At 43.2% G+C, this 72,089-nt stretch overlaps 2 protein-coding genes and 2 pseudogenes across 2 annotated transcripts; 1 reads left to right on the plus strand and 3 right to left on the minus strand.

The window, feature by feature from the left end:
• Positions 1–10,637: 10,637 nt before the first annotated feature.
• On the minus strand, positions 10,638–25,949 carry LOC122106237 (annotated as a pseudogene).
• An 11,259-nt stretch (positions 25,950–37,208) lies between these two features.
• On the minus strand, positions 37,209–39,893 carry LOC122106238 (golgin subfamily A member 2-like). Its single transcript, XM_042677529.1, has one exon. It carries the CDS (start codon positions 39,891–39,893, stop codon positions 37,209–37,211), a length of 2,685 nt encoding a protein of 894 aa, XP_042533463.1.
• An 11,855-nt stretch (positions 39,894–51,748) lies between these two features.
• Positions 51,749–54,433, minus strand: LOC122106239 (golgin subfamily A member 2-like). The gene has a single exon (XM_042677530.1). The coding sequence runs from the start codon at positions 54,431–54,433 to the stop codon at positions 51,749–51,751; it is 2,685 nt and encodes an 894-aa protein (XP_042533464.1).
• A 15,218-nt stretch (positions 54,434–69,651) lies between these two features.
• Positions 69,652–70,445, plus strand: LOC122106240 (annotated as a pseudogene).
• Positions 70,446–72,089: the final 1,644 nt, after the last annotated feature.

Genomic DNA, 72,089 nt, shown 5'->3' on the forward strand with positions numbered 1-72,089 from the left:
GTCTCTCTTCCTGGCCTACCTCACCTTCCCTCCACCCCCAAACCTATTGCTCTTAAGCATCTTAGGGGCCTTAAGCCCATTATTACCAGGCTTCTCATCTCAGGACTCACCAACTTTCTGTGCAACACCCCATCCTTCCTGTTATCACACTGAGGGCTCCTTTCGCCTTGTTCAGGACCTGCACCTTCTCTATGAAGCTATCCCTCCCATTGACCGAATCATGCCCAATCCCAACACCCTTTATCCACCATCTCCCACAAGCCAAATACTTTTCCAACCTAGACCTTAAAGATGCTTCCTTCACTGTTCCCCTACACCCACAATGTCAGGACCTTTTTGCCTTTACCTGGACAGATCTGGACACGTCATTCCCAGCAGCTCACCTATACAGTCCTCGCTCAAGGCTTTTGGGACAGTCCACATTTCTTTGGCCAGGCTTTTGTTTCTGATTCACTCCACCTTGCCCTGTCCCCAAGTTTTCTCCTCCAGTACGTGGATAATCTTCTCTGTAGCCTTTCTTTCCAACACTCCAGCACTGTTTGTCTCCTTAACTTCCTGGCTGACCATGGCTATTCTGTTTCTCCAAAAAAGCCCCAGATCTCTTTACAGTCTGCTACCTTCCTGGAGGTGTGTGTGTCTCACTCCAACCACCTGTTCTATCAGGACAGACCACAAAGCCCTCCTTTCTACCCTCCCTACCCCAACTTCTAAATTGGAGCTTCTTTCCTTCTTAGAGCTGGTAGGTTATCTTTGCATGTGGATTTCCAACTTTTCTCTTCTTGCCAGGTCCCTCTAAGAAGCATGTAGCGGTGACCTTTCTGAACTCTTAGACTGCACAAAACCTATTTCAACCTCCTCCCACAGCCTCATAAAGGAACTTCCCTTAGCCCTGGCCCTTACTCTGCCTAACCTGTCATTATCCTTTATTCGCTGTGTGACCCAGTCATGAGGCTTTTTTTGTTCCAGTTCTGTTTTTGGGTTCCTTAGCCCCAGTATCATATCTGTCCAACTAGATATGTCCACGGACCCAAAGTATGCCTTCCTCATTTTCCGTTCTTGTGCAGTCATCTAGCAGGAACAAGGATTTCTGATCACACAAGGGGGTTCCATTAAAAATGGATTCCTCACTAAGTCTCTCCTAGAAGTAGCCTAACTCCCCTCCCAGGCTCCTTTGTAAAGGACACCAGGCCTTCACAGATCACATTACCAAGGAGAGTAATTTTGCAGACCAGATGGCTAAACTAGCAGCCCAGTCCATACCCACACCTGCATCCCTTCCAGCTCCTCAGCTTCTTGCTTTTCCAACTCTTCTTTCTACTTACTCTCCTCAGGAACATTGTGATCTCACTACCCAGGGGGCAACTATGTCAAAGGGCTGGTGCATTCTTAATGGGGTATATGTCCTCCCTGACTCCCAGGCCCATTTCTTACTGACATTCACATCTCTTCCCACATGGCCTTTAAGCCCCTGCTTTTCACATGTCACACAGTTTACACTTATCCCCTTGTCTCAGCAACTATGATCTATTGTCCATGCCTGTCTCCTTTGTCAAAAATGCTCCAGTCAAGGGGGATTTCATGTTCACCCCTTCCTACCCATCAAGCCCAAAGCCATGTGGCAGGTAAGGACTGGCAAGCTGATTTCACATATATGAATCTACACACAAAAAGTCAAATACCTGCTCACAACGGTAGACACCTTCTCAGGATGGATTGAGGTATTCCCCCCCACGACAGAGGATGCTTCCAATGTTGCCTCTATTTTATACTCGGAAATCATTTTCCATTTTGGTGTTCATACTTCTCTCCAATCTGATAACGGGGGCTGGTTTTCCTTCTCGGCTCACCCAATTCAAAGCTGAGGCCTTCCACATAAAATGGAACTTTCACATCCTCCAGTGCCCTCAGTCTACTGGCAAGGTTGAGAAGGCCAGCCACATCATTACAACTCATCTTAGTAAACTCTTGTCTCTTGCCCTTTGCCCTCACTTGCATTAGGGCAGCACTCCTCTGGCCTTAGCCCATTTGAACCAATGTATAGCTTCCTCTTTTTTTGGGGGGGGGTGGTCCGATCGTGAGACCTGAACTCTGGGCCTGGGCGCTGTCCCTCAGCTCTTCAGCTCAAGGCTAGCGCTCTACCACTTTGAGCCACAGCACCACTTCCAGCTTTTCTTTTTTGCATATGTGGTGCTGAGGAATCGAACCCAGGGCCTCAGGCATGCAAGGCAAGCGCTCTACCACTGAGCCACCTTCCCAGCCCTAGCTTCCTCTTTTTATTCCTTTCTTCTGTCCGGCCATCAGACTTTTTACCTCTAACCTCATAATCCCTACCATTCTGCTCTTTAGATAACTCCTCCAGGAACAAGCAGACTCCTTCTCACCTCAACCTGTTCTTACCAGTCCAAATGACCTTAAGGTCCACCCAGGCAAAAGGGTCCTCCTCAAAACTTACTTTCCCAAGTCCCTACAATCAAAATGGGCTGGTCCCTAAATGGTTACCCTAACTACCCCACGACTGTAAACCTTCCAGAAAAGTTCCCTTGGTACCATCTCTTTCTAGTCAAGCCCTTCCATGAACTAACACTCCCTTTTCTGACCCATACCACTCCCTCTCTCTCTTCTCCTACTCTTCTACCACACTGTCCCCAACCTAGCTTAAAATTTCACATTCCTCTTCTACTCTACCTTTTATTCTGGAGTCACCTAGTGACTCCAATCTCATCTCATTTTCTCCCACAGGCCCACTGCCAGCAACCTTGGTGGATAAACAACAGCCCACCAGCCATGTCAATTGCCACCCTTTTTTGGCCTTGTTCTCTCTTCTTCCCTCCCTCTCAAGGGAGTAGCAGGCAATCCTCTCCTTCAGTCCACAGGCCTGAAAAGATCCCTCAACTTCACTTTATCTCCAAGTCACAACATTTCTCATATGCAGATGGAGGCTGGATTTGTTGGTTTCACTCCTCATCTGCTTACTCTGCCCTCCCTATTCCCCTCAATGCCTTTCTTACCCAGCACATCTGCCTAGCCTATTCCAAGATTAAAGGCTCCTCCTTCTTTGTTCAATCTAATGCATACCTCCAATACTACACTTCTCCCAGGGAAGTGCAGCTTACCTTGCACTATTCCTACTTTGACTCCTTCCATCACTTGCACCTAATTCTACTCCCACCCACCACTGGTAATACTCCTTTATTTACCCCAGCAGCCCTCTGCTTCTCCTCACTTCCTACCCCGCTCTCCACCCTGGTAGGAATCTTGCTGCCAGATGCCTGTAACTGTACCATTTCTATCCATTACCACCATCATCAAAATATCCAAGTAGATCAACTGTGCTCCTGGAGGCCAAGGCCAAGGTTTTACACACCGGCTACTTCCTGGGAACCCCCTCCCGTTCCCCCTGACAAGATTAATGCCTCTGGCCTAAACTGTTCATGGCTGGTGGACAGATCCTACCTTCCTTCTTTTCCCTGGGCAAAGTAACACTATGTCCTGCTGGCAAAGTCTCCAATCTTCTTTTGCCTCCAACTCAATGCCCTTCTCCCAGGCATTGCTCTGTTGTCCTCATTCCCTGTGTGCAGGGCTGAGCCTGAATGTCAAGGTGTCTATCCTTTGCTCCATTTGATCTCTTTTCACATGTCCTTATGATTGCCTGGAGATGGCTCCTTTTTCCTTTGTGGCTCAAACTCCTACTTTTACTAGCCTACCAACTGGATGTGTGCCTGTGCTCTTATATATCTTTCACTGTTTTGTCTTTTCGGCCCCTGCAGATGCCTCATTTCAGGTCCCATCCATCCTCCCTCTCAATCCAACCCCTCCAGCAGGGCTGTCCAGCTGGTGCCCCTTCTAGCTGCCTTGGGGATAAAAGTAGGTACTGGATTGGGCTCAGGGGTCTGGTTACATCTCTCCCTGATTACAAGGCCCTCTCCATTGAGCCTGGAGACGCTTCAGGAAATTGCACAACAATGTACTGAGGTACAAGACCAATTGGATTCTCTAGCAGGTATGGTTCTCCAGAACCTCTACCTGCAGAAAAAGATGGTGTGTGTATCTGGCCCTTGGGAACAATGCTGCTTTTATCAGAGCAAGTCTGGCCTGGTGAGGGAGGGGACCAAGAGACTACTAGACCAAGCCCCAAAACTTGATTAATTACAATCACAGTCCCTGTCCTGCTCCATGTGGGAGTCTCTCCTCCTGTGGATCCCACCACTCATGGGACCCCTACCACTCCTCATCCTGGTTCTTCCTTTTGGATCCAGTCTATTCAAGTGTGTCAGCTGTTAGTGAAATAGCTCCCTTCCCATAGCTTAGTACACTCCGTTCCCTCTCCACAGCTTAGCATGCTCCCTTCCTAGGCAACACTAGGCCCATTTTATAAAGGCAGTAAATATTCAGCCTCCAACCTCCTTCACCTTGGGGTGGCACTCCTCTGGGGGCAGCTACCACCATATAAGTAAACAAGATCCCCTTAGAGTGACCTTCAGGTTTGGGCAGTTGCAGGACCCCTTATCTACTATTTGGACAGCAGCCATAAATCCTAGTCTGCCATGATGAAGCCCCTGGCCCACATGTCCATATCAGGGTCTCTGCCTCCTAGACCCTACTAGCCCCTCCTAAACTTCCTAGGTTATATAGGTCACCTCAGACAATACCTAGTGTTTCCTCTCACTTCTCCCTGTCAGAAGTGGTCTTGCCAGTCCTTTCTCGGCAATACACCTTTCTTTCTTCTCTGTACCTGGATGGCTGTGTGGTGTTTTGGCAAAGTCCAAATAATCTAACAGTAGCAATTTCTTAAAGGAACATATGGAAGCTTTCACCAACCAAAAGTTCACGGAACTCTCCATATCAGGATACCAGGTCCTGAGAAAGGAGAGCCTCAGGACACCTCCACATCCCCCCATGTTTAAACCCTAATGCCCCAAAACAACAGGAAACAGCTAGACAGTGTCTTGCCCACCCTCTGCCTCTTACTTTTAAACCTATGCATAAAAAGCATAGGAATCAGGGATGGGGGGTGGGGAGTCTGGGGGAAAGGATGGGAAGGGATGGAAAGGGGAAACAAAGGAGGAAGCTACAATGCTTGATAAGAAATGTACTCATTATCTTGCCCATGTAATTGTAACCCCTCTGTACAGTATTTTCACAATAAAAAAATAAAAAATGAAAATAAAAGCATAGGAACTAAGGACTTGGAGTTAGCTTGTCCATCCTGGCAAGTCCTCACCCTGCATCCTTCCTGTTTACAAAAACCTGCTAAGTGTCTATTTCCTGGATGCTATACACTTTCCCGGTGGGACACAAGAATCCCTGTCCCAGTTGCATCAGGCCCCCTACACCTCTTCTCCTACACCTCTTTTCCGAATTTAACTCTTCCCCCAATTCCCATAGCCCACTTAATGTGACCCATGACAGTCCCCTGAATTTCACTTAAATTTTGTCCATACCTGTCCAGCTCTACTGCCTCCATTCCCAGTAGCAGCATTCCATTTCTGCTTGGAGCAGGCGGGCAGATCTGATGGCCACTAAAGCCTTGAGCCTGTATAAGTTGCTGGGCTCTCATTTCTTAGAAAATGCCACCTTTCAAACTAGACATCAATGACCACTGCGCTGTTACTATCTGGTCCGATGGGCAGGGATGTGTGCACTGCGCAGGACCGGAAGTTCGGGCGTGTTCACGACCCAAGCGGAGCTGACAAGCCCAGGCCTCCACGGCCCACTTCACTCACCCTTCAGAGTAGTCTTCCTTGGGTCCTCCTGTTGGTCCTCCCCCTTCAGGCCAGGCTCCCCGCGTCTCCTTGTCTGTGTCCTCCACACTGAGAGGAGAGCCCGGGCAGCGGCGGTGACCAAGGCGGCAGCTGAGCCTCCGCAGCCGCCGGGGTCCAACATGGCACCTAGGCTGCACGCGCTGGGTGACCTGGCGACGGTGGCCGGGGCGGCCAATTTCTGCCCGCGTTTCCCGAGCGTCAGGCCCCGGAGGCTCCCACGTGCTCGCGTCTCTCCAGGCCAGCAGATCACAAAGCCAGACCGGAAAGCCAACCTCGCCTGTCAGTCCTGCCGGAAGCCCCGCCCCCCGCTCCTCGAGGGCCTCAGGCCGCTGGCGCCTTTGGAGGGACGCACACATCCCCACACACATCCCCACGGCAGAAAGGAACCCGGCTTTCATTACCTCCGAAACAGACAGGACCGCTCTCTGCACAGTAGAGAAGCCCAGCCCATACACCTTCAGCTACAGAATGAAACCCCACAGGCTCAGAGATTGTGCTCATTGAAAGGAAGTAGGAAGCGTGTTGAGACACTGTCTTGGGGTGGGAGCGCCATGAATGTATCTAACAATAGATGTGGTAAAATGGCGCCTGTGTCCATCTGTCACATAGGAAGGGGACTGAAGTGATTTTACACGCGCTGCCCACGTGAGCATGTGAACTTGCTCATAGACTGAACTGTATAGATCTAAAACCCACCGGGACGGGAGACATTAGTCACTCACCACAGTGAAACCAAAGGAGGCGACTCTTCGAAGGACCACAAAGGCTAAATGCCTCTATCTTCTGATCAGATAACAGGATATCCATGAAAATGAAAAAAAGAAGGAATGGTTTTCAGTTAACTCATTTTGGTGGTGTTGTGCAGGTGCTAGGCGGTGAGGTCAGGGCATGAATGCCATCCCTGACCTTTCTTGTTCTATGCCAGCTCTCTACCACTTGAGTCACAGCTCCACATCCACCTGTTAGGGAGTTCATTGGAGGTAAGAGTCTCATGGACTTACCTGCCCAGGCTGGCTTTGAGCTTGGATCCTCAGATCTCAGCCTCCTGAGTAATTAGGATTACAGGATGCGTCCCAGTGCCCCGCTTTATCTTAATCATTTTTGAGTCAGCCTAAACAGATTGGATATTAGTATTTCATTATGATATTACCTTAGGAGGGTAATAAGAAAGGGAGTAAGAAAGAAAGATCCTAAGGGTTGGGAAGGTGGCTCAATGGTAGAGCGATTGCCTTGCATGCCTGAGGCCCTGGGTTCGATTCCTCAGCACCACATAAGCAAAAAGAAAAAAGCCGGAAGTGGTGCTGTGGCTCAAATGGTAGAATGCTACCCTTGAGCTGAAGAGCTGAGGGACAGCGCCCAGGCCCAGAGTTCAGGCCCCACGACCGGACCCCCAAAAAAAAAACAACCAAAAAAAAAAAGCAAGATCCTATTTCACAGTAGTTGATAGTAAGAGAAATGTCTATCTTCGGTCTGATGTGGGGAAATAATTTGCTATATAAAGGAGAAGTAAAGGGGCTGGGAAGGTGGCTCAGTGGTAGAGCGCTTGCCTTGCATGCTTGAGGCCTTGGATTCGATTCCTCAGCACCACATAAGCAAAAAGAAAAAAATATAAAGGAGAAGTAAATATCAACTTTTCCTTTTGGCAGTACTAGGGTTTGAACTCAAGGATGCACACTTGCCTATTCATATACAGGTGACTTACATTTACTAATGAGGCAACAACTGTACAGTTTTCATCATTTCAGCATTATTAAATGCTTTTCTGTAAAGCCCTGAGATATACTTAGTTGAATTATTTGAATAGTTGAATTTTAGGAATTACATTATTTTTCTTCTGCAATAAGAAACAATGTACCTCTTTTCCCACAGTAATTAAAGTAAAAAGACAACCTGACTTTGTCACCTGTGACCATCAGTAATGTTACCCCAATAAAAACTCACCAACATTGGGGGCTGGGAAGGTGGCTCAGTGGTAGAGTGTTTGCCTTGCGTGCATGAGGCCCTGCGTTCAATTCCTCAGCACCACATTAGCAGAAAAAAAGGGCAGCGGCACTTTGGTGCAAGTGGTAGAGTGCTAGCCTTGAACTGAAGAGCTGAGGGACAGCACCCAGGTTCAGACTTCAGGCCCCATGACCGACAAAAAAAAAAAAAAAATAGCAATAAAAAAAAACTCATCAACATTCTTTGGCCACTTGGGACATTGCCCAATTGGAGGGAACTGTATTTAGATTCTGCATGGTTAGAGAATGCCTAGACCACAGAACTGCTTCCATGCAAGCCATTTGCAAAATAAATCAGGACAGAGTCTGTAGGAGTGGCTTCCATTCTCTGATAAGAGTTCTTTGACTGGCAGACAGATACTTTTGATTTTGGCTGTGAAAAGTCTTTTCTTGATTCTCTGAAGCCTTGTGTTGTGACATATCCATCAGGCCACTGGCAACAGCAAGGCCTGGGGGACACCACATGATCCTCATGGTAGAAAAAGAAACACAGTGAGAACAGCAGCACCCTTTCCAGCATATGGTTAATGGCTATTGGTCTGGGAACCCCCTCTAATGGCCCTGGCAGAAAGTCTGTTTGTTTAGCTCCTACTTCAGGTTCTACATCACCAGAAGCAAAGGGACAGTTGGCTATTAGAGCAGCTCCTTTAAATAATATCATGGACACCTCTTTCTATGGAGAACACGACAAATTTGCTTGATCTTCTATACCATAGGTGCCATAAGTAATAAAGATAAAACACAACTGGAAGGTGACAAAAATGACACAAGATCTAGGATTGTCTTATGTTGTGAGAATTTTTGCAGTCTGTATCTTAACAGGCCAAGGAAAATTGCTGACATACACATAGTATGTAATGTTAGGGTTGCTTCTAAGTTAAATTTTTCATAGGAAAATCTATTTCTGTAATCCTTTCTATTAGTCTTGTAAACTCTAAGAGTCTCTTCCCCAGGTATTGTTCTACCTGCTGAACCCACTGATCTTGGGATGTTGAGATTAAAGTTGTTTGACGTGTTCACTGAAATATCCACATTTTGGCATGTTTCTTCTGGATTTGCTATGAAATTTGTGTCAGGTGGTGGCAATCATCTTCCTACAATAAGCTGAAGGTAAACTGATAGTCCATCAAAAGGCTGCAGTAACTTGTTCTTCTAAGTGGATTGCCAACATAATGATTTTAGTGTCCCATAATTAGCACAGATCACCTTTTATTCCTCTGGATGTACAGAAACATTTTTTTTGCCAGTCCTGGGGCTTGAACTCTGGGCCTGGGCACTGTCCCTCACCTCTTCAGCTCAAGGCTAGAGCTCTACCACTTGAGCCACAGTACCACTTCCATCCTTTTCTGCTTATGCAGTGCTGAGGAATTGAACACAGGGCCTCATGCATGCAAGGCAAGCATCTGCCACTGAGCCACCTTCCCAGCCCTGTTCACAGGTTCTTAATGCAGAACAATTTTGAGGAGAGTGGGTGACAGTTTGCCACTCCAGACATTGCCCATATGGAAAAAACATTACATAGGCATTATGGTCAGCACATGGCTTTGTATTGCTGCTGTATATATACTAGTTTGTACAGTTGCTTGGATAATTGGAAGATGACATAGACCATGGATCTTGACATTGCCTTACATTTTGGTTTGGACTAATGACAGGTCTTTCACAGACATAGATGTGTAAGAATTGCTCTTAAGCCTACCTCAGCAGCCCTTTCTAAACAAGCCCAGAACCCAGAATCCTTTAGTTCTCCAGCCATTTGTTATAGGGAATGTATCTTCCCATACCCAGTGGGATATATTGATGTAGCCCAGCCCAACCCAAGGTGATACAGAAAGTTGTGTATATTTCTGTTGCTTATCCAGTACAAAGTCCACCTCCTTTCAAGTTGTTAATGAAGCAAGATTCCCACTGAGATTATAGCAACAAAGATGAGCTGGCCAAGCCTGTCATTGTATACAAGGATATCATTAGGGAATACACTAGAAAAATCTACCAAATGTAAATGTGGACTCATTAATGGCTATGGCAGAGTGTCCAAAATCTGTTAATGTCTCTGAAGATTTAATTACAGTAATGTTTTGCTGTCATCACAAGCTATGGTCAGAAAAACATTTTGCACCATTACTCAAGTGTCATTATGGATATTTCCTCTAAAGATAAGCATAGCTCCATTGATAAGAACAGTTAATGAAGGTATCTGGAAAACACACTTTTTTTAAATTTTTTTTTATTGTGAAAATACTGTACAGAGGGGTTACAATTACATGAGCAAGGTAATGAGTACGTTTGGTTTTCCCCTACCATTCCTGTCCTACCTTCCCATTTCCACAACTACACTCCCCCCTCCTCTCCCCGCCAAAGCTGTAAAGTCCGTTTTTCAACATAGCATTTTGACATTTCATTGTTGCAATGGGTCCACCTGTATCCCTATTTAAACAATTTGTTTTTTTTCCTTTCCCTCCCTAAATTATACCAACAATTATATTAAGTGAAGTAAGCCAGGCCCAAAGAAACATAGGTCCCATGGTTTCCCTTATTTGCAATAACTAGTATACGTCTGAGACATTTGGAAAAGGTCTGATAAGGTGATGTTATGCAAAATGAACCCCAAGATAAGGACACAAGTGTTTTTTTCTTCCTTGCTATTGTTTCTAACATATTTATAAGGTGATTGTTTTGTTGCTTTGCATGTCCCTCCCCTCGCTATAACCCCTGTTTTCACACTTTCTTTCAAATTAGTCTGAGTCTTAGTGGTAACTTCATACATATCAAGATCATCTGTCAATCCATTCCCATGAGCTGGTAATGCTTTACAGCCCCCATGAACATAAATGGAATTTGGTATTTCATCCTATACACTCATGTGGCTGCATCCACCTGGTATACTAGTTCCTTTCATTTCTGGACAAAGCTAGGTGTTGGATGATATATGATATTCCTGCCTGCTGCTCGTAGACACATACATTGCAGAATATCCAGGTATTAGGATCATTACATCTCTCCGGTCCAGCTCCATATATGTACTGAAAGTCTCTCCATAGCAAACTGCTGACCAGGTCCAAGAACAATGGGAGTTGTCCTCCAACTGACTTGCATATGTTAAAAGCCCGTAATTTATCTGTGATATTGCCATCATTTGTTTCAATTCTGCCTCCACACATTAAAGACATTTTCCTACAAGGCCAGCCGGTGTCCCTGTCTCTGGAGAGAATCCCTTGCTAGAGCTCTGATATTACATATGCTCCTTTCTAAATTGCAATTCAAGTCCATTTGAAAAGAACCATAGTTAAGGTATATAAACCAATAACCTACATAAATTTCCCATGCAAACCTGCTTTATGTGAAGCCCTAGCTACAGAAGGGCTGAAAGGTTTAACGTTCAGCCAAATCCAGTAGGACTCTGTGGAAGGAACATTCAAAGAGCAATGGGGACCTTGCCAATGATCATTGCAGACACACACTTTTCTCTGGCCATGATCTGGGCTGCTGCCACTGGAATATCACAAGCTTCACCCTTCCAGTATGTATCACACTCACAATACACTTAACTTGTAACAAAGATGCCAGTGGTACACACCCCAAAAACAGAGCAATTGCTAGGGCAAGAACTGATTGAAGACAACATATGGGAACCAGTTAGCTTATAGGCAGCCTCACTAAAAAAGTGTAACAATAACAATGCACAGCCAGAGTTCTGGGAAGATGGCGGAGAAGCTGGAGGCTAAACAAGCTCTCGCATAGAAAGCAGTTTCAGTGTTCCAGTGAACAGTCCTAAGCCAGAGAATCACACCAAGTGAGCCATCGCAGTAGAGTTAGGCCAGAGAGGGAAAATCCAGGCAAGGAGACAGATCTGAGCACTTGCCAGCAACCGTGCTGTGACTGCAGCGGCGGCGGCTATAGCCACTGTACCTGCAACACAGAGAGTCCGGGACCAAGGAGCCAGATGCAGAGGGTGAGCGGATTCTACTCAACACCAACAAGAACCGACAAGGTGCAGACATCTTCATCCTGCAGTTCGAAGACCAGAGACAACCCAGGAACCAAGACTTGGCATGAGTAGAAGCCTGACGTCCTCACTCCTTCTCAGGGAGCAGAGGAGGGAAGCCCACCCCTCCCCAACCCATTACCGGAGATCTCCATCTTTGATACTGACAAAGGCCCGGCTGAGCTGCTAGCTCCAACTCAGGCCTTGGAAGAAACCTAGAGTCATTTAGCAGGTCACAAGAACCTAACTGACCTGCCAGACTCAGCTCCACCCAGGGAAAGTTCACCCAGCTCCGCTGCCAGCCCCAGGAGTGGCTTTCTTCACTGGGTAAACAGAACCAGAGGCTGCCCCTTCTTTTAGCAGTCTTGATAATCAATTGAAATTCAGTAAACATAAACCCTGAGAATGGCTCCAGGCTGGGCTCTGTGAGTTTCTCACAAGCTTGCCCCCTCAGGGAAAAGCTACTGTTTACTGAAAGGCCTCAATTTTACCCAGAACCTAGCCTCATCACAGCATCTCCAAACGAGAGGAAACAGCCATCTCCCTCTTTTGCCATACTCACAGCAGATCTCCCTCCCATTGAACTAGCCTGGGAGGAGGATCACAAAATCCTGGGTAAAGCAGAGTATTTTTCTGTCTACTCAAACAAACTGACAAGAAACCAACCAAGCCACAGGAAAATCAAACACCACAAGCAGACGAGAGATACCAACAAGAGGCTGGTTACGAACACAAGGGAGATACAGGATCATACCACCCCTCCCAAAAAAAAGAACTTTTTTTTTTGTACCTTTTATAAATTTTTTTGCTAAAACTTAGAAATTCTAATTTTTAATTTTTAACTTTTTTTAAAAAATTGTTTTCTAGTAACTTTTTTTTCTTCCTCTTATATAATTTTTATTTTAGGGGTATATGTGTGTGTGCATTTTTCTTTCTAAAAATTTTTTGTATTGTTTTTTTTGTTTAGCTCTACTGAACATTTGATCTTTTTTTTCTTTCTTTCTCATTCTTTTCACCTTTTCTTCTCTTGGAAAACCTCCCATGCTCCTGGTTTGGAAGGATTAACATTGTGAAAATGGCAACACTTCCAAAGGCTATCTACAAATTCAATGCAATACCTATCAGTAGTCCAACGTCATTCTTCAAGAAAATAGAAGAAGCAATCCAAAAATTCATATGGAACAATAAAATACCCTGAATAGAAAAAACAATCCTTAACAGAAAGAACAGTGCTGGAGGACTATCAATAGCAAATTCAAACTCTATCACAAAGCCATAGTAATCAAAACAGCTTGGTACTGGCACCACAACAGACCTGAGGACCAATGGAATAGAATTGAAAACCCAGAAATGAACCCACATACCTATAGTCACCTGATTTTTGATAAGTGAGCTAAAAAAAAAATAGAATGGAAGAAAGACAGCCCTTCATTAAATGTTGCTGGCAAAATTGGCTATTCACCTGTAGAAAACTAAAATTAGATCCTTATATATCACCCTGCACCAGAATCAACTCCAAATGGATCAAAGACCTGGGAATCAAAGCAGACACCCTGAAAACTTTGCAGGAAGGAATAGGAGAAACCTTAGGTCTCCTTGGCACAGACTGAAATTTTCTAAATAGAGACCCAGAAACACAACAAATCATAGAAAGGTTGGACAAATAAGATTGAATGAAGCTGCAGAGCTTCTGCATGGCAAAGGACATAGCTAGCAAGATCAATAGAAAGCCCATGGATTGGGAGAAGATCTTCACTAGCCATACAATGGACAAGGGTCTCATATCTAAAATATACTTGGAACTCAAAAAATTAAATCCCCAACAACAATCCTCAAAGAAACAACTGCCCGAATAATAAGTGGGCTAAAGACTTAAGGAGAACTTCTCTGAAGAAGAAATTAGAATGGCCAATAGACACATGAAGAAATACTCAAACTCTCTAGCCATAAAAGAAATGCAAATCAAATCTTATCAGAAAAAGAAGAGAACACACCCAAATTAATAAACTCAGAGATGAGAATGGAAACATCACCACGGAAACAACCAAGATTCAGAACATTATAAGGGAATACTTCTCAAAACTTATGCTAATAAGTTTGAGAACTTGACAGAAATGGACCTCTTCGTAGCAAATATTGACATGCCAAAACTAAACCAAGATGAGTTAAACTATCTGAACAGGCCCATATCAAGCATTGAAATAGAAACAGCAATAAGAGACCTCCCAGCTAAGAAAAGTCCAGGACCAGATGGTTTTACAGCGGAATTTTACAAGGCCTTCAAAGCAGAGCTCACACCAATTCTCCTCCAACTCTTCAATGAAATTGAAAGAGAAAGCTCACTACCGAACACATTCTATGAAGCCATCATAACCCTCATCCCAAAACCAGGCAGGGACTCATCAAAGAAAGAGAACTATAGACCCATTTCTTTGATGAACATTGATGTAAAACTTCTCAACAAAATTTTGGCCAATTGACTTCAACAATTCTTCCAAAAAATCATACACCATGATCAAACACGATTCATTTCAGGGATGCAAAGCTGGTTCAATATACGCAAATCAATTAATATTATTCATCACATCAACAGGAGCAAGAATAAGAACCACATGGTTATCTCAATAGATGCAGAAAAAGCATTCGACAAGATCCAACACCCCTTTATGATGAAGGTTTTGGAAAAATTAGGAATCCATGGAACATTCCTCAATACAATAAAGGCTGTATATGACAAACCTACAGCCAGCATTATACTCAATGGTGAAAGACTAAAGCCATTTCCCCTTAACTCAGTAACAAGACAAGGATGCCCACTCTCTCCACTTCTCTTCAATCTAGTATTAGAATGCCTAGCTACAGCAATAAGACAAGATGCAGAAATAAAGGGGATCCAAATAGGGAAAGAAGAAATAAAACTCTCCCTCTTTGCAGATGACATGATCTTGTATTTAAAGATTCCCATAGACTCCACTCCCAAATTACTCAAGCTGATTCAAAACTTTGGCAAAGTAGCAGGTTATAAAATTAACTCCCAAAAATCAATGGCTTTTCTGTATGCCAACAATGAGAAAAGTGTGGCTGAAATTAGGAAAGCAACTCCATTTGTAATAGCCCCACAAAAAATAAAATACCTAGGAATTAACTTAACTAAAGAAGTGAAGGACCTCTATGATGAAAACTTTAAAATCTTGAAAAAGGAAATCAACACAGAACTTAAAAAATGGCAAAACCTCCCATGCTCCTGGATTGGAAAGATTAACATCGTGAAAATGGCAATACTTCCCAAGGCTATGTACAAATTCAACGCAATACCTATCCAAATTCCACCCTCATTCTTCAAGGAAATAGAAGAGGCGATCCAAAAATTCATATGGAACAATAAAAGACCCCGAATAGCAAAAACGCTCCTCAATGGAAAGAACACTGCTGGAGGAATATCAATACCAAATTTCCAACTCTATTATAAAGCCGTAGTAATCAAAACAGCTTGGTATTGGCATAAGAACAGACCTCAGGACCAATGGAATAGAATTGAAAACCCAGAAATGAACCTACAGACCTATAGCCATCTAATCTTCGATAAGGGAGCTAAAACAATAGAATGGAAGACAGACAGCCTCTTCAGTAAATGGTGCTGGCAAAACTGGTTAACTACATGTAGAAAACTAAAGCTAGATCCTTATATATCACCCTGCACCAGAATCAACTCCAAATGGATCAAAGACCTTGAAGTCAAAGCAGACACTCTGAAAACATTACAGGATGGAATAGGAGAAACCCTGGGTCTCCTTGGCTCAGGCCAAAATTTTATGAATAGACACCCGGAAACACAACAAATCAAAGAAAGGTTGGACAAATGGGATTGCATAAGGTTGCAGAGCTTCTGCAGGGCAAATGACATAGCTAGCAAGATCAATAGAAAGCCCACGGATTGGGAGAAGATCTTTACTAGCCATACAACGGACAAGGGTCTCATATCTAAAATATACTTGGAACTCAAAAAATTAAACCACCCAACAACAAATCCTCAAAGAAACAACTGCCCAATAAGTAAGTGGGCGAAAGACTTAAAGAGAAGCTTCTCTGAAGAAGAAAGAAGGATGGCCAATAGACACATGAAGAAATGTCCAACATCCCTAGCCATAAAAGAAATGCAAATCAAAACAACATTGAGATATCACCTCACTCCAGTTAGAACAGCAAAAATCAAGAACTCTAACAACAACAGATGCTGGAGGGGATGTGGACAAAAGGTAACCTTACTAACATTGTTGGTGGGAGTGTAAACTTGTTCAACCACTTTGGAACGTAGTATGGAGGTTCCTCAAAAGACTTCACATAGAACTCCCCTATGACCCAGCAATCCCACTTTTGGGCATTTACCCTAATGTTTACAAACAAGACCACACTAAAGCTACCAGCACAACTATGTTTATTGCAGCATTATTTACCATAGCTAAGATATGGAACCAACCCAGATGCCCCTCAGTAGATGAATGGATCAAGAAAATGTGGTATATATACACAATGGAATTCTATGCCTCCATCAGAAAGAATGACATTTCCCCATTTGTTAGGAAATGGAAAGGCTTGGAAAAAATTATATTAAGTGAAGTAAGCCAGGCCCAAAGAAACATAGGTCCCATGGTTTCCCTTATTTGCAATATCTAGTATAGGTATGAGTCAAGCGGAAAAAGTCAGATAATGTGATGTTAGGAAAACGAACCCTCAAATATGTATTTTAATGTTTTTGTTTCTTTCATGCATGTGTTTCTAACGCATTTATAAGATTATTTCTTTGTTGCTTTGTATGTCCCTCCCCCACAGTGTAACCCCCGCTTTCACTATATTTGATGTCAGTATAACATGTGGAGGAGATGGGGACAAACAAGTCGTTTAAGGATTCAGGTGGACCTGCTGCAACAATGAGAAGTACAAAATGTCATGTCAAAACCAGCTTTACAATGTCGGAGTGGGAGGGGGGAAGGGGGGTATGATTAGGTGGGGGGGAGGGGGGAGGCTGGGAAGGGAGGTGAAAGGTAAACAAAGGAGGAGGCTCCAATGCTTGGTAAGAAATGTATGCATTATCCTGCCCATGTAATTGTAACCCCTCTGTACAGTATGTTCTCAAATAAAATAAAATAAAATTAAAAAAAAAAAGAAATGCAAATCAAAACAACATTGAGATTCCACCTCACCTCAATTAGAATGGCTATAATCAAGAACTCTAATAACAAGAGATGCTGGAGGGGATGTGACCAGAAGGGAACCCTACTGCATTGTTGGTGGGAGTGAAAACTTGTTCAACCACTTTGGAAAACAATATGGAGGTTCCTCAAAAGACTACAAATAGAGTTCCCCATGACCCAAAAGTCCCACTTTTGGGCATCTGCCCAAACGATCACAAACAAGGCCATGCTAAGGCTACCAGTGCAAGTGTGCTTATTGCAGCATTATTTACCATAGCTAAGATATGGAACCAACCCAGATGCCCCTCCATACATGAATGGATCAAGAAAATGTGATACACACAAACACACACACACACACACACACTGGAATTCTATACCTCCATTGGAAAGAATGACATTGACCCATTTGTTAGGAAATGGAAAGACTTGGAAAAAATTATATTAATTGAAGTAAGCCAGGCCCTAAGGAACATAGGTCCCATGGTTTCCGTTATTTGCAATAACTAATGCATATGGAGGATAAGCAGAAAAGACTAAAAGCGATGTACATATGACCATATAAGATGATGTTAAGCGAAATGAACCCCAAGATAAGCACACAAATATCTTTTTTCTTTCTTGCTATTGTTTCTAACGGATTTATAATGTACCATGTGATTTTTTTGTTTCTTTTTATGATTCTCCCTCACTGTATAACCCCTGTTTTCACTGTATTTGATGTTGGTGCCCTGTATCTTGTATATACACTTCTCTAATTTAGGGTGGGGAAGGAAAAAAACAAAATGCTTAAATAAGGATACTGGTTGACCCATTGTAACAATGAGATATACAAAACACTATGCTGAAAATGAACTTTACAACTTCAGCAGGGGGATGGAGGGGGAGGAATTTGTGGAGGTGGGAGGGAAGGGATGGTAGGGGGAAACAAAGGAGGAGGCAACAATGCTCAATAGGAAATGTACACATTATCCTGCTCAAGTAACTGTTACCCTATGCACAGCATTTTTACAATAAAAAAAGAAAATAATGTTTTTTTTTGGGGGGGGGGGTCTGGTCAGGGGCCTGAACTCTGGGCCTGGGTGCTGTCCCTCAGCTCTTCAGCTCAAGGCTAGCGCTCTACCACTTGAGCCACAGCGCCACTTCCGGCTTTTTTCTTTTTTTGCTTATGTGGTGCTGAGGAATCGAACCTAAGGCCTCATGCATGCAAGGCAAGCACTCTACCATTGAGCCACCTTCCCAGCCCAGTTCTCTTTTTTTAAACAATAATCATTTTGTGATTCCTCACATAAAAAGACCCATCAGGAAGTCATTTTTGTCTGTTATGCAGGTGGTAGTGAAGGGAGCAGGGATGACGGGAAGGTCACTTCTATGGCAAAGCTGTGGTCTCTTCCTGTTTCACTGTCAACTAAATCCTGTCACTCTAAAGCCAAGTCAGACTAAAAGATAATCATTCCACGTTCTTTCCTGCATTCTATCTCCTTGAGCAATTTCACCTGGTATTTTGCACAGATCTATTTTCACTTACTTGAATGTCCCTGACATTCTGTATAAATTTCCCCAAATGCTAACAGAACTTTTAAAATATGTTAGAAATTAGCTACTAAAACTAAGATGCTAAAACATGATGATTAGTAACAGATACTAGTTTGTCCTTCTTCTCTTACATTCTGCTGTTCAGCAATCTTCCAGTTATCTAGATAAATGTTTTCCTTGAAATTGCAATGTGTGACAGGCAGGAGAGTTTTACATCTTTGTAGCTTTTTGTGACAAACTTATGAGAAAATTGCTTTGAAGAATATAAATATTATACAGAAAGATGTAGAAGCTATAGAAGGTATGCATTTTGAGAGTAATTCACATGCCTAGCAGGGCAATGCATGCCCACATCCCAGGAAGTGCAGGTAGTGGGACCATGGTTTGAGGCCTGCCTAGGCAACGTTAGTGAGACTCTATCTCAAAAAGAAAATGTAAGCTAAAGGAGTGAGGACATGTCTCAATGAGCAGAGGGCTTGCCTAGAAAGTGCAAAGCCTAGCTGGGCAATGGTGGCTCACATCTGCAATCCTACCTACTCAAGAGGCTGACATCTGAGGATCGAGGTTCAAAGTCAGCCCACGCAGGGAACTCCATGAGACTCTTATCTCCAACAAACCACACAGAAAACTGGAAGTGGTGCTAGGGCTCAAGTGGTAGAGCATTCGCCTTGAGCTGAAGTGCTGAGGGACAGTGCCCAGGCCCAGAGTTCAAGCCCCACGACCAACAAAAGAAAAAAGAAAGAAAGAAGATAGAAAAGAAACAAAGAAGATAGAAAGGAAGGAGGGAGGGAGAGAGGGAAGAAAGGAGAGAAGGAAGGAAGGAAAGAAAGAAAGGAGGAAAGAAAGGAGGAAAGAAGGAAAGGAGGAAGGAAAAAAAGTGTAAAGCCTATAGTTCAGATCCCAGTAGTGTGCAACACAAAGGAAAGAATTCAGAAAAGGGAAATAAATCTTTGTTGTTCAATTTTCTCTTTATCTACAAGAGGATAGCATGCATGCCAAAGCTGGAAGAGTACCAGAACATTACCAAAATGGTGCATGTGTGCTGTAGGCATTCTGCTCTGTGCTATGTTTGTTCTGTGTCTCTACTCATAGAAAGTAAAAGACTACAAAGCATACTGTTATTTCTTAATTTTAAGACTGCTCCTGGGCTGGCCATGAAGTGCAGTGGTTAGAGAACTAGCATAGCATATGCAAGGCCCTAGCCATAATTCAATTTCCAGCATCACATACACTGATAAAAGTTCTTGGTGTACTGAACACAGATGACTAATGCCTGTGATCCTGGCTACCTAATGGGCTGAGAGGTGAGGATCACAGTTCCAAGCCAAGATTCTTTTCTCCAATTAACCACCCAAAATCCAGCAGTGGCGTTATGACTCAGGTGATAGAGTACAAGCCTTGAGCAGAAAAACTAAGGGACAGTTCATACATCATGAGTTCACACACACACACACACACACACACACACACACACACACACTCACACTTTCTCACACACACAAAGAACTTCCTTTTCATATCTAATTAACATATTCTCATAAACCTCCACAGAAATAACCTCAAAATTGTTCATTTATTCTTTTTTTGGGAGGGTGGGTCTGGTCATGGAGTCTGAACTCTGGGCCTGGGAGCTGTCCCTCAGCTCTTCAGCTCAAGGCTAGCACTCTACCACTTCATCCACAGACCCACTTCCGGCTTTTTGCTTATGTGGTGCTGAGGAATTGAACCCAGGGCCTCATGCATGGAAGGCAAGCACTCTACCACTGAGCCACTAGCTAGCAGGATCCTCAGGTCCCAGACTCCCACATAGCTAGGATTACAGACATGAGCTACTTATCCTCTGACCTACTCTTTTATAAATAGACTTTTGAAAATTATGTTTAAGTAGTTATACAAAGAAGTTTCAATTCGGGCTGGGAACGTAGCTCAGTTGTAGAGTGCTTGCCTCGCATGCATGAGGCCCTGGGTTCGATTCCTCAGCACCACATAAGCAAAAAGAAAAAAAAGCAGGAAGTGGCGTTGTGGCTCAAGTGGTAGAGTGCTAGCCTTGAGCTGAAGAGCTCAGGGATACCACCCCGGCCCAGAGTTCAGGCCCCACAAAAGGACCAAAAAAAAAAAAAAAGAAGTTTCAATTCAACTATGAATTTACTACATGCTAGTATTTGTTTAAATGTCTACCATTCCAGCCTTTAAAATGAAAAGGAATAGATGTGGTTTCTAAAGTCTCTTTAATTTTGAATGATGGATTTCACCCAGGTAAGGTGATCCTATCCTCCCATTCCCAGTGTGATCAGGGGAGTAGTAATGCATCTATGTCACCCGCCCTCTAGTGACAACAAATTCAAAGGACTAAAGGAACCCTGTTACACAGAAAAGTCATTTAAAGAAACAAAAAGGCCAGTAGGGATAGACAGCAATCATCTAGACAGCGAGAGGAAAAATAAAATAGGATGCAGGGGAAAACTACAGGAAACACATAGATAAGAAGATGCAGAATCAGTATTTCCAGAGCAGGCTCTCAACAACGAGCTTTTCATATGTTTGCCAACTTAATCTTCATGAAAAACTCCAAAAAGATAGTATAACCTCTGTTTTTACACAGAACTTTTCAATGGAAGGTCAAAATAATGTGTCAAATAATGTAATCAGAAACTACAGGGGAAGTGATTGATTCCAAAGCCAATGCACTTTTACTATCAGTGAAGGTGGAAGAGATTGGAGTGAAGTCCTTTATTCCTCATTGGGCTGCAACCTCCAGCTGGATCAACAGCTGGACTAGCAGGGGCGGGATGGATGTGACAGTGCCACCATTATGGTCCTTGTGGAAGTTGGAGTGAGGGGTGGAGTTGACTCATGGCTCCCAGGTTTGTAGCTCATTCTAGAATGCAAACTCAAAAGGTATGTTTTTATGAGGGGTGGTGGGAGGGAAAAAGGAATCCAGAAATAGTGTTACAATTTTTCCTAAAGAAGTGATTTCTATATTCCAGGTTCTGCAATGCATACCATCCACTTGTAACAATTCTCTATCCCCTTGAGTTGAGAAACATAATTGCCTTAAGTTTTCACATTTCCTACTACCTTTATTCTTCTTTATCTATTTCGTGGCATGCAATACTACCTCTATAATAAAAGATTAGTGATAGGCTATGTTTGCTCAAACATTACTCTGATTCCAGTTATTCACACTGGGAGTAACTTTAGGGAAAGTTATTGGGCAAGAAATAAGACATGTGACATAGAATTCCTGTTAAGTTCTAAATGTTCTCAATTTCTTTACATAACAGCTCTTCCAATGTATTATATATTTTTTTTCTGGGGATGGAAATCAAATCCAAGATCTTGCACAAAAAAGCACATCTTGTACTACTGAGATACATCCCCAGCTTTTAAAATGTAATATTTAAAATGCATGAAAGGCTGGGCATGGGTGGCTCACTCATATATACATAGCTACTCAAGAGGCTGAGAACTGAGGATCACTTTTTTTTTTTTTTTTTTTTTGTCGGTCGTGGGGCTTGAACTCTGGGCCTGGGCGCTGTCCCTCAGCTCTTCAGCTCAAGGTGAGCGCTCTATCACTTGAGCTACAGCACCACTTCCGGTTTTCTGGTGGTTTATTGGAGATAGGAGTCTCACAGTCTCTCCTGCCCGGGCTGGCTTTGAACCACTGAGGATCACTTTTTAATGGCAGCTGGGGCAAGAAACTCCTTCAAACTCTTATCACCTATTACCCACCAAAAAGTCGGATGTAGAACTGTGGCTCAAGTAGTAAAACACTAACATTGAGCACAGAAATTTAGTGTCCAGGCCCTGAGTTCAAGCTTCAAGACGTGCTTACACACACAAACACACACACACACACACACACACACACACACACAACATACACACAGAGGAAATGTATAAGAAAAAGGCTATATACATGAAAAAGAGGTAGTTCTCAGTATAATAAAACCTTTACATGAAAAATTAAAATTGAATAGGGTTTTGTCTGAAAACTATGATTAAGTACAAATAACTTTGGGGTTCTTTGTTTATACTATGTCCTCAATATATTATTTAATCAGTTATTATCTTTTTAAGTCCTAAAAAACTATCCTGCCTCTTGATGCTATTTGTGTATTTATCTCATCTCTCACAGAGTGTATACTTTGTTTTGAGGAAAAAGATTGTTTCACTCATCAGGATAGCTTTCTCTTTAAAAATTCATGGCTATTACTCAGGTCTCTTTCCAAACATATAGCAGTATTCTTTCCAGGGATGCTTGAAAGCTATTTGCCTGTTTCTTCCCTACAGAATTCAGTTTTGGGTTGTTGTGTTTTGTTTTGTTTTTACTAGTGGGGCCTAGCTATATTTTTCAGGCTGGTATCTGGCTCCTGTACTGAATGGATCCCTCTTCTTGAGTCCCTAGGACTAGAGAGGCATGCCACCATGTCTGGCATTCAATTGTTTTTAAGTAGCACTTTCTCTAGTATTGAGGATGCTAAACATCTTTTCCAATGTCAGGTTCAGTGCTCTTTAGTTTCATTGTTCTCAGTATAGATAAATGGACTTTCCTTCCGGGGCTGACTTTGAACGGTGATTCCCCAGATCTCAGCCTACTAAGTAGTTAGAATTACAAGCCCCTGGCTCTTTTGGCTATTTTTTCTCTTTGCCAGGTATTCCCCCCAAAAAACTATTACCCTATCAATTTGGGATTTCCAGTCCTATCTGTCCAATCTCTGCAAGTAGATCATCCTATAGTCATGAAACAAGCTTCCTGAAATGAAACAATTGAAAATTTGCAAGCAATGCTTCTTACTCTTCTTTGACATTATGTCCTATCCAGTGATTTTCCAGTGCAAACAATCCTAGACAGTGTCTGAGAAGAGGGAAGTTATGTTGGGGTGTTACAAAGATCAAGACTTCCCTGATGTTTAAGTCCAGGTTTGTACGATACCACATACTCAAAGCCTGAGACAGATGCTCAGCAATGCATTGCATCCAACCAAATAAATAACAGTCTTAGTTTAGAAACACTGAAGATCTTTCATAACCTAATCAAAACAAGGGATACAAACATACATAAAATCCTGATGGTTACTGAAGGCATTCAGTTGAACCCTGAAGCCCATCCATTAAAAAATCCAGCCTAAGCCCGGCGCCGGTGGCTCATGCCTATAATCCTAGCTACTCAGGAGGCTGAGATCTGACAATGGAGGTTCAAAGCCAGCCCGGACAGGAAAGTTCCTGAAAATCTTATCTCCAATAAACCACTAGAAAACCGGAGGTTACGCTGCAGCACAAGTGGTGGAGAAATTGCCTTGAGCTGAGGAGCTGAGGGACAGCGCTCAGGCCCACAGTTCAAGCCCCACGACTGACCAAAAAAAAAAAAAAAAAAATCCAGCATATGGAACTGGACATGTGGCTCAAGTGGCAAAATGGCAGCCTTGAGTAAAAAAGTTAAATAAGAGCACTAGCCCTGCATTCTAGCCCCAGAGTGGCAGGCAGTCATGTGTGCATGCAGATACACACGTGTGTACACACACAAACTGCTGCCTACAGACTGTTTAAAAATGTGGGTAGCAGCACTCAATGGTTTGAAAGCAGCTTCATGTTAGTCTTACTGCCACACTTAAAGCTGCAGAAGAAACTTCCCTTACTTTCAGTATTTTTTTTTACAAAGCCTAGGGAGGCATATACACAAGAACCTCTACACTTTGCTTTTCCATGGAACCACTCAAATTGTAAATTTTACAAGGAATATCATCAAACATGGAATGATATTAAGATAACATAAAGTACACATTTTATGTTAAGAAAATCACTGTTGATCATAGATTACCTCTCCTATTTCATACTCTGCCTAAACAATTGATTATTAAGAAAAACATTTCTTTCCATTCCTTAAATGAATAACTGGATAGAGTTGAAGCCTAACCTAATCTATGATGCTGTGGGATGGTCCAGGGAAGGTTTTAAGGAGGATCTTAAGATTAAGCAAAACTACAACAACATAGAAAAAAATACATCAAACCTTATGATGCCCTTCTGCCTTCTGCCACTTGAGGATTCAGCAAGAACACTGACAGCAGACAGCAAAGGATGGTGCCTTGGACAGGGAGAAATAAATTTCTGTTGTTCATACATTCAAAGAAGAGGTTAAGTGTTTATTCTTCTCAAAATCAGGTAGAGTATTATCCTTTCTTCACTTACAGAAATAGAAATTGCTTTCAGTCCTACTAGACATAGATCTCATCTGCCAACTGATATCTATTTTGTATCTCCACAAGCTCTCACTTGCCTTGCTTCTGCATATTAAATAATTCATCATGTGTGGACCTGAAATTTAATTTCACTCTTGTTCAGCATTCTACCAGCTAGCAAAAGAATATTCACCCTTCAAACATCACCAGAAACATTATTTGTCCATAAATGTTTACTAAGGAATTCTAGCCAGTATTATTTTGCCATTGTTTACTTCAAAATTGCATTTCTTGATTGGAATCTGGACTCCCATCCATAATCCTAGCTACTCAGGAAGCTGAGTTGTGAGGACCAAGGTCCAAAGCCAGCCCCAGCAGGAAAGTCCACCAAGCCTTAACTTGAATCAACCACTTGAGGCATGGTTCAAGTAGCAGAGCTGGCAGACAACTAGTCTTGAGCAGAAAAGCTAACAAACACTGGTCACACCCTGAGTTCAAGCCCCACGATGGGCACCAACATATATAAAAACTCGTTTATATTTCTTACTTGATTCAGCCATATGAAATTATTCCCAAGTTGGTCTAATTCCTTTTATTAGGAAACAAATCCCTGGAGTTCTTTCTCTTCTTAGTTACTATGTCCCATAACACTGAACTGTCTACACTATTTTTAAAACATCTGTCCCTTTATTTCTTGTAGAGTACCCTATTTATTTTCCCTTAACTTTGTAATTATTCCAACCCGTAATGATTTTCTTATCTGTATAGATACTGCTTGAATCCTTCTTCAACAAAACACACAGTTTCTAAGGGGCAAAAGCCAATCCCTTCTATCACTGATTTCACAGTGAAACAAATGCATTAATCACGGATTGCCATTGCAGTAATTCAGCCTTTAGACTGTCAGGTCCTCGGTTAGTTAAAATCACTGGCTCACTCATTTCATCGGGGTGTCGTTTCCTAATGTCTCAAGAAATGCAAGTCCAGGCAGGTCTGCGGCTTGGCGCTCTGCCCACCGGGTGGGTGACTCGGGCTGGGCTGCGGCGGGGCTCGCTCAGCTCCTGACCTTGCAGTGTCTGTCCCTACCAGAGCTGCTCCCTGCAGCCTGATGGCGGCTGGCAGATGTGGACGACCTTCAAAAACGTGGCTGTGACCTTCACTTGGAGGATGAAGAGCAGCGAGACCTGACGGGGCTGGTGCCGGAGGCAGTGCTGGACCTGCCGGGCTCTGGTCTCCTTAGGTTTCAGGTTGCTCAGCCGGCGCTGCTCCCAGGGCTGGGCCTGGACGGCCATGCCGGCTGCTCAGGCCGCGGCTCCCCGGGTCTCCCTGTCTGTGTCCTCCACACTGAGAGGAGAGCCCGGGCGGCGGCGGTGACCAAGGCGGCGGCTGAGTCTCCAGAGCCGCCGGAGTCCAACATGGCGCCTAGGCCGCACGCGCTGGGTGACCTTGCGATGGCGGCCGAGGCGGCCAATTCCTGCCCGCGTTTCCGGAGCGTCAGGCCCTGGAGGCTCCACAGGTCTCCAGGCCAGCAGAGCACAAAGCTAGACCGGAAAGCCAACCTCGCCTGTCAGTCATGCCCGGAAGCCCCGCCCCCCGCTCCTCGAGGGACTCCTGCTGGGTGCACAGAACTGAGGAAAGGGCTCTTGGAAGGGCAGGAACATCCGGGGAACTCTGGAGAGGCGCTCCCACGAAGACTGCCTCCTGACACCGGGCCAGAGGAGCAGCTGGAGACCCGCTGGTCTGTGCTGGGGCGTTACAGAAGCATGTCTCCCGGATGCTTTCTGTGCACCACACTCAGCAGCCAGAGAAGACATCTCCATGCACACAAAGGCAGGCAGTGGGGGACACGTTTAACAGAAAGTACCTTGTTGGACATCAGCAGGTTCACAGGAGACTGCAGATGGAGGTGTGGGAAAGCCTTCAGCCAGAGCTCGGCCCTCATCCTGCAACTCTGCAAGAAGCCATACAAGTCCACTAAGTAGAGGAAGGCCATCCATGCACGCGGAGTAGAAGCCACGAGCATGGTCAGTGTTGGAAGGCCTTTATTGTTTAGCTTTTGTTCGCATAATAGGACTTGTACAGGAAAAGAGAGCTCTTTGATGCAACGAATGTGAGAATGTTAGCAGTACAGTACACCTAACTCAACACTACCTTCTCCACACCGGGAAGAAGACCTGTGAAAGTGTGGAGTGCAGCAAGGCCTTCCAGTGCAGCTGCAGACTCACCCCATGAGTGCCTAACACTGGGCAGAAGCCTAGGGACAGCCGGTGTAGCAGAGCCTTCTGCCAGAATGTGAACCTCATTCAGCACGTGCACCTGCATCACGGGGATGACATTAACAAGTGTATCACTTGCAAACCCAGGCCACACCCCAGAGAGTATATTCTTAGAGAATCCCTCTCAGGGCAATGACTGTGCACAATTCTCACACCATGTTTCTTGGTGTATCTTAATAGGACCCCCACCAGGGAAGAAAGTTCTCTGAGATCACACGATGTTGGCAAGAGTTTTCAGAGGTGGTAGGGTCAGCTTTTCTGTAAGGCAATCTCTTTGATCACAGAGAATAAAAGAAAGCAGTTGCTACTGAATTGTCCCGAAAAGATTTATGTCTGGATATCCTCCTGACAGATTAAGCTAGAGGAAATACTCACTTGCCATCTTAGAATTCACAGTCAAGGATCACTATGCAATAATCCCAGTATGAAAACGATGACAGGTTGTCACTCACTTTTGCCTTGGAAGATTCATAGTGGAAACTGACTCACTGTGGGATTTCTCTATGAAGTTAGAAAAGTATTGACTCACAACTGCCTTTGTTAACACTAGAACTCATATGTTCGCATTATTAAAATTACAGCCAGGCATGGTGGTTCATGTGAGTGATCGCACCTACTGAAGAGTTGAAGATAGGAAGATTGCAGTTTGAGGCCAACCCTAGGAAGATTTGTAGACTGGGGCAGTTCCTGGGAAATGCATAGGACCCTACCTAAAAACAAAACAAATACAATGTTTGAGAGGGACACATCCTCTGAAAATGGACCTTGTGTATGCCTTCTAAGGAGCTGGCTCTGAGCAGCTGAATCAAGACATTTCTGCACATGTTGTATATTATGGACTGTGTCCTATCCCCCAACCTTTGCTCCTGGGATGTGCTACTTTTCCCTTACTTTGCTCCATTTCTATAGTTCAGTTGGTTTCAGTTAAATGATTCATGTTCAGGGACAACACTCCAGATTTGTTTCAACTCCTCCTGCAAATAAAAATGATAAATAGAAAGAAAAAAAAAAACAGCCAAATGCCTGGAAGGTACGGCTCAAGTGGTAGGGTGCTTGCCTAGCAACGGGACAAGGAGCCAGGTTCAATCCCCTGTATAAGACCCTGGGGCTTGGACTTGGGGTCTGTGTGCTGTCCCTCAGCTTCTCTTGCTTAAGGCTATCACTCTAGCACTTGAGCCACAGCTCCACTACTAGCTTTATTAGTACTTTATTGGAGAAAAGAGTCTCACAAACTTTCCTGGGCTGGCTTCAAACTGTGATCCTCAGATCTCAGCCTCCTGAGTAGCTAAGATGACAGGCGTGAGCCACCAGTGCCTGGTAAAGACTGTTTTTAACTGGACTGATACAGACCCAGAAGTAATCTCACAGTAGTCTAATTTTTAATATTTTTAGAAATCCACATGTTGTTTTTGTTCAGTGACTGCTTCATTTACATTCCCACCAAAAAAGCATGAGAGTTCCAATTCCTCTATGTCCTTACCAACACTTGCTATTTTTTGTTTTTTCCATAGTAATCATCCTAATAGGTGTTAAGTGATATCTTATTAATATTTTTGTTTGGGATGCTAAATGTCTACTCATTTTTTCATGTTGGCCATTTTATATCTTCTTTGAGCCCTAAAATTGACTTTATTTGTAACTACATGTGCTCTTTATGTGTACATGAAAAAACATAGGAATCTCTTGTTGCTGTTATAGTAATTTTTTTATTGGTTGCATCCATTGATATCCTGTTCCTCTATTTCCTTACATGGCTTCTGTCAATTTTTTTTCATTATTGAAACTGAGATATTGAAACTTCCAATTATTTTTGTGAAACTATTCTCTCTTTAATTTTTTTGCTTCATATCTTTTGATACTCCACTGTTAGGTGTAAAAATGTTTGTAACTGATCCATCATTTTATTGTGCTGAAAGTTTTCTTAACAGGTAACATCCTTTTTCTGCAAACCCTTTGATACAAATTCTTTTTTTTTATTGTGAAAATACTGTACAGAGGGGTTACAATTACACGGGCAAGATAATGAATACATTTCTTATCAAGCATTGTAGCCTCCTCTTTTGTTTCCCCTTCCCATCCCTTCCCATCCTCCCCCTTTGATACAAATTCTTTCTTAACCTGTCTGTGGTGGCACACACCTATTGTTCCAGCTACTCAGTAGATCAACTGAGGCAAGAGAATCTCTTGAGCCAGGAACTTGGGGCCAGCCTGAAATACATGAGATCCTGTGTCAAATATAAAAAATAAAAATCTGGGGCTGGGAAGATGACTCAGTGGTAGAGTGCTTACCTTGTATGCATGAGGCCTTAGGTTTGATTCCTCAGCACCACATAAACAGAAAAACCTAGAAGTGGCCCTGTGGCTCAAATGTAGAGTGCTAGCCTTGAGCTGAAGAGAGGAGGAACAGCTCCTAGGCCCAGAGGTCAGGCCTCATGATGGATATGTGAGCGCGTGTGCACATGCGTGCGCACACACACAAGTCTAAGCTATGTGCTGTGGCTCACACCTGTAATCCTAGCTACTTAGGAGGCAGAGGTTTGAGCATTGTGCTTCAAAACAACACAGGCAGGAAATTCCATGACACTCTTATCTCTAATTAAATACCAAGAAGCCAAAAGTGGAGCTGTGGCTCAAGTGGTACAGCATTAGCCTTGAGCACAAAAGCTCAGGGACAGTGGCCAGGCTATGAGTTCTCAGGACTGACATACATACATACATACATACATACATACATACATACATACACACATACATACATACATAAATGTCTTATATGTACTGGTATTGAAACAGCTTTCTTTTGGTTGCTATTTTCATCCTTTCACTCTTAATCTGTTCATGTTTCTGGTTCTAAAGTCCTTTGTGGACTGCACAAGGAAGTCAGAAATAGTTACCATTACCAATCTTTGCTGCTTGAATAGAGGGCAAAATTCAATCACAATTACTGCTACTAGCTAATTTTCCGATGTTGTTCATCTTGTCCACGCTCCTCATTCCTTGCATAACCATCTTCTTTTGTGTTTAATGTGTTTTAAATCAGAACAGTTAAATTCCCATCACATTTCCTTTTGTACACATTCTATAGATAGTTCATTTGTGGTCACTACAGGGATTACATTTAAAATTTCAACTTGTACTTCAATACTAAAAGTATGCTCCTTTATACTTTGGCCCACACTTCATTTGATAGTCATCTTTTGTTCTGGTTGTTTTTAATACAAAGTCTTACTATGTTGCCAGTTTGACCTCAGATTCCTCTGCCTTCTGCTTTGGCTATAACCCTACCTACTCAGGAAGCTGAGATCTGAGGATCTTGCTTCAAAACCAGACTGGAAAGAAAAGTCCCCATGGGACTCTTATCTCCTATTAACCACTTGAAAACTGGAAGTGATGCTGTGGCTCAAAGGGGTAGAGCACTAGCCTTGGGCAAAAGAGCTCAAGGATAGCACTCAGGCCCTGAGTTCAAGCGCCAGGACCGACAAAAATAAATACATGAATGAATGAATAAATAAATAAATAAATAAATGCTATTTTAGCATTTAGAAAAGCAGCAATATAGAAGTCTTAATGTCATTTAGTGACTAAAGCATAGTCTTGAAACTAAAGATTAAGCTTCAGCAATTAGTGTCTGTATATCTGCCAATGAGACCTTCATGAACAGCATTCACATTTCTCTTTGAATTTTGATTATAAAAGTCAGGCTTGAGCTAGGTGTTGGTGGCTAATATGTGTAATCCTAGCTAATCAGGAGACTGAGATCTGAGGATCATCATTCAATACTAAGCAAGTCAAGAAAGCCCAGGAGAATCTAATCTCCAATTAATCATCAAAAAGACAATGTGATAGAGTACCAATCAGCTTTGGGTGAAGAAGCTAAGGGATAGTCCTAGTGCCAACTGACAAACTAATCAGACTTATTGGGTGCAAGTGATACAAAATTGCAATCCTACCTATTTAGAAGGCTAAGAGATGAGGATCATGAGTCTAAGCTAGCCTGGGCAGGAATGTTTGTGAGAGTATCATCTGCAATTAACCAGCAGAAAGAGAGATGGAGCTGCAGCTCTAGAGATAGATTGCTGGCCTTGAGCCAAAATACTAAGGAGCATCCAGGCCCTGAGCTCAAGTCTTAGTACACACACACATGTAAGACATTTCCAATATACACTAAATTTCAGACTTCAAAACTTTCCATTAGTTGTAGAATTATCTTGTCATTGATGTACCCCTTGAAATGCAGAATTTCCTACTTCCCGTTTTCCAGTCTCTAGGGAAAAATGGTTAAGGTTTTAGCATATAATGAGATGATTTTCCATGAATGGTAGACTTGAATATTATCACAGTGGGCCATGGTCCTCTGTAGAATGTAATTAAGAACATGATTAAATTGACACCAGAGAATAGAAGGTGTTGTAAATGAGCCTCAAGTAAAAGTACTTCATGTCTCAGGAGGACGAACAAATACTTGGATTTTAGTAAATCTTCTCAGGCATTTCTTTTCGCTTCTTTGGAGTTTTGCAATAATGTATGTTAGTATAATATGGTTTGAATAGGGAAAAGTAGAAAAACAAAGGAGAACCAAAAGTCCCTTCCTTACCTAATTGAGGAGGTGGCACTAGAAATACAGTGGGTAGGAAATTCACTTGAAAAGCTGCCACTATGAGGGTCAGAATGTAATCAGGATCAGAAAATATCAGTTAATCTTTTAACTAAAAGAGAAGTCAGAGATATTAGTAACAAAACATCCCTTAAGCCAAACAGTATTTCCTATAGGGTAGGTTAATATAGCTTTTCTTGAAGGAACCCTACATACAAAGTCTATAGCTTAGTGATTCTATTCTTAGCTGTGCAGAGCCTTTTAGCTTGATGCAATCCAATCTGTCAATTCCCTTTCCTATTTGCTGAGCCTCTTGAATGCTATTCAGCAAGTTTCTTTCTGTGACAATCACTCCTAGTGTTTCTCCTACACTTTCCTGTAGTAATTTCAAAGTCTCAAGCCTAATTTTTTTCTGGCAGAAGGGTTATTAGTTCCCCTGGAGTTAAAATGTGGCCTAGAAGAGTGCTGTGCCATTTGAATGCAATACCCTACAGACCCCAAGAAATTAAGGAGCTATGTATACACTAGGATAACTGCCCAAAGTTTATAAAAAGCCTTAATTCTGTTATTAACGTGCTTTTAGTTGCAATAGGTTTAGAGTCTGATGTACTACACTAAGTCAAAAAGAAAGAGCTTTATTAATCTTCTTCGCTATTTTGAGCATCAGATTTAAAGTTATCCCTTGTAAAACTAAGCTTATAGTAGTTTTTCAAAGCACTTGCTAGAATTGTTTTGCATGATTTTAATCATAAATGTCTTAGAAAGGATCCAAAGTGTAATGACAAAAATTTAGTATATTCATAGATAAAATTTAGCAATTTACAAAAGTGTTGTCATTCCTATTGACATCCATATGACATTTAGGATTTACTTTGGATTTACAGATTTATGCCCATACTATCAAGTTCCTATCACAATGAGGAATACACATACACATCACTAAATTAGAGATTGCCAGCTTCATAAACTTGTGTAAAGTTCAGCACTTTAGAAGGCTATGTTACACACTTGAGGCACAGGAATACACTTAACAAATACAAGAACCAGCAACAATTAAGGTCATAGTTACACAAACTATCATACATCTATATTAACTTTTTCATTGGAGTAAAATTTAGAATCTTTTGGCTAGGTAATATATAGGCTGACATCACTGATATGGATTCTAATTTTAGATCTCTCCCAAGTTAGATGGAAGAGTACTAGTGAACCCAAATAGACTTTTCTACTGCACAAATGCATCTCAAATATACAATGTCCTCAGCTCAGTGTATATTGTGTAAAATGAGAGCGCTTGGCTGCCATCTTGCATGCATTAACTTCCTACATCCAGTACAATTTCTGCATAACACTTAAGTTTGTCCTGGCATAAATAGCCCACATATTTAGTATGGAGTTAAATTCTACTCATTTAATCTTAGGTTTTTATGAAGATACAAATCACTCTGACTTAGGCTCAGTTTTCTAGGTGTAAGTCAGCACAACACCCCTCACCCAGATCGAAGCTCCGCCTACTACCTGGTAGTACCTGCTAGGCAGGTGAAATACCTCCCACCTCTGCCTCCTGTTTGAAGGGGTCCATTTTCTCTCTCCTTTGTGGGAGACTTTGCCTTGTCAGCTCCAGTGGCAATAAACCGTCTTTTGACTCTATGTGACTTTGTCCATGTGGTCTTTTCCGTTTACTACCTTTCACTGGTGCTTGACTTGGATAGTTTCCCCCATGGATATTTGTCCCAATCCCCAGCTTTTGGGGGGCGGGGTCCTACAAGCTGACCCAGGCCTTAGCTAGCCCACAGGACTGCCAAGTTGGCTTCCTATTGACTGAACTTTTTCCCACCCAACAGCAGGAGATTTGCCCTCACCCTCCAGGTAAGTGACCATGTACAGTAAGCCCAGGGATCAGAAACCAACTTCAGTAAGACCACTGGGCCATTATAGAGAGAAAAATCTTGGTGCAAGTTCCAAGCCCCACTCCAGGAGCCATAGGCTACCGGGCTGAAGGCCAAGGGACCCCACAACTCCAGGTGACCACCCCTTTTGCTGTTTCCTCCCTCCATGTTAGCTGAACAGAGGAGCACTGAGGACACTTGGTATCTGACTCTAGATTCAGCTCTGTGGTTGCTCCCCATGGGAGGGGCACAGTCTAACATCCCTCAGGAGTCTCCTTTGGCTTGTTTTTTGAACAACCAAAAGACTAAGAGCTTCAATCAGACATGAACCCTTGGGAGCTTATATGCTAATATAATCAGCCCAATATTCGCTGGACCACCAGACTATGTGACCTGTTCATGGGACACTGGATCCTGATGCTATACAGGACCAATGTAACTTCTGCAAGTGTTCTGGCAAGTTAAAAGCAGCCAGCTACTTAGAGGCCTTCTCTTTTCTGGGTTCTAAATTGTTTCTTTGGTGCTCATGCTCAGCTGGCCAACTTCTCCTAGCCATGAGGCCTCCATCATATGCCCAAACACCTCCTTTGATGCTACAGATAAATTGTAGCCATTTTAGGCAAAGACATTACCAGCTCCCACTCCTGCTGAGGCGGGACTTCTACAAAAGGAGGTGGGACTTCCATCAGAAAAGCCTGGACTTCCACCAGAGGAGGAGGAACCTCCTCTACGGGGTGGTACTTCCTCCCACCCTCAACCCCCAGCTTTCTTCAACCCACCAATCACCTGAGCACTTGCACCCTCCAAGGTCTATGCTCTCCTCCTTCAGCACCCCTTTTCCTCGTCAGGCCCCCTGATTCCCTGATGGCACAAAGATGAGTCCAACCCAGCCTCGTGAGCCAGCCGCCAGATGACCAACTCGGTGGTGCCCTGGAGGTTGTTGGACATCTTGCAGCAATGTTGGGGCCGCCCTTACCCAGGTCCAGACTCTGGAGCCCACTCAAGGTCAGGTGCTGCCCCAGCTTCCCTTCTCCCCTCATGCGAGGTGACAGGAGCAGAGGGCATATTAGATGTCCATGTTCCTTTTTCACTAACTGATGCATCCCAGATGGAAACGCGCCTGGGCTCTTTCTCTTCCAGTCCCACCACCTACATCACGGAGTAGCAGCTTGTTGTCCAGCCTAGGAGGAATCCTAGCATGATGTGTATGTCATCTTGAGTGGCACACTCCTGCTAGAGTGCACCACCTTCTCCACCCCCCGTACAGGTGCCTTACGGGAGTTCCTTCAACAAAGCAGCCCCCTAAACCTGCCCAACACAGTTTCTCACACAGCTTTCACAGACCTGCAAAGTATGCCAAAAGGCCAACCCCAATACCAATGTGCAGCCATCTTCCCAACCCATCAGGCTCGAGGTGACCTCCCAGAAATGGATTGGCAAGTTGCTTTTACCCCTATGCCAACTGTTCACAGGTACAAGCATCTGCTTGTTCTTGTAGACACCTTTACAGGATGGACAGAGGCATTTCCCACCACCACCCAGAGAGCCTCCTCTTGTGTCCCAGCTTCTTTTGCAGGAAAGAATTCCCTTCTTTGGCCTGCCAGCTTCCTTCCAGATGGACCATGTCCTGGAACTCGTTTCCTCCATAAGCCAGCACTTGGCTAAGTCTTTGAACACTTCCTGGCTCTTTCATATTCCCTATCCCCCTCAGCCCTTGGGGAAGGGGGAACCTGCCAACCGCCCCCTCAAACAGCTCTTGACCAAACTGTCTCTAACCTGAGATTGGCTAAGGCTTTCATCCTTGGCTCTTTTTCGTCTGCAGGTTTTACCCAAAAAAGCCTTTAATACGAAGTGCTTTTGAAGTGATGTATGGCCGCCTACCTTTGCCTTCCTCGTTTCAGGCTTTGGATTCTCTGTTACCCTCCCCAATGCTGTCTTCTCTCCCTCAGCACCTGCCTACTTCTCTTTGGAAATATGCTGACTAATATAGCCCTCCACCTTCCCTGTCATCCTCTGAGCCCTCATCGATGCTGACCTAGTGTACATTTCAAAAACTTACCTGCCACAGGCATCAAGTTCTACCAACCTTTCTGCTAAGTGGGAAGGACTGTAACTTTATTCCCACAGCAGTGCAGGTTCAGGGCCATCCGCACTGAATTCATCTCTGCCACATCAAACATCACCTGCGGGATCCACCTTCATATATACCTCTAGTCAACTGGACCCATCTCTATGGATAAAACAAGATTGGACAGTTTTCCTCCAGTCACTGAGGACCCAAAGGACCCTACTCTGGACAAGTAACATGTGTCTAACAGTACAGCCTTGGTCCACTTGGACAGTACCTGACGCTCCTATTGACTACCTTGCCCCCTCTCAGCAGGAAGTAGTTTTCAAAGAACAGACCTTGGCCCATACTCCCTGCTTGGTACTGTACCTATTCAACAACACAGTGGGGAATGAAGTCAGTGGAATGCCCCCATCCAGACCTAAGTTCTGCCCTGCCTACTCACTGGTGGTACTTGCTGGGCATGTAGAATACCTCCCATCTCTAGCCTCCTGGCTGCATACGGGTTCCCCTGGGAGACAGACAGGCACCTTTTTTACCCTCCCTTGTGGGAAATTTGGCCATGTCAGCTCCACTGAAAATAACCCCTTTTTGTTCGATGTGACTTTGTCTACATGGTCTTCTGGTTAGAGTACAACATTTCACTACACATAACTTTCAATTTTCTTATTTTTTGGGGGGGGGGGGTCCAGTTGTAGGCCTGAACTCTGGGCCTGGGCACTGTCCCTCAGCTCTTCAGCTCAAGGTTAGCGCTCTACCACTTGAGTCACAGTGCCACTTCCGCTTTTTTCTTTTTGCTCATGTGGTGCTGAGGAATCGAACTCAGAGCCTCAGGCATGCAAGGCAAGCGCTCTACCACTGAGCCACCTTCCCAGCCCCCAATTTTCTTATTTCTTACATTAAAAATTATCTTAAATGATCTTAAATTTAAAAGAAAAGCAAGAGAAATAAATAGTTATTTTATTTATTCAAGAAAGAATATTGAACATATTACAGTATAGTTCACTGAAAAAGTTTAGATATGTGATATTCTATACATCCCCTATAATGCTGTATTCTTCTTTTAGAATTACAATTCTGTACCCCTTTTGGAAAGTGTTATGCAATTACACATAGCTCCAATTGTTAATGTCATATTTTTTTCTTTTAGCAAAAATTCAATATTCAGTAACTTTTCTTGTTTTCTACACTTTTGATGATTGCCTAATCTCAATATCCCCACTGTTGCATTTTAATACTCAAGAAAATTTCCTATTGTTGGTCCAGTTTAGTACATTTTGAAAATGCAATTGACTGCACAGCAATGTACCAACATATAATATGAAATGATTAATATCACCTATGTGATATTATGTAAAAATGAAGTTCATGAATCAACATATATTAAATTATTCTATTAATTACTATTAGTGCTATGAAATAGTAATATGAACTGAGGGCATTGCTGCCCACCTTTCTTTGTAAAGGATTGACTCCTTGTAATAACCCTCACCTGGGCCTCTTCCCAGGAACCTATGGATTCTTAATGTCTCTAGATATGAGCCACCTCCTAGCAACCTCGGCTCTGTCTGGCCTACAATTACCCCTTTTCCCACCACCCCATTACATTGAAACTCTCATGCCCATAGTATCTTTTGGAGGAAGTAGCTCCTTTTTTTTTTCTTTTTTTTTGTGGGACATGGGGCTTGAATTCTGGGCCTGGGCGCTGGAGCCCCAGTCATTCATTAGATGGTGATGATTTCAAATACATCATCTGCTTGTGGCTTATAGAAGAAAGGGAGGCAGGACTCTTCGCCCCCGTCTGTGGGCTCTTGCTGGGGCTGGATGGCAGGCAGCAGCGGCACAGGAGGCTCTGCAGTGGGATTCTCCAGGGGCCCAGGGGCCCCAGCCTCTCCAGGGACAGGCTTCAAGTTTTCTTGAAGATGCACATCTTCACAGCCTTGCTGCTCCTCCCTGACCTTGGTCTTCAGGGGGACTGAGAGGTCTGAGGGGGCCTCGGCAGCAGGGGCCTGGGCGGCTGCCAGCATCATGTCCTGGCACTCTGTGCTCTCCCCTGTAAGGCGCAGCAACAGCTCCTTCAGCTCCTTCCTCTTCCTCCTCTTCTCCTGGGACAGCTGGCTCACACACTGCTCTTTCTCCTGACACAGCTTCTCCAGGACTTCTAGCTGTTCCTTGTACAGCACGATGGTCTCTTCCATGGTGGTCAGGTGTTGGGTCAGCTGGCTGCAGCGATGGTGGAGGTCATCCACGTGACTCTGGGGGTGTCCCTTGCTGGCCAAGTCTTCGGGGAAGCAGATGTGCAGCTGCTTCTTGGGTGCCTGTGTGTCCTGCTTCCTCTTGCCGAACAGCCTGTGGATGCAGCGCTGGGGGAAGGCGGCCTGGCTCTCCAGCTTTCTCTGGCACTGGGCTGCCAGCTGACTCAGGCACCCGCAGCGGGCCTGCTGCTCCTGCAGCTGCCGGCTCATCCTCGCCTTCCTGCCTTCTGCGATGGACAGTGCGTCCATGTAAAAATCCCACATGCTCTGCGGGTTGTCTACGTCCTCTGGGACAGTCACATCATGGGGAGTCGCCTCCTCACCCTTGTCTTCGTCTTGGCTCAGGCCTTCATCTTCCCTGGGGAAAGCCAGGGCGCTCAGCTGGGCCCGCAGCTGCGCCTTCTCCTGTCTTGTTGCTTCCAGACACTTCAGAGTGTCCTGTAACTTCTCCTTTTCCATCTGGGCCAGCAACTTACTCTGCACCTGCTCCTGCTTCAGCTGGTCCATCAGATGGCTCTGATTCAGCAGGTGCTGCTGCAGGGCCTCCTTCTCTGACATCAGCTGCTGGCTGGTGGCCTTGTGCTGTTTGCAGGTGGCGCTCAGCTCCTGCACCTGGGCCAGGTACTTGTCATGCAGCTCCTGCAGATCCTCAGCTGCTTGGCGCTTTAACTCTGCCACGTCTTTTCCTTCTTTGAATTCCTCCTCCAGCTCATCCAGCTTCGCCTGCAGGGTTGTCTTCTCCTGCTGCTCTGTGTGCAGGATGCTGGCGAGCTCCCCCTTCTCAGCGCTCAGCCTCTGCAAGGCATCCTGCAGCTGGGCCAGCTCTTCTTTCAGCTGGCGGTTGTGCACCAGCGTGCGTTTCAAGGTCTCCTGTTCCTTCTCCATGGTCTCCAGGATCTTGCGCCGGTCCTCGGCATGCTGTGCCCATTCCTCAGCCTTCTTTTCCAGTATCCACAGCCGCTGCTGCTGCTCCAGGTTCTGGAGACTGAGGCTCTGGTTCTCCTCCACCTGGAGGTGAAGTTGCTCCTCCAGGGTCTTGAGCTCCTCCTGCAACTGCAGGGTGTGGGCCTGCAGCTGCTGCTCAGCCTGAGCTGGCCCTGCAGGCGGCTCTGGGGGCCGCAGCTCTGACAGCTGCTCTCTCAGCTCCACCAGCTTGCTCTCCAACTCCAACACCTGCCTCACCCCTTGCTCCTTCTCCTCTCTCAGCTGGCTCACCTGCTCTAGCAGCTGCTGGACTTTCTCCTTCCCCGTGGAGCTCTGCCTCAGGTCCTCCGCAAAGGTGTCTCTCTCCTCCTTTAATTTTGCCACCAACTCCTTCATGTTGTTGAGTTGGCTTTCCAACTCTGCCCGCTCCACTCGCTCCTCTTGGAACTTGTGGATTTCCATTTTCATGTCGGCCTTCTGTGTCAGGAGCACTTCCAGCCTCTCCTGCAGCTCGGTGTTCTCATCCTCCAGGTCTTCAATACTTCTGGCCTTTTCCTGGAGCTGCAGCTTCACGCGATTCAGGGCTTTCATGAGCTCTATGTTGTTGTTCTCAGTTTCATTCTGCGTGGTGTTGACTGCAGACAATGTTGTTTCCAGTTCTGTTACGCACTGCTGTGCAGCCTGCAGGCAGCTGGTAAGACCCTCCTGCTCCAGTGCTCTTTCATCGGCCTCTTGCTGCTTGTGGGCCAGGGCAGATTGTAAGTCTGCTTTTTCTCTAATCAGCATCTGTATCGACAGCTTGTGCTGCTCCAGCTCTGCTTTCAGGGCTTCGTGCACACAGGCCATCTTCTCCTTGTCTTTTCCCTGTTGATCCTGCAGCTCTTGGATCTCAGTGCAGAGCTGCTGCTTTTGTATTGTGCTGGAGTCCAGGGCAAGCACCAGGTGTTGGTTGTGTCTCTCTAGGTCCTTGGTGTTATTGGGACCTGTGACGCTCTGGACCCTGGCAGCTGTGACAGTGCCCAGGGGAGGGGGAGGCTCAGGGTCTGCGTGGTCTTGGGCCGCACCCTTGAGTAAAGGACAGTCCCCAGCGGTGTTTGTCTTGGGGTTACCTCCCTCTTTCATTTTCCTCTTCTTGGATTCTCCAGGTCTAGCAGGACCATTCCTCTGCTGGTATTGTTGCAGTAGTTTCCTTCCTGCAGCTACTTTTTTTTCTCTTTTTTTCTCAGGCATCCCAGCACTGGGATGGCGAAGGTGGGGGGGCCACATTCCCAGGCTGCCTAAACTCAACTCTGTTCTATCACCAGTAACTCTACCTCCAACTATTTCTCCAAAATTACCTCGATTCACCCACTCACCACTCACCACCACCTCTACCTCCTTCAACTCCTGTAGTGGTGTCAGCCAATAGAGGGGATCCCAGTGCTACTAGGCAGCATGGAATGTGGGCGTGGCCCCAAATCTTGTATCCCCTTGGCCAAAGGGAAACATAACAAATAGGAGTGTGGCCAGAATCTTGTGATCCAAGCAGAATCAGTGTATTCAGGATGAGAGTTGCTCCTGTGGCCCCTCCCCTACTCAGCCCAGCCCACTTGGGGGGATGGGATAGGACCATTTCTAGCTGGCATCCTGCTTAGCTGTACTGGAAACTTTTCATGACCATGACCTCCATCACACAATTGTATTCACTGAGTGATCTTGAGAGGTCATTCTCAGATCACTGCCCTAACCTCTCTAGTGCTGCAGAATCTCAGGCAACATTATCAGATCCCAGAGCTCAAGTGGTGAGTGAGTACTTGGCAGGAGAGAGAGTCTCTTTATAGGCCCTTTCCTCATTTCACAACTTAGCCCCATATTTTCATATCTTAGAATTTGCCTCTGAGGTGTTGGCCATCAATTCCCTCAAGATTGCCCTAGTTCCACAACTCCTCTTCACCTTCCTGGAAATATCCTGGTCCTGGTAGCAGATCTGATATCCTGACATCTGGATCCAGTGCTGGATCCATTTCCTAGCTACTGCTCCTCTCCCACTTTTGGACCATGTTCCCATAAGAGAAGGCATTGCTTTTAACCAGTTCTTTTGGGATTCTACTCCAGCAATGAATCAGAGCTGAAAAGTTGCCAGGGACCTTCTAACACCCCATTGATATGTGTATGCTTTTGTCTCACATCTGGACCCAACTGTAGCCCACCTTTTTCACCTGGTTTTAAGGTCCTCACCCAGTAGATCAGTGTAGTGATTACAGGTTAGGACTTCTCCCAAGGGCTAGAAAACCTCCAGGTCACACCTGACCAAACTAAGGCATCTGAGCAGCAGAATTTTTTTTTAATTTATTTTTTTATTTTTTGTGAACATACTGTACAGAGGGGTTATAATTACATGGGCAAGATAATGAGTACATTTCTTATCAAGCATTGCAGCCTCCTCCTTTGTTTGCCCTTCACATCCCTTCCCAGGCTCCATCCGCCCCCCCCCCCATCCTCCCCCTCCCCACCAAAGTTGTAAAATTCGTTTTCGACATGACAACTTGTACTTCTCATTGTTGCAACGGGTCCACCTGTATCCTTAAACGACTTGTTTTTCCCCCTCTCCTCTACAAATTATACCAACATCAAATATAGTGAAAGCAGGGGTTATACTGTGGAGGAGGGACATACAAAGCAACAAAGAAATAATCTTATAAATGCGTTAGAAACAAATGCATGAAAGAAAAATACCTTTAAATACATATCTAAGGGTTCATTTTCCTAACATCACATTATCTGACCTTTTCTGCTTGACTCATACATATACTAGATATTGCAAATAAGGGAAACCATGGGACCTATGTTTCTTTGGGCTTGGCTTACTTCACTTAATATAATTTTTTCCAAGCCTTTCCATTTCCTAACAAATGGGGAAATGTCATTCTTTCTGATGGAGGCATAGAATTCCATTGTGTATACATACCACATTTTCTTGATCCATTCATGTACTGAGGGGCATCTGGGTTGGTTCCATATCTTAGCTGTGATAAATAATTGAGCAGCAGAATTTTTGACTCCTTAGCCTGACTTTTACAATTAAACTCCTACTTAAGGCTTCATGCATATGCTTCACATCACATTTATATTTCTATATACATGCACATATAAATATATTTAATATGTAAAAATTTCGACATAGTTAATTATTAATTTATATTTGTATTCATTTGCATTTACTATAATATATTTATATTAGGTTATATTTGATTGTTAATTAATACATTGATTACAAATTTTAAATATATATAAATATATATTTGAAACTATATAGTTTTATATATATAGTATATTTTAAACTATATAGTTTAAAATATATAATATAGTTTAAAATATATATTGGGCTGGGAAGCTGGCTCAGTGGTAGAGTGCTTGCCTTGCATGCATGAGGCTCTGGGTTCGATTCCTCAGCACCACATAAGCAAAAAGAAAAAAGCCGGAAGTGGTGCTGTGGCTCAAGTGGTAGAACGTTAGCCTTGAGCTGAAGACCTGAGGGACAGTGCCCAGGCCCAGAGTTCAGGCCCTATGACCGGACCCCCCCAAGATAAATAAATGAATAAATAAAATATATAAATATAAACTATATATAAATATATAGTTTAAAATCATAGGATGGGAATCTTGCCTATGTGTGGATCCCTTCCAAAACTCTGCCAAGTCATGGCTTCTTATTTCACTAAGGAAAGCCCACTGTCATTACTATGAACTTCTCCCATACTCTAAATCTTAGAAAACTAAAATTCTTAACAGTGCATTTGTTCCTGAACTGCATAGGTTGATCCTGCCATTTCCTTCCATGGTGTACTTTCTTTTCTTTTCTTTTTCTTTTGTTCTTTGTTCTTTTTTCTTTTGTCAGTTGTGGGGCCTGAACTCTGGGCACTTCCACTGAGCCACCTTCCCAGCCCCTTTCTTTCTTTTATACTCTGTTATACCCTTTGCTTTGACACTTTTGTGTGTATCTGCTTTCCATTCTTTGTTGGAGGCTCCAGGAATCTGGGATCATCACCTCTGCCAGCACCACTGGAAAAATACTATTTTTTAAATATATATCAAAACATATTTGCTTCATTTTCTTTCTTTTTTTCCTGGCCCAAATTAATTAAGGAAAACCATAAATGGTTGGTGAAATAGATTTCCCAGATTACCTACTGGTAATTGTATCCGTCAAAGTTATCTTTCTTTTTTTTTTTTTTTTTTGGTCCAGTCGTGGGCCTGAACTCTGGGCCTGGGCGCTGTCCCTCAGCTCTTCAGCTCAAGGCTAGCGCTGTACCACTTGAGCCACAGCGCCACTTCCGGCTTTTTTCTTTTTGCTTACGTGGTGCTGAGGAATCGAACTCAGGGCCTCAGCCATGCAAGGCAAGCGCTCTACCACTGAGCCACCTTCCCAGCCCCTCAAAGTTATCTTTCTAACAGAAAGGATAACTACAATGTTTTGGCTGTATTGCCCTGAAAGATAATGATTAGTGTTTAAATGATCTTAGCAATCTCTGTGTGTGTGTGTGTGTGTGTGTGTGTGTATTATTGAGTGTGTCAGTCCTGGACTTGAATTCAGGGTCTGGGCACTGTTCCTGAGTCCTTTTGCTTACTGCTAGTGAACTCTCACTTGAGCCATAGCATCACTTCTGGTTTTTCTGAGTAGTTTTATTGGAGATAAGAATCTCATGGACTGCCCAGGCTGGCTTCAGTCTGGATCCCTCAGTTCTCAGCTTCCTGAATAGCTAGGATTACAGGTTTGAGCCACCACCTCTCGGCTTTGAGAGGTCTTTGTAATTTGTGGAAATCTATACACTGATAAAATTGAGAATCTGGTGGTAATATAAATTTCCATGAAGCATTATTTTGGAATTTGCTTCTGCATTAGGCCCTAAGGAACTAGGCTAAAAATCAAAATGCAGTTACTCACACTAGAAGTTTCAAGTCACCCAATTGAAACTACGCTTTTTTTTTTTTTTTTTTTTAATCTGACCTATGGAGAGTTCAGGATTAAAGAAATAACAAAGATCTCAACATACCAGTTTCAGCTGGCAAGATAATGAAGTTCCCTCTGCCTTAGCTCATACAGGTAGACAATCTGAAGTTAATTTTAACCTGAAGACAATTTTAACCAGTTACCTAGTTTGCCCTCCATCTTGTCTCCCTGTTTCCACCTCACAAGCAAAGGAACATTCCAATGACCACTCTGCCTTGTGTTTTTTTGTGGGGTTTTTGCTCATCATACTTTAGAACAGTAGATTACTACCGTGGTGAAACCGGAGTTTTCAGACCCCAGGCCTAAAGTCCACCAGTCTCAAGTTAAGTCCAGCTACTGTCCTACACATATCAAATGAAAAGATATGATGAAGGACAGAGAGAGGAGGGCATGCCATGGGAAGATAACACTTCAGACACAAGCTATACACTTAAACAGGGAAGTAGGCACAGAGGGCAACAGATATTACTAAGATAGTCCCAAGACACAGGTATGTTGAGAGATGATCAGAGGTGACTGGAGGTGGTCAGAGGGGGCCAGACAGTTCACTGACTCAGGCTGACTCAGGTGAGACCTAGTTATCCTAAGATTTATTGGCAGGGTGGCAAGTGGTCTAGTCTTCTGCGGCTCCTCCTCTCTACCAAGATGTCTACAAAGTGACATCCTGGAGAAAATAGCTTGGTTCAAAGGACATAGCTACTATAATGGAGAAAACTGGGATGCCTAGCTTTTGTCCTGCTCTGCTTACGTCATAATCCCAAGTAAGAAGTCAGTGTTTCTGTAGCAAAAGTACCTTCAAGCACTTCTTACAGTTACCATGATTTTTAAAAAATGTTTCCGAACCTTATCTTAGTGGATGTTTTGATAACAAGTAGATTTGCTTGGAGGGTAAGAAGCAAGTGCGTGGTAGGAGACGTTTATGTTTATCTGCTCTGATCAGACATGGATTTCTTACTTGGTTCCATTAGACTTGTCCATGTTCACTGTGGAGCTTCTGGTGTCTGCTTAGTGGACACGGAAGCATTCACAGAGCCGTATTTTTCATTCACAGTTCCATTATGGTAAAAATTAACTAGCATTGTGAGGGGGTACTCTTATGAACACATTTGCTTTATAAATGGAGACACTGAGTTATGAGAAGTTAAATATCTCGCTCACTGACATCAAGCCAATAACAGAGAAGCAGAAATAGAGGGTAAATTCACGTACAGAACCTGACATACACAGACCTGATTCTCAAAGCTGAGTCTGCAAGTTGAATTCACTGCTCCTAGGTTACCAGGAAAGAAAATTGAGATCCAAGAGGTTTTAAGCAATTTGCTCAAGGTTGACTAGTTAATTAGTACTGACTGGTACTATTCGGTTGGTGTTACAAGTCAGAAATAGAACTTCCTGGCTGATACACCAAATACAAAAAATTTAATGCAGCTAAATTGACTTCAGTCCTTCAGTCTCCCAAGAGAAGACTTCAGGCAAAAGACACACATAAGTAAAGGTGACAGGAAAGTTTATTAGAAAAAAATATGGCAGAAAAAGAGAGCACATAGGAGAGATATGCTATAGGAAGACTGCATTTTATCCTGATGGAGTCATCATCCTGATGTCTTTGTCATTATTGCACCTGGCTGTGGCTTAAACAGGAAACTTGGAGTTCTTGAAACAGTTTTCAGGTTGGTGAATTGCTGTTCTGTTTCCTGTAAGGTTGTAGCACCAAAGATTTTGTGTTTAGTCCTTATTTCTATTTATTTATTTATTTATTTAATTTTTGGTGCCAATTATGAGGCTTAAATTCCGGGCTTGAAGAACTCACACCAATATTCCTTGAACTCTTCAATGAAATTGAAAGTGAAAGTTTACTACCAAACTCTTTCTATGAAGCCATCATAACCCTCATCCCAAAACCAGGCAGGGACTCCTCAAAGAAAGAGAACTATAGACCCATTTCTTTGAGGAACATTGATGCAAAACTTCTCAACAAAATTTTGGCCAATTGACTTCAACAATTCATCCAAAAAATCATACACCACGATCAAACAGGATTCATTTCAGGGATGCAAAGCTGGTTCAATATACGCAAATCAATTAATATTATTCATCACATCAACAGGAGCAAGAATAAGAACCACATGGTTATCTCAATAGACGCAGAAAAAGCATTCGACAAGATCCAACACCCCTTTATGATGAAGGTTTTGGAAAAATTAGGAATCCATGGAACATTCCTCAATACAATAAAGGCTGTATATGACAAACCTACAGCCAGCATTATACTCAATGGTGAAAAACTAAAGCCATTTCCTCTTAACTCAGGAACAAGACAAGGATGCCCACTCTCTCCACTTCTCTTCAATCTAGTATTAGAATGCCTAGCTACAGCAATAAGACAAGATGCAGACATAAAGGGGATCCAAATAGGGAAAGAAGAAATAAAACTCTCCCTCTTTGCAGATGACATGATCTTGTATTTAAAGATTCCCATAGACTCCACTCCCAAATTACTCAAGCTGATTCAAAACTTTGGCAAAGTAGCAGGTTATAAAATTAACCCCCAAAAATCAATGGCTTTTCTGTATGCCAACAATGAGAAAAGTGTGGCTGAAATTAGGAAAGCAACTCCATTTGTAATAGCCCCACAAAAAATAAAATACCTAGGAATTAACTTAACTAAAGAAGTGAAGGACCTCTATGATGAAAACTTTAAAATCTTGAAAAAGGAAATCAACACAGAACTTAAAAAATGGCAAAACCTCCCATGCTCCTGGATTGGAAAGATTAACATCGTGAAAATGGCAATACTTCCCAAGGCTATCTACAAATTCAACGCAATACCTATCAAAATTCCACCCTCATTCTTCAAGGAAATAGAAGAGGCGATCCAAAAATTCATATGGAACAATAAAAGACCCCGAATAGCAAAAACGCTCCTCAACGGAAAGAACACTGCTGGAGGAATATCAATACCAAATTTCAAACTCTACTATAAAGCCGTAGTAATCAAAACAGCTTGGTATTGGCATAAGAACAGACCTCAGGACCAATGGAATAGAACTGAAAACCCAGAAATGAACCTACAGATCTATAGCCATCTAATCTTCGATAAGGGAGCTAAAACAATAGAATGGAAGAAAGACGGCCTCTTCAGTAAATGGTGCTGGCAAAATTGGTTAACTACATATAGAAAACTAAAGCTAGATCCTTATATATCACCCTGCACCAGAATCAACTCCAAATGGATCAAAGACCTTGAACTCAAAGCAGACACTCTGAAAACATTACAGGATGGAATAGGAGAAACCCTAGGTCTCCTTGGCTCAGGCCATAATTTTATGAATAGAGACCCGGAAATACAACAAATCAAAGAAAGGTTGGACAAATGGGATTGCATAAGGTTGCAGAGCTTCTGCAGGGCAAATGACATAGCTAGCAAGATCAATAGAAAGCCCACGGATTGGGAGAAGATCTTTACTAGCCATACAACGGACAAGGGTCTCATATCTAAAATATACTTGGAACTCAAAAAATTAAACCACCCAACAACAAATCCTCAAAGAAACAACTGCCCAATAAATAAGTGGGCGAAAGAATTAAAGAGAAGCTTCTCTGAAGAAGAAAGAAGGATGGCCAATAGACACATGAAGAAATGTTCAACATCCCTAGCCATAAAAGAAATGTAAATCAAAACAACATTGAGATATCACCTCACTCCGGTTAGAACAGCAAAAATCAAGAACTCTAACAACAACAGATGCTGGAGGGGATGTGGACAGAAAGGAACCTTACTTCATTGTTGGTGGGAATGTAAACTTGTTCAACCACTTTGCAAAGCAGTATGGAGGTTCCTCAAAAGACTTCACATAGAACTCCCCTATGACCCAGCAATCTCACTTTTGGGCATTTACCCTAATGTTTACAAACAAGACCACACTAAAGCTACCAGCACAACTATGTTTATTGCAGCATTATTTACCATAGCTAAGATATGGAACCAACCCAGATGCCCCTCAATAGATGAATGGATCAAGAAAATGTGGTATATATACACAATGGAATTCTATGCCTCCATCAGAAAGAATGACATTTCCCCATTTGTTAGGAAATGGAAAGGCTTGGAAAAAATTATATTAAGTGAAGTAAGCCAGGCCCAAAGAAACATAGGTCCCATGGTTTCCCTTATTTGCAATATCTAGTATAGGTATGAGTCAAGCGGAAAAGGTCAGATAATGTGATGTTAGGAAAACGAACCCTTAAATAGGTATTTTAATGTTTTTGTTTCTTTCATGCATGTGTTTCTAACGCATTTATAAGATTATTTCTTTGTTGCTTTGTATGTCCCTCCCCCACAGTGTAACCCCCGCTTTCACTATATTTGATGTCAGTATAACATGTGGAGGAGATGGGGACAAACAAGTCGTTTAAGGATTCAGGTGGACCTGTTGCAACAATGAGAAGTACAAAATGTCATGTCAAAACCAGCTTTACAATGTTGGTGTGTGGGGGGGGGAGGGGAGGTATGACTGGGTGGGGGGGAGGGGGGAGGCTGGGAAGGGAGGTGAAGGGTAAACAAAGGAGGAGGCTGCAATGCTTGGTAAGAAATGTATGCATTATCCTGCCCATGTAATTGTAACCCCTCTGTACAGTATGTTCTCAAATAAAATAAAATAAAATTAAAAAAAAAAAGGCTTCATGCATATGCTTCACATCACATTTATATTTCTATATACATGCACATATAAATATATTTAAAAAGATGAATGGGTAAAGAATATATATATATATGTATATATGCACACCTGTATACTAATATTGTATATATACACTAACATATTTTCAAAATATACTAAGGTATGAAAGTTACGCAAAGTTTAGAGAAACATGAAATCATGTCGTTTTAGAGAAAATGGATAAAATTGGAGAACAGCCTATTGAGAATAGCCAGGCTCATAAAACAAGCGATGGCTAGTTGCCTGGGGCTCATGCGTGTAATCCTAGCTATTCCACAGACTGATACGTGAAGATTCAGGTTTGAAGCCAGTGCAGGTGGACAAATCAGAGAGAATCCTCTCTCCAATTAATCACCAAAACAACTGAGAGTAGAGGAGTGGCTCAAGTGGTAGAATGGATAAACCTTAAATGGAAAAAGCTAAGAAAGAGCTCCCAGGCTGTGATTCAAGCCCAACACTGGGACACACAAACACACACACACACACACACACACACACACACACACACACACACACAAACAAACAAAAAACAAACAATATTGTTTTTGTTCAAAAGTGGAAACTAGACCTCAAATACATTCATAATCATGGACAAATATATATATGTACATATATACACACCTGTATACATAATTGCATATATAGTTAACTGAGACTAACTAAGGGCCTACTGAGGACAAAGAGAAAATAATAGAGGGTGCAAATTTTTGAAATACATTGCAAGTGCATGTGAAAATTTTATAAAGGACTATCCTGGAAGCTGTTAAGAGTAGGGGTGGAGTTGAGAAAACAGATTCTGTGTAGAGGTACTCCTGAGAGGGGTTTGGTCTTAAAGGTTGAAGTAGATTGTCAGCATGAATGAAGATAGAAGAATGTAACCTTTGCAAATTGTAGTAGGAAGGGAGTACATGCGTGTTCCCACCATCATAGGAATACACATGGAAATCTCACAATGAAGTACCCCCTTCCTTGTGTGGCTAATGTATGCTAATAAAAAGAGTTTGGGGAAAAATAAAAGAGCAATATTTCCACCACTTCATTTTGATTACCATGGGCTACAATTCCAGTACAGATTCAAAGAAAGAACTAACTCTACCTACAGGAGAGAAGAGAGACTGGCTTATTCACAGGAGAATAATCCTGGCAAGTGCTGAAGTAGACAACCACAATGCGTGTAGGCAATTCTGATCACATCTTTTCTGCAGTATGAGGACTGGGGTGACGATCATATCAGAGGAAGCTTGTACTTGTTTTCCTTTCGGTAGCACTAGTTTTGTGTCATGTTCCCACAATCTAGGCCAGTGGTGAACTGCAAACAAGAAGTTCCATATGTTTTGTGTTTTTATTTTAAGTTTGCAGGTCCTGGGGTCTCTTTGTGCTCAAGGCTATCGCTCTACCACTTGAGCCACAGTGCCACTTCAACTTTTTCTGAGTAGTTTATTGGAGATAAGAATCTCACTGACTTTTCTGCTGGAGTTAGTTTCAAACTGTGATCCTCAGATCTCCGACTCTTGAGTAGCTAAAGGCATGAGCCATGGGTGACCTGACCCAACCCATGTTATTTATTTATTTATTTAAATTTATTTATTTATTTAAATTTATTTATGTCAGTTGTGGGGCTTGAACACGGGGCCTGGGCACTGTCCCTGAGCTCTTCAGCTCAAGGCTAGTGCTCTACCATTTGAGCCAGTGCCACTTCTGGTTTTCTAGTGGTTTATTGGAGATAAATGTCTCACAAACTTTCCGGACTGGGCTGGCTTTGAACCGTGATCCTCAGATTTCAGCCTCTTGAGTAACTATGATTACAGGCGTGAGCCACCAGCGCCTGGCCCCATATATAATTTTTAATTTTTTCTTTTTTTATATTTTTTTCCTCCCTCCTTTTCTCTTCTTCATTTTTTTCTTTTTTTTCTTTTTTTTGGGTCCGGTTGTGCGGCCTAAACTTTGGGCCTGGGCGCTGTCCCTCAGCTCTTGAGCTCAAGGCTAGCACTCTACTACTTGAGCCACAGCGCCACTTCTGGCTTTTTTCTTTTTGCTTACGTAGTGCTGAGGAATTGAACCCAGGGCCTCAGGCTTGCAAGACAAGCGCTCTACCAGTAAGCCACCTTCCCAGCCCCCTTCCTTCTTTTCTTTCTTTCTTTTTTTTGTTTCCTTCCTTCCCTCCCTCCCCCTTTCCTTCCCTCCCTTCCCTCTCTTCCTCCCTCCCTCCCTTTCTTCCTTCCTTTCTTCCTTCATCCTTCCTTCCTTCCTCCTTCTCTCCTTCCTTCCTTCCCACTTCCCTCCTTCCTTCCTTCCCTCCTTCCTTCCTGTCCTTTTTTTTTTGTACCTCTCCTGGGGCTTGAACTCAGGGCCTGGGCTCTGTCCCTAAGCATTTTTGCTCAAGGCTAGCACTCTATCACTTGTATCCTAACTCTACTTCTGGCTTTTTGGTAGTTTAGGAAGAGTCTCAAGGACTTTGATGCTAAAGTGGGCTTTGAACAATGATAAGACCACAGCCTCCTGGCTTGCTAGGATTATAGCCAGGCCCCTGCTGCTGAGGCTGTCTTAGACCTCTCAGGTCCCCAGAGTAATTTTTAAGTTTCTAATAGCTACAATCAGCAAATTTTAAAAAGAACCAAGAAATTGAATTTTAATAATTTTATTCAATGAATAATATCCAACATCACGTCAGCACATCACTGAAATATTACTAAGGCTGTTGACATACTGTAGATATTCTATATTTATGTATTCTTATTTTTTGTATGCCATTTTTTGCACTGTCTTTGCTGATTTTCAATTGTAGCACATCTTCATTTGTTCTACTCATGGTGAGGTTGTTTTTGCAAACTTTCAACATTATAATTTTCTTCTTTTTCACACTCATTACTATGTTTTCACTGCAATATTCTCATTGCAGCATGTTACGATACAAAAAAGAACATTCCCTGTTGCTGGGACAGAGTTCATTTTGAAAAAATGCATGACTGCATCAACATATAATGTTAAAAAATGAAATAATTCAAGAATAACATAAACCTTTTCCATAAATCAATTATGAAAAGTACTTCTTTAAGATATCAGAAAATAATGCAGTGAGCATATGAATAAAGAAGCACTTCATAAAATGTCACTAATAAAACATGAACTATAAACCCTACCATCACTCCCAACTTCATTTTATTTTTCTCTTAATGGTGACCCATATCTGGGCCCCCTCCCTGACAACAAGTGGACTGTTAGATGTCCTTCAAATTTAGGCCACTCCCAGCAGCCTTTGCTCTGTCTGGGATATGGATACTCTTCCCCAAATGCCACTCATTAAAGTAAGGCCTTAGACAGTGCTACCCATCATCATGCTATAAATACATTTTAGACAATAGAAGGCCGTGTCTTTAGATGGTGATGATTTCAAATACATCATCTGCTTGTGGCTTATAGAAGAAAGGGAGGCAGGACTCTTCGCCCCCGTCTGTGGGCTCTTGCTGGGGCTGGATGGCAGGCAGCAGCGGCACAGGAGGCTCTGCAGTGGGGCTCTCCAGGGGCCCAGGCGCCCCAGCCTCTTCTGGGACAGGCTTCAAGCTTTCTTGAAGATGCACATCTTCACAGCCTTGCCGCTCCTCCCTGACCTCCATCCTCAGGGGGCCTGAGAGGTCTGAGGGGGCCTCGGCAGCAGGGGCCTGGGCGGCTGCCAGCATCATGTCCTGGCACTCTGTGCTCTCCCCTGTAAGGCGCAGCAACAGCTCCTTCAGCTCCTTCCTCTTCCTCCTCTTCTCCTGGGACAGCTGGCTCACACACTGCTCTTTCTCCTGACACAGCTTCTCCAGGACTTCTAGCTGTTCCTTGTACAGCACGATGGTCTCTTCCATGGTGGTCAGGTGTTGGGTCAGCTGGCTGCAGCGATGGTGGAGGTCATCCACGTGACTCTGGGGGTGTCCCTTGCTGGCCAAGTCTTCGGGGAAGCAGATGTGCAGCTGCTTCTTGGGTGCCTGTGTGTCCTGCTTCCTCTTGCCGAACAGCCTGTGGATGCAGCGCTGGGGGAAGGCGGCCTGGCTCTCCAGCTTTCTCTGGCACTGGGCTGCCAGCTGACTCAGGCACCCGCAGCGGGCCTGCTGCTCCTGCAGCTGCCGGCTCATCCTCGCCTTCCTGCCTTCTGCGATGGACAGTGCGTCCATGTAAAAATCCCACATGCTCTGCGGGTTGTCTACGTCGTCTGGAACAGTCACATCATGGGGAGTCGCCTCCTCACCCTTGTCTTCGTCTTGGCTCAGGCCTTCATCTTCCCTGGGGAAAGCCAGGGCGCTCAGCTGGGCCCGCAGCTGCGCATTCTCCTGTCTTGTTGCTTCCAGACACTTCAGAGTGTCCTGTAACTTCTCCCTTTCCATCTGGGCCAGCAACTTGCTCTGCACCTGCTCCTGCTTCAGCTGGTCCATCAGATGGCTCTGATTCAGCAGGTGCTGCTGCAGGGCCTCCTTCTCTGACATCAGCTGCTGGCTGGTGGCCTTGTGCTGTTTGCAGGTGGTGCTCAGCTCCTGCACCTGGGCCAGGTACTTGTCATGCAGCTCCTGCAGATCCTCAGCTGCTTGGCGCTTTAACTCTGCCACGTCTTTTCCTTCTTTGAATTCCTCCTCCAGCTCATCCAGCTTCGCCTGCAGGGTTGTCTTCTCCTGCTGCTCTGTGTGCAGGATGCTGGCGAGCTCCCCCTTCTCAGCGCTCAGCCTCTGCAAGGCATCCTGCAGCTGGGCCAGCTCTTCTTTCAGCTGGCGGTTGTGCACCAGCGTGCGTTTCAAGGTCTCCTGTTCCTTCTCCATGGTCTCCAGGATCTTGCGCCGGTCCTCGGCATGCTGTGCCCATTCCTCAGCCTTCTTTTCCAGTATCCACAGCCGCTGCTGCTGCTCCAGGTTCTGGAGACTGAGGCTCTGGTTCTCCTCCACCTGGAGGTGAAGTTGCTCCTCCAGGGTCTTGAGCTCCTCCTGCAACTGCAGGGTGTGGGCCTGCAGCTGCTGCTCAGCCTGAGCTGGCCCTGCAGGCGGCTCTGGGGGCCACAGCTCTGACAGCTGCTCTCTCAGCTCCACCAGCTTGCTCTCCAACTCCAACACCTGCCTCACCCCTTGCTCCTTCTCCTCTCTCAGCTGGCTCACCTGCTCTAGCAGCTGCTGGACTTTCTCCTTCCCCGTGGAGCTCTGCCTCAGGTCCTCCGCAAAGGTGTCTCTCTCCTCCTTTAATTTTGCCACCAACTCCTTCATGTTGTTGAGTTGGCTTTCCAACTCTGCCCGCTCCACTAGTTCCTCTTGGAACTTGTGGATTTCCATTTTCATGTCGGCCTTCTGTGTCAGGAGCACTTCCAGCCTCTCCTGCAGCTCGGTGTTCTCATCCTCCAGGTCTTCAATACTTCTGGCCTTTTCCTGGAGCTGCAGCTTCACGCGATTCAGGGCTTTCATGAGCTCTATGTTGTTGTTCTCAGTTTCATTCTGCGTGGTGTTGACTGCAGACAATGTTGTTTCCAGTTCTGTTACGCGCTGCTGTGCAGCCTGCAGGCAGCTGGTAAGACCCTCCTGCTCCAGTGCTCTTTCATCGGCCTCTTGCTGCTTGTGGGCCAGGGCAGATTGTAAGTCTGCTTTTTCTCTAATCAGCATCTGTATCGACAGCTTGTGCTGCTCCAGCTCTGCTTTCAGGGCTTCGTGCACACAGGCCATCTTCTCCTTGTCTTTTCCCTGTTGATCCTGCAGCTCTTGGATCTCAGTGCAGAGCTGCTGCTTTTGTATTGTGCTGGAGTCCAGGGCAAGCACCAGGTGTTGGTTGTGTCTCTCTAGGTCCTTGGTGTTATTGGGACCTGTGACGCTCTGGACCCTGGCAGCTGTGACAGTGCCCAGGGGAGGGGGAGGCTCAGGGTCTGCGTGGTCTTGGGCCGCACCCTTGAGTAAAGGACAGTCCCCAGTGGTGTTTGTCTTGGGGTTACCTCCCTCTTTCATTTTCCCCTTCTTGGATTCTCTAGGTCTAGCAGGACCATTCCTCTGCTGGTATTGTTGCAGTAGTTTCCTTCCTGCAGCTACTTTTTTTTCTCTTTTTTTCTCAGACATCCCAGCTCTGGGACGGTGAAGGTGGGGGGGCCACATTCCCAGGCTGCCTAAACTCAACTGTGTTCTATCACCAGTAACTCGAATATCTACCTCCAACTATGTCAAAATCAGCTCAATTTGCACACTCCCCACTCACCACCTCTACCTCCTTCAACTCCTGTAGTGGTGTGAGCCAATAGAGGGGATCCCAGTGCTACTAGGCAGCATGGAATGTGGGCGTGGCCTCAACTCATATCCTATTGGTCAGAGAAACATGAAAAAATTGGGAGGTGTGGCCAGAATCTTCTCATCCAGGCAGAACAGCCAAGGTCCAATTACAGCTGCACCTGCAGTCCCCCCTATCTAGCCCGCCCACATGGGGGACAGTTAGGGACCAGCTCTAGCTGGGAACCTGGACAGCTCTACTTGTAACTTTACATGACCATGACCTCCATCCCACATTTCTAGTCCCAGATGATCCTGAGAGGTCCTGTGTTATAGACATTCATGACAAGGGCTCAGGAGGTGGCATCCCAGGACTCAGGTGGAGACTATGGAAGGACAACAGGCACAGTGCATCCCTGTAGAGTCCCTCTCCTCATTTTACAACTTGGTTCCAAATATTTCTGTCTTAGAAATCTCTCCCTAATTGGATTGGCCAAGTTCATCTTGCCCTGTAAGTTCATATCCATAATCGCCTCTCTGGAGTTCACCCCATCCTTTTTCTAATCCTTTGATGCCTTCTTGTGGCTTTTAAGATGGCCTCCTGGAAAGCAGTGGGACACTGCATGGTTTGCTAACAGAAGATATCTGCAAGACCGAGATTTGAACCCAGGCACTCAGAAGTCAGAGAGACTCCACCTCCAGTGAAGGAGTAAAAAGTGAAGCTGGGAGTATATGTCCATTGATAGAATTCTTGCCAAGCAAGCAATCGAAGTTAGTTCAATCCCCTCAGTTCAAGCCCTGGAATCTCTAAAATTAATCAGAAAAAAGACAAGAAAATACTCATTTACAACTCTAAATTTAAATACTAGCAAGCTTTCATGCATCAAAACTCCTAAGATTATCCAATACCTGGTAACTCATGCTTGTAATCCTAGCTAATCAGGAGGCTGAGATCTAAGGATTGTAGTTCAAAGCCAGCCATGGCAAGAAAGCCTGTGAGACTCTGATCTCCAAGAAACTAACCATCCTTGAGCGTGCGTGCGCCCACGTACACACACACACACACATACACACACACACACACACACACACACCAGGTCAGTTATATCAACTTAAATAATATTTTATGGGCAAAATTATATGTCTTTTCTCAAGGTGTAAGTTGAACATCAGAATAAAGTGGAACTGTGCAAACTGGTGGGATGTTAGAGGCATTGGCCTGGCAGCTGCATTGTCTCTGGAGCAGCTGAGGCCAGACAGCGCTGTCACTACCAACAGCACTGCAGACGTGTAAGTGTCTGCAGTGGAGTGAGCACCGTCCCTAAGAGGATCACAGCAACACTATTCAAATGAGGCAACAGTGCAAGCAACAAAGAGAAATAGGAAACATAAAACTCTCCTGGCAAGTCGGGGGACGGTGGTTCATGCCTGTAATCCTAGCTATTCAGGAAGCAGAGATCTGAGGATCACGGTTCAAAGCCAGCCCAGGCAGAAAAGTCTGCGAGACTCTTATCTCCAATAAGCCACTAGAAAACCAGACGCAGCATTGTGGCTCAAGTGGTAGAGCGCTCACCCTGAGCTGAAGAGCTGAGGGACAGCACCTAGGCCCAGAGTTCAAGTCCCATGACTGACACAAACAAACAAACAATAAAAAAAACTCTCCTGACATAAGGAACCTATGTAAATAAATATAAAGGGTTGAGAAATGGGTGCTTCACATTGATTTTAAATTTTTTTGTTTACCTTGGATATGTCTATTTTTAATCCTATAAAATATTTCTATTTCATTCTATTTATTCATCGACAAACATAAATATTTCTTGTGTAACATTTATATATTTTAGAATGTATGGTTGTTTAAAGCTAAATCATTGAATGGTTTGAAGTAGGTCAGACATCTAAGTACATTCAGTATTTAATTTGTTGCAAGTGAAAATAAAGGTTAGAATGTACCTCAGTTTTCTATTTTAATGACTAAGTGAATTCAGTTTTGAATTATATTAGTCACAGTAAATTTTGAAAAATGTGCAAATGAGCTTTGTAAAAAGACTCATTTGCTCTTGCACATCTTTTCAAAAACACACATCATAGGTGAGAAAATAAAATTTATTTTTAGGTATAATTTGTAGAGAGGAGTTGGTGATTTAAAAAACATTATCACCTGCTGTGTATGTGTGTGCGTGCGAGTGCACATGCTCACGCCAGTCTTAGGGCTGGAACTCAGGGCCTAGGTGATGTTTCTGAGTTTCTGTGCCCTGGCTAGCTCCCTATCACTTGAGCCACAGCACCCCTTCTGGCTTTGGGGTGGATAATTGGAGATGAGAATCTCATGGACTTTCCTGCCAAAGCTAGTAGGATCCTCAGATCTCAGACTCCCATGTAACTAGGATTACAGACATGAGCCACCTACCCATCCTACCTACTGTTTTCTAAATAGAATTTTAAAAATCATGTTTAAGTAGTTATACAAAGAAGTTTTAATTCAACTATGAGTTTACTACATGCTTGTATTTGTTTAAATGTCTAGCATTCCAGCCTTTAAAATGAGAATGTATGGAAGTGGTTTCTAAAGTCTCTTCAATTTGCAATGATGGATTTCACCCAGGTAATGTGGTCCCATCCTGCCATTCCCAGTGTGATCAGGTGAGTAGTAATGCATCTATGTTGCCCTCTAGTGGCAACAAATTAAAGAGAATTTAAAAAACTGTTACACAGAAAAGTCATTTGAAGAAATAAAAAGGCCAGTAGGGATAGACAGCAAATCATCTAGACAGCAAGAGGAAAAATAAAATAGGACACAGGGGAAAACTATAGGAAGCACTTAGATAAGAAGATTCAGGGGCTGGGAAGGTGGCTCAGTGGTAGAGCGCTTGCCTTGCATGCATGAGGCCTTGGGTTCAATACCTCAGCACCACATAAGCAAAAAGAAAAAAGCCTTGAGCTGTAGAGCTGAGGGACAGAGTCCAGGCCTAGAGTTCAGGACCCATGACCGGACCCCAAAAAAAATGAAAAAAAAGAAAATTCAGACTCAGTATTTACAAAGCAGGCTTTCAACAATGCTTTCATGTTTGCTAATTTAATCTTCTTGAAAAACTCCAAAAAGATAGTACAACCTCTGTTTTTACACAGAGCTTTTCAATGGAAGGTCAAAATAATGTGCCAAATAATGTAATCAGAAACTATAGGGGAAGTGATTGATTCCAAAGTCAATGCCCTTTTACGATCTGGTTACAAGCAAAGTTGGGAACATTGAAGACAGGTTGGAATGAAGTCAGCCTTTATTCCTTACTGGGATGCAACATCATGTTGGCTATCCACCTACTTATGGTTCCTATGGAACTGGAGGGGAGGGGTGGAGTTTGCTGATGACTCCCAGGTTTGTAGCTCACTCTTTCTAGAATGTACTAACTCGTATCAGTAGAGTGGGAACAAACCAAGAAATACTGTTAAAATTGTTCCTAAGGAAGTGATTTCCATATCTCAGGTTCTGAAATGCCTATCAACCACCTGTAACCATTTTCTATCCCCTAGACTTGAGAAAGATTACAGCCTAATTCCTCTCATTTTCCCACTGCCTTTATTTTTCTCTATCAATTTCATGGCTTATATTACTGTATCTATAGCTAAAGGCTAGAGATGGGCAATGCTTGGTAAAATACTATTCTGATTCCAGGAATACATAAACACTGTGAATCACTTTAAGAAATGTTTTTAAGAAATGAAGCAAGACTTGTGACAGGGAATGCCTATAAAATTCTAAATGTTACTTGTGAATTTCTTTCTAAAACTAATCATCTAACGTAATACATATATTTTCTTGTGCTGGAGATCAAACCCAAGGACTTCCACACAGAAAGTAAGTGCTCTATTATGGAGCCACATCTCCAGTCTTTTCAAATTAAAATGAAAAGTGATGCTGGCTACCCAGGAAACTAACATCTAAGGATCACAGTTCAAAGCCAGTCCTGGCACAAAAGGCCCTGAAACTCTTATCTCCAAGTACTACCAAAAAGACAGAAGTGGAGCTATGGCTTAAGTGGTAGAGTATGAGCCTTGAACAAAATATCTCAGGGAAAGCACCCAGGCTGGGAGATTAAGGCCAGGACCACACACCCATGAAAGAAATGCATCGATAGAATAGTTAACATACATCATAAGAAATTTTCTGTCAAGTAGTTCTCACTACAACAAACCTCTACATGATCATTTGACTTAAAACTTGAATAGGTATTTTGTTCTAAAAAATATTAAGTACACAAATAATTTGGAGCCAGGCACTGGTGGCTCACACCTGTAATTATAGCTACCCAAGAGAAAGATCTGAGGATTACTGTTTGAAGCCAACCTGTGCAGGAAAGTCCACGACAGTCTTGTCTCCAATTGACCACCAAAAAGCCAGAAATATAGGAGTGGATCAAAGTGGCAGCACAGGAGCTTTGAGCAAAAATGTCTCAGGGACAGTGCCCTGGCCCTGATTTCAAGCCCTATGATTAACCAAAAGAAAACACAAATGTGAGTTCTTTGCTCATATACTGTTCTCAATATATTATTTATTCATTTATTATCTCTTGTACTGCCCAACACCTATCCTTCCTCTTGATACTATTTATACATTCATGTCATCCCTTTGTAAAATTGCAATTTGTTTTGAGGAAATACCAGTTTATTCATCACTGAAGGTTTTATGCAGCTTGAACTCTGGGCCTAGGTGCTGTCTCTTAGTTCTTCAGCTTAAGGATAGAACTCTACCACTTGAGCCACAGCACCACTCCCTCCTTTTTTTGCTTATGTGATGCTGGGGAATTGAACCCAGCAGAACAATTTTCCCTCTTGTTTGACAAGGAACTACTGAGCTCACTCATTTCTCCTGCTGAGCTGTTGCTATACCAGTGAAACAGGTGCATGGAGGTTTCTTTCTGGTTTTTACACAGTTGGAAAGAGCTGTCCTGACTGTACACACTTTTCACAAAGCAGTTCTGAGACTTCAGACAGACAGTGAGGAAACTGGGGCTTCTCAGGGAGCTCTACCCATTACAGCTAATCCTTTCTAGGATTAGCTGAACAAATCCATCACCAATTTTGGTCAGTATTTCTACTTTTACTGCTTATGATCAAAACATTTCAGTAAAAGCAATGCATGGCTTATTCAAATACAGTTAGCACAAGAGAGAAAAGTCTTCCTAAATTCAAAGAAATTGTTGAATCATTTGATATAATGCCTATACCATATGTAGATTATCAAAGAATGAGAAATGAAGGCGCTTGATGTACCACCTGATACACATTTATGGAAGGTGTAAGACATATTAGTGAAATTATTTTATGTAAACAGTTATTGCTAAACATTTTTCTCAGCATGTATTTAGCTGTGTCCCACAAAGTTTGGTATGTTGTATTTTCAGTTTTATTCAATTAGATGCATTATTACAATAGCTTCCCTGGAGACTTCCTCTTCAAACTCATGGGTTAATTACAAACATGTTTAGTTTCTCAATGTTCCAAAGACATTTCTGTTCATGATTCCCAGTCTGATTGTATGTCACTTACAGAGCAAACGCTGCATGGGCTAGTTTGAAGAAGCTTGAACCTCAGCCTCCCCAGTGGCTACAATTATAGGAATGAATCAACAACACCCAAACATGCTAACATATACAAAGATATAATCATTAGTTTTAATTTTCTAGGAAAAGAGCCCAAATGTTTTCCACTTAGATATCTAGCAAAGTGAGCTTCAATTCCAGTGCAATACCTGAAAACCACTGTTACTCAGCTAAGCCAGCTGTTCTTCCTGTAGAGGATGAGTAGAAACCTCTAGGCCTGATTCCCTCAGGTCACAGATTCCAGAACAGGAAGTAAATTGCCTGGGACATATCTGCACCTAATACTGTCATTTCCTCTTCTCAATGTGTGTGTGTGTGTGTGTGTGTGTGTGTGTGTGTGTGTGTTTGTGTGTGTGTGTGTGTGTGTGTGTGTGGCCTGATCTCTGGACTTGGGCTCTGTCCCTCAGCTCTTCAGCTCAAGGCTACTGCTCTACCACTTGAGCCACAGTACACTTGCGGCTTTTTCTGCTTATGTGGTGCTGAAGAATTAAGCCCAGGGCCTCATGCATGCAAGGCAAGCATTCTACCACTGAGCCACCTTCCCAGCCCTAAATGTATGTATCTGTATAAAACAAGGGAACGTGACTTGCAAACTCTGAATTTCCCATGCTCTTTGGGAAGTCTTTCCAAGCTGGACAGAATTAATGGTGGTATATTCAGAATTAGATTTGGTCACAAAGAACAGCCCCAAGAGTTCTACAGGTATGTTATTAGACACATGCCTGAACTCATAGTTAATGGACTCTACAATGTTTTTCAAGCTTGTGGTTCATGCCTATTATTCTGGTTAATCAGGAGGTTGAGATCTGATGATCAGGGGCTGAAGTCAGCTAGGACAGGAACGTCTGTGAGACTCATCTCCAAATGACTAGCAAAAGGTAGGAAGAGGAGGTATGGCCCAAGTGGCAGAACACTAACCTTAAAGAGAACCAAACCAACAAAATTAGAAATGGAAAAGGAAACATCACAACAGATACCCAGGAAAGTTATAAAATTTCCAAGAAATGGAGAAAGTTCTAGAGACATACAAGATGCCAAAACTGAATGAAAAAGACACGAATCACTTAAACAAAATCCCAGGAAGCAAAGTTATCAGAGAAAAAAATGAAGAATCTCCCAACCAGGGAAAGTCCAAGGGATTCACAGCAGAATTACAGAAGGCTGTTAAAGAAGAACTAACACTAGTACATATCAATTTTTTCCATGAAATGAAATGCTGAAAAAACAATCCCAGAATTTCCTTCTTTTAAAGTCCTTTGGCCTTCGAGCCGCCAGTGGCTCACACCTGGAATCCTAGTTACTCAGTAGGCTGAGACCTAACAATTGAAGTTTTGAAGCCATCCTGGGCATGAGATTCTTATCTCCAATTAACTACCAAAAAGCTGGAATTGGAGCTGTGGCTGAAGAGCACGAGCCTTGAGGAGAAAAGCTCAGGGACAGTGCTGAGGCCCTGAGTTCAAGCAGGTACAGCAGGAAAAAGAAAAATTATCTGGCCTTTAACCTCTTCTTGATTCAATACTCATCATCTTGTAATTTCCTAATGAGTTTTTAAAATTAAATTTGGATTATAAGTTCCTTCAAAGCAAGACTGGTACTTTCTCAGTAGTGATGTGAGCAGTAAAAGCTGTTCATTAGCCAGGAAGATGGAGCTGGTCAGGGACAGAACTGAAGCAAAAGCATACCATTCACTGTGGACTCAAACTGGACTTGTAAGAATCAGACCACATCTTGTTCAACTGCAATGTGAAAAATGATTTTATTTATTTCTGTTGTCTTTTAGAATCCCTGCATTTGGCAAATATGAAGAAATGTCAGCATATCATGAGAAAAATAATGTTACCCAAATGTTTATTTTATTTTCTACTTTATTTATTTTTCTTTTGCTGGGATTTGAAATCAAGGTCAATATATGTGTGGTAGGTACTTTACTAGTTTAAAAATCTTATTTCATATCTGGTGGCTCATGCCTATAATCCTAGCTATTCAGGAGTTAAGATCTGAGGACTGCGGTTCAAAGCCACTGGGCAGGAAAGTCTGTGAGACTCTTATCTACAAATAAACCCAGCAGAAAACTGGAAGTGGTGTTATGGCTTAAGAGTGCTTCCTTGAGCTGAAGAGCTGAGGGACAGCCCTCAGCCCCAGAGATCAAGCCCCAGTACCGACCAAAACAAAAAGAAAACTTACTCATTTCATTTTTAATTATTTAGATTGGCCTCTTCACTTAGACTGGGTTGTTTTTTTTTTTTTCAGGTAGGCTCTTGTACTACCTATGACTCTTACATAGTTGGGAGTATAGACCCATGACCAAGCACTCAGCTTTTTCTTTAGTTTGGGTCTTGCTAACTCTTTGCCTAAATTGGCCTTAAATCTTGATCTCTCCAAATTCGGCCTTATGAGATGGTAAGATTATGTGGATGGGCATGTATTTTCTTTTTTGTTGTTCCGGTCATAGGCCTGAAATTCTGGGCCAGGGTGCTGTCCCTCAGCTCTTCATCTCAAGGCTAGCGCTCTACCACTTGAGCCACAGCACCACTTGCGGCTTTTTCTTTTTGCTTATGTGGTGCTGAGGAATCGAACCCAGGGCCTCATGCATGCAAGGCAAGCGCTCTACCACTGAACCACCTCCTTAGCCCCGGGCATGGATTGATATTAATCCACATAGAAGAAATTCACTCAATTTAAAACTAATCTAGTAGTATATTCAAAACAACCTCTACATTCAAAGCTAAAAGCCAAGCAAGCGTTTCTTGAAGAGCCCAGATATTTTATGAATATGAAGAGTCCTCGGCTACAGATGGAAAGGCAAGGTCAAAGATCCTCTCTGTGACGATGGTTGGACTCACACCGCCAGTGTAACCAACTCTGTCTACATTCCCTCTCAGGACCTGCCTTGTAAGCCCCTCACACCACACACACCTGTCACTTTTGTGAAGGATCCTCAGGTACCCAAAGGGAGCCCGGGAGTGTGACCCTCCATGGGCAAGTCCATACCTGCCCCTACCGTTCCTCCAGTCCTCAGCTTCCAGAGGCAGTGGTCAACCTCTTCTGACTATGATCCAGATCTTCAGGAAAGTCACTCAGATGCCGATCCCAGCTCCATCTCAACCGAGGCATGCAATTCTGTAATTGGTGACTCGTTCCTTTCTCTACCTAATGCAATGACAATAAAAGGTAAAATTAAGTGAATCATAGAAAATATAAAAACTTAGGATAGGCATATAGAAGCTGACATAGGAAGATGTAGGGAGGCACAAGGAGACCTTATCATTGAAAAAGAATTCCAACGAACCAGGTGTTCGTACCCCATGTCTGTAAACAAAACTGCTCTTAGATCTGAGTGTTGTGGCTCATAACCAGACCAGGCACAAAAGACCACAATACTCTTAGTTCCAATTAACCATCAAACATCTGGAAGTTGAACTGTGGCACAAGTGGTAGAACAGAAGCCTTCAGCAAAAAAGCCAAGGTATACCACCTGGGCACTGAATTCAAGCCCATGCATGGGTGCACCCACCCCTACACAATCCAGGTAGAATTAGGATATAGTTCTTATTCAAAATGAGAATAGAGGGGCTGGGAAGGTGGCTCAGTGGTAGAGCGCTTGCCTTGCATGCCTGAGGCCTTGGGTTCGATTCCTCAGCACAACATAAGCAAAAAGAAAAAAGCCTGTGGTGGTGCTGTGGCTCAAGAGGTAGATCGCTAGCCTTGAGCTGAAGAGCTGAGGGACAGCACCCAGGCCCAGAGTTCAGGCCCCACGACCAGACCCCAAAAAACAAAAACAAAACAAAATGAAAATAGAATCTAAAGTGTAGACAAGTCTTAAGTGAAATTATATGTAAAGTGGTTTTTTATCTATCTCAACTAGAATAATCAAGTCTGAACATATACTAAAGACATCTTCACTCATGAAAGGTCTAAAATATTTACACTGTGAAATGGAAAATCAGGTGGATGAGGATTTCTAGGAAGATGGAAGAGGGCACTGTGATGTTAGAATAGCGATGTTAAGAACTCCTAGTAGGAAAATGGGAGACATTTCATTAGTGCTAAGCACAGAGTACATTAAGTTCATGCCAAAGATGATCATTATTCATTCTCAACAAGGACAAAACAGTACAAATTGTTCAAAAACAGAAATATAATCATACAATTCTGCCACTTACATAAGTATCTACATAGTCTTTAAATAAGGTATACTCTGTGTTTTCTAATTGGGCAGCTAAGAGAGGAAGAGGGACATACCTTCAATCCTTACTTAGAAGTCAAGAAGACATTTCTCAAACTGAAAGATTCATTAATAGTAGCCCATGTAAAACACTTAGAAATAAGATAAATACTCAAAGATTAAGTGTACTATGAAGTAACCATCTGAGAAACTACAGACAGACATGGCAGGAACAGAGTTTCATTCTTCTTCATCTGTTGGGGCTTCTAGAACAAAACACTTTTCTCAAAGACGGCATGTCCTCAGTATATTATGTATGGGAAGGGGCAAGACAGTTCCTGGGGTCTCTTTTTCCAGGGCACAAATCCCATTATTAGAGTTCATGACCTAATCATCTCCCAAAAGCCCCCACCTCATGGATCCATCTGATTGGTGCTCATTTCTGCACTATTTTGGGAGATAGAGCATTTAGACCACAGGGTTTTCAAAAGAAGCCAACTCGGCAGGCAACATTCAGGTTTGTTCTTTGCATAAAGCAAAAACAGAAAGTACCCACACCTACAAATTTGGGTGGTTTTCTTCTTTTTCTGAGATCCTCTTCAATATTCTTGGAAGTAGAAGAGCTAATGATTGCTTGGTTTGTGGCCTTCATGTTTTCAAGCAGAGTCGGCAAATTAACATCTTGACTACTACAGGTATTTTTGGTACTCTTTCCCATTACCAGGAATTACCATTTATAACAATAACACAAAAAATAAAAGATTTGGAACATTGATTTGTATAGCTACTACCTACTGAACTAACAATCTGTGAGAAAAGCAAAATCAACACCCCTAACAGCTCCACACATAGAAATAGCTATGAATTCTCCATATTTGTGACTAAACACATTCTAATTGAAAAAAATGTCAAGGGTACAAAAAAATTAGGAGATTTCATGTTTCACACACTCTATCAACTTTTTCCTCAGTAGTTCCCAAATCTTCTAGAAGCTACTTAGGCATGAGTAGTAAAGAGGTAACAGAATCTGTTTGTGTGCAGAAAACTCGGTGTCGCTGCCCTGACTGCATTCCCCTCCCTGGAGGCAGGCTGCTCTCAGAGGACAAGTCCCACAGGCCATCTCTGCACGTGTCCTAAGATGCTCTTTCAGGTCCGGCCCCTCTCTCTCCCTGGCTCTTTGCTGCCCATCTAACCTCTCATCACTCCTGGGACTCCAGGTTGTGGCCCACTCGGCAGGCTGATGGCTCTATTAAGTGGAATGAAAGATTTCCATCACCTTGAGTGAAATGGGCTGGAAGAGCATGCTACTGTGAGAAGAGTTCATGGAGAAGTTTTCTTGGACGGCTGGAGGAGTTCAACCCAACTTGCAAAGGATGAATGTGTAGGTATGACGATACTACTAAAATTTTTTTCTAAAATTCTATGCAGCCAACTATGAGAGTTCTAATGCTCTCAGACGCTCCATGTGGTTAATGTTTTCTTGCATAAAAATCATTTTTCTAATAAAACCTTGGATTTTGATCAATTCAGGCCTACTGGGAGTAAACAGGATCAGGTAATGGATTTCTTAAGATTGATTGCTTGTCACTTCAAGTAACAAAACAAAGAACTGAAGTGACTTATCTGTAGGGGAGAAAATCAAATTAGGAGCCCCTGTGATATACAAACATGCTACGTAATATACACTAGACTTCAGCATAAGAAGGAAACTGAGGCCCGGAGCCAGTGACTCTTGCCTATAATTTAAACTACTCAGGAGGCTGAGATCTGAGGATCATGTTTGGAAGCAAGATGAGGTAGGAATGTCCATGAGGCTCTATGTCCACTTAACCACTAAAAGACAGAATTAGAGTTGTGGCTCAAGTGGTAGAGTACTAGTCTTGAGCAAAGAAAGTTCAGGGGTAGCACCCAAGGCCTGACTTCAATCCACAGGATGTGCATAAACAAACAAACAAACAAAGGTATTCAGACCTCATCACAAAGGCTCAATAGCTATGTGCATGTGATCATATAAAATGATGCTTATTGAAAAGAATTCCAAGGAATGGAACAAGAGGGTTTTTATTCTAATGTTTGCACTTCCTATTTTTTCCCTTTTGTCGCTGTTTTCAATTTCTGTATCTTTATTGTGTATGTAGTTTTATCTGATGTGAGGAGGGGAAGGGAAAGCACAGAAACAGTATGACAATGAGTAAGCTAATTCAGCAGTGTTACTCACTAGACACCATGTTTGAACTGTATGACTTCTGGGGAGAGGGAAGTAAGGGAAAATATGGGAGAAAATAAAGGAGGGGAGACACTATTCCAAAAGAAATGTACTTAATTCCTAATTTATGTAACTATAACCACTCTGTGTATCACCTATGCTAAAAAAACCTTAAAAACATGATATTCCTACTTCAATACAAAGAAAAGTGGGTAATTTTTTCTTTGTCGATTGTGGGGCTTGAACTCTGGGTCTGGGTAGTGTCCTAGTTTGTGCTCTTTAGCTCAAGGCGAGTGCTCTACAGCTTGAGCCACAGTGCTACTTCCAGTTTTCTGGTGGCTTAGTGTAGAGAAGAGTCTCATGGACTTTTCTGCCTGGTGTGGCTTTGAACAGAGATCCTCAGATCTCAGCCTCCTGAGTAGCTCTGATTACAGGCGTGAGCCACCAACGCAGGGCTTTGGGTAGATATTTGATATCTCCTTGATATCAGAGGAATAATTATATATAATATATCCCTAGCCTGGGGCTGCTGGCTCAAATCTGTAATCCAGGCTACTCAGAAGGCTGAGATATCTGAAGTTCATGATTCACAAAGCCAGACCAGGAAGAAAAGTCCATGGACTCTTATCTTCAATAAACAATTCAGAAAAGGCTGGAAGTGATGCTGTGGATCAAGTGGTAACAAGACTTGAGCAAAAGAACTCAGGGACAATGCCCAGGCCTTGAATTCAAGCCTCACAGCCCCCCACCCCCAAAAGTAGGAAAGAGATGAAATAAATATTCCACAGGTAGCAGAAGCAGATAAACTCCAAGGTAGCGTGGAGAAACTAAAGGTAGAACAGAACAGAGACCACAGTCTTCTCAGGGAATGAATAGTGTGTGGTGCTTTCCCAACAATGTGGTTCTTACTTGTTATGAAAAGCTTGCAAGTTAGAGAGACCATCATCAGAATGCATGAAAAATGGATAGGTTTCAATTCAGAGTACTTTTTGGCAGGTAACGTTATGTGTGAGCCAGGATTTCTTGCTTGTGAGCAGGTGATCTAGCCACTTCACCCTTACTTTAAGCCACAGGCATTTTAAAGTGAGCAGGAGCTAGCAAAGGAAGATTGTTCAGGTCTCCACATGGCCTGAGCCACCACTAAATCATCAGTCTCCTGTCACAGGTTGTGTGGCCTTCAGTCCTGTCTTATGACCCACCCACCCCGCACTGGCCTGAATGAGAGCAAAGTAGACTACAATAGTAAGAGTTCAGGTAGACAAAAGACTCAAAGTTACAACAAAGTACAAAACAAAGAGACAGGATACATGATAACGCATCAGTCAGTCACCTATAATTCAGGTGTTTATGCGACAGAGACCTAGACAATTGAAGTTCAAAGCCAGGCCAGGCAAAAAGTCTGAGAGACAGTTTTTCCAATTAACCACCAAAAACGCTGAACTGGCTCAAGTGGTAGAGCCAGCCATCAGCAAAAATAAAACAATAAAACAAAAAAAACCCCAAAACACAAAAAAACCAACAACAGCACAAACCTCTGAATTCCAACCTGAGTATCAGCCTTCTTCCTTCCCCCTCCCTCAATACTGTCACTTTCTCAGAGTTAGTATAGTTTACTGTTTTGCCAAATATTAGTAAGTAAAAATGTATTTTGTTTCCTCTGTGAGCAGAAAAACATTATCTTTTTCATTCTATGAACACAGAAATGTTTTCCTTCTTCCCATACAAACATTTCAGATTGTGGTCTATCAGAGGAAAATGTAATTCAGAAAGCAAACAAGTAAAATTTCTGTCTTTTAAACTGTAATCATCTTTGTGATTTCTGACATAAAATGGTACATCTGTCATGACACCTGTCTGTCGTGCAGGTGGCAGTGAAGGGAGCAGGGACAATGGGAAGATCACTTGCTTGGAAAAGCTGCCTTTGGTCTCCTCCTGCTTCATGAGAACTGAATCCTGCCATCTCTAGCGCACTCAGGCGGTAAAATCATGTAACTCCAAGTTCTTTTCTGATTCTGTCTCAATCTCCAATTTCACTTGGTAAATTACACAGATCTGAATATTCTCACATACTTTAGTGTCCCTGATTCAATTTCTGCATAAACTTCCCAAAATGCTAACAGAACTGAGGTAGTTCAATTTTTTTTTTTGTCGGTCATGCGCCTTGAACTCTGGGCCTGGTGCTGTCCCTCAGCTCTTCAGCTTAATGTGAGTACTCTACCTCTTGAGCCACAGTGCCACTTCAGTTTTCTGAATGGTTTATTGGAGATAAGAGTCTCATGGACTTTTCTGCCTGAGCTGGTTTTGAACTGTGATTCTCAGATCTCAGCCTCCTGAGTAGCTAGGATTACAGGTGTGAGCCACCAGCACCTGGCCTAGTTCAACATTTAAAATATGTGAAAAGTCAGCTAGTAAAGTACTAATTAGTAGTACATTTAGTGTAATGGAATTAGGTTAATTTGTTTTCCTCTCACATCTTGCCTTTCAACCAACCATATTCTAATTCTCTAGACGAATTCTTACCTTGAAATTATGTTGTGTGACAGAAGAGATATTTATTTTTTAGTTTAGTTTTAATTTTTTTGGCTGGTCGTGGGGCTGAACTCTGGTCCTGGGGGCTGTCCCTGAGCTCCTTTTGCTCAAGGCTAGCACTTTATCACTTGAGCCACAGTGCTACTTCCATCTTTCTCTGTGATTAATTGGACATAAGCATCTCACAGTTTCCTGCCTGGGATGGCTTCAAATCTTGATCTTCAGAAATCAGCTTCCTTAGTAGCTAGAATTACAGGTGTGAGCCACTGGCACCTGGCTAGACTGTTATATCTTAATTTGCTTTTTGTGTGATAAACTTATAAGAAGGTTGCTTTGAAGTATACAAGTATTATATATAAGGATATAGATGCTATAGAATGTGTACATTTTGAGAGTAATTTATCTATCCATGTTGCAATTATTTGGGATTCATAAAAGAAGACTGCTTTGCAGGATGATTGATGCATGCATATAATCCCACTGACTCAGGAAACTGAGACAGAGAAATTGTGGTTTGAGGCCAGTCCAGGAAAAGTTAGGGAGATTCTATCTCAAAAAGATAATGTTAGGAGGTATGGTTCCGGTGAGAGACACCGGGCCCGAGGACACCAGGATAGCAGTATATCCACCTGATCATCCAACTCCTTCCCTAAGACATGCAAAACTTAGAAGACCAATAGTCATGGATATCATAGAAAAAAATTGAATCACTTAGAAAAGAAAAGGCCTTAAATATAAATGGAACAATCCTGCTTGGAACAACAGCTAGCAACTCTGGAATATCAGCAAACTTGGTCTTCAGAAGCTGCTTGAAAGTCAATTATGATACTTTGAAGACATATTCATCATTGGTTATGCTTCCATTTTTATCTTCAGTAGTTACTTACAAGCTCCTTGTAACTGATGCTTTGTGTTCAGGATGCAAGGAAAACTGCATCCTGAGAAGTTTGCTGGTTAATGCAGTATGTGGCATACTACCCCCCAGAGCTTTGACTTTTTCTGAAAATGGATGTCTGGCAGTCAAGTACCATACTGTTCCATGCCACCAAAAGGAAGAGCTTTACTTTACTGGGTGCTTCTTTGTCAAAAAGAAATTAAACTAATGGTAAGTCCTATGATCTTTCAGACATGCTTTGGACTATTTAATAGTCTATGACATTATGCAGTATATGAAAGCACACTTAAAAACTATATGTAAAGATTAACCAAACAATGGATGGAGGCTAACTCAGTAGACTGATTTTTTTTTCATGATGAAGATGTAGCCATTGCTGAAAGAATGAAAAGTAATTCCTGTTTCTGTTCTGTTTGCCTGGTCTATGTCAGATACTTGACAAGTATGTAATAACTGAATAAATGTTATTATAAAAAAAAGATAATATTAGAAGCTGGGAAGGTGGCTCAGTGGTAGAGCGCTTGCCTTGCATGCATGAGGCCCTGGGTTTGATTCCTCAGCACCACATAAGCAAAAAGAAAAAAGCCGGAAAGTGGCACTGTGGCTCAAGTGGAAGAGCGCTAGCCTTGAGCTGAAGAGCTGAGGGACAGCGCCCAGGCCCAGAGTTCAGGCCCCAGGACCGCAAAAAAAAAAAAAAAAAAAAAAGATAATATTAGCTAAAGGACAGGAAACTTGGCTCAAGTAGTAAAGTGCTCAACTAACCAGTGCAAAGCCACTAGTCCAAACCCTCACACTGCATATAAAAAAGAATTCATAGAAGAGAAATGAATATTCTCTTGCCAACTTTATGTCTAAGAGGAAAGGACTCATGCAGAGGCTGGAAGGGCATCAACATAGCCATGTGTGCTGTAGGCTGTCCGCTGTGGTCTATGTTCTTTGTCTATCTCTCCTAGAAAGCAAGTGACCACAAAGCATATTACTATTCCTTAATTTTAAGAATGTTCCTGGGTTGGCTGTGGAGTCCAGTGTTAGAGCACTAGCACAGGCTGTGCAAGGCACGAGCTACAATTCCCTTCCAAGCACCACATACACTGATAAAAGTTCTTGCTGGGCTGGGTGCCATAGACTAACTGCTATAACCCTAGCTACTCAACAGAATGAAATCTGAGGATTACAGTTTGAAGCAAGTATCAGCAGGAAAGTTCCTAAGACTCTTATCACCAATTAGCCACCACCAATCTAGCAGTGGAGTTATGGCTCAAGTGTTAGAGTGTTTGCCTTGAACACAAAACCTAAGGGACAGTGCCCAGGCCCTGAGTTCTTCCCCATGACCGGCATACACATAAAAAGTTCTTCCTGTTTATATCTAATTAATATATATTCATAAAACCCATCAGAAAACACCTCAAAGCATATTTGTGTATTCTTACTTTTGATGGCCAGGACAAGAGAAGGTTCGATATAAATTCTACAGAGGAGCCTAGGGGCCTCATTCTGCCTCAGTTCCCCTGTAAGGAGCAGGGTAATGACATGAGTTGAAGTTAAAGAAATCAGTAAACAAATGAATGGAAAAACAAATGAACCCAAAAATTTACAATATGGACACATGTTAAAAGTCAACATCTAGGGGCTGGGAAGGTGGCTCAGTGGTAGAGCGCTTGCCTTGCATGCCTGAGGTCCTGGGTTCGATTCCTCAGCACCACATAAGCAAAAAGAAAAAAGCCGGAAGTGGCGCTGTGGCTCAAGTGGTAGAGTGCTTGCTTTGAGCTGAAGAGCTGAGGGACAGCGCCTAGGCCCAGAGTTCAGGCCCCACGACCAGACTCAAAAAATAAAAAATAAAAAAAAATAAAAAATAAAAGTCAACATCTAGCTCATGCCTCTAATCCCAGCTATTCAGGAGGCTGAGAGCTGAGGATCCTGGTTTGAAGCCAGCTTGAGCAGAAAACTCCATGAGACTCTTATCTCCAATAAACTACCCCAAAAAGACCATAGTGGTGCTATGGCTCAAGAGGTACAGTGCTGCCCTTGAGCAAAAGAAACTCAGGGACAGCACCCATGCCTAGATTTCAATCTCCAGGACAAGCCAAAAAAAAAAAAGCAAACAAGAAGAGTCAACA

The sequence above is a fragment of the Dipodomys spectabilis genome, unplaced genomic scaffold (assembly GCF_019054845.1).
Source record: "Dipodomys spectabilis isolate Male_0828 unplaced genomic scaffold, ASM1905484v1 ptg000039l, whole genome shotgun sequence".
Taxonomy (NCBI): domain Eukaryota; kingdom Metazoa; phylum Chordata; class Mammalia; order Rodentia; family Heteromyidae; genus Dipodomys; species Dipodomys spectabilis.

Bases quoted from the DNA above. Each gene is read 5' to 3' on its own strand.
- LOC122106238 (XM_042677529.1), bottom strand. From the start codon at position 39,893: ATGCCTGAGAAAAAAAGAGAAAAAAAAGTAGCTGCAGGAAGGAAACTA.
- LOC122106239 (XM_042677530.1), bottom strand. From the start codon at position 54,433: ATGTCTGAGAAAAAAAGAGAAAAAAAAGTAGCTGCAGGAAGGAAACTA.